Source organism: Anoplopoma fimbria, chromosome 15, assembly GCF_027596085.1.
Source record: "Anoplopoma fimbria isolate UVic2021 breed Golden Eagle Sablefish chromosome 15, Afim_UVic_2022, whole genome shotgun sequence".
NCBI lineage: Eukaryota > Metazoa > Chordata > Actinopteri > Perciformes > Anoplopomatidae > Anoplopoma > Anoplopoma fimbria.
In genome coordinates this window covers 12,605,502-12,677,590 of record NC_072463.1, presented here as the reverse complement: position 1 = coordinate 12,677,590, position 72,089 = coordinate 12,605,502, and the positions used below count along the sequence as shown (strand labels likewise).

The following is a 72,089-nucleotide window of genomic DNA, read 5'->3' as shown; positions in this document are numbered from 1 at the left end:
ACCAGACAGGCCAGACGGTTTGTTACACAGAACTGTCTGAGAATTCGTCATTGGAAACCGTTTGGCAAAGGGCAGGCACTTTCAAAAAAGACTTGGTAGGTGATTTGATGAAGCAAACTCCTAACAAAAACACCCTTTTCATTGAGAAAAGCCTTCTGTGTCGTTCTTTTTTCTTCTTTCAATGTAGAAATACTCTAGTTCTGATAGAAGTGATGCTACTGAAACATCTACGCTGACCTCTTAAGAAGGAGCCATTGTGTTGTCTAGCGCACACCTAAGCCACGCCCCTAGCTGCCAGTAGCTCTTTGCGGGACGCTGATTGGTCCGTGTCTCTGCAGTTCGGACTCAAAACATCACTTGAAACCCAACAAGATGGATTTTGATTGGATCTCCTGTTCCGGCAATTCTCAGGTGATCTCGAGTGAATCCAGATTTTCAGATCGTGATGTAAAAGTGTGAATGAGGAAACGACCCAACAGTTGACAGTATTTCACCTGCTTTCTGCTGTGCTTTTCTCTCCCTCCTCGCAGGAGGATTTGTTGTATTAAAGTTTAGTCTAGATGCAGGGTCATGGGATTTCTTCAGCTGCTTTCTGCTTTATCACTGTTTTGACAGTGTGGTCAGTGTAATGCCTCAGTGGGCTTTAGAGGGTTGGGGTGGTTTAGTTCAGGGATATAGTGGATCAGGCCCTTTTTTTTTTATAAACTGAAACCCTTTTGAATTACTAACCTCTGTGCTGTCTGGGCATGGAGAGGGCTAAAATAACAAAACATGTTGGTATGACGCACAACAATGGATCTGCTTTCTGCACAGCTGGACTATTGGAAGGGTTTGGGTCAACTGATCCCTTAAAGTTAAGACTGATATGTGTGCTGTTTCTTGTCTGTTATCTTAGTCTGTGTTTGCAGTCCAGTGGAAGCATCGATTCCCACAGAACAGTTTCAGGAGGAATAGATGCAGCTGCCAGCTGGCTTAATAATCAGACCATCCCATCTCCTGTTCTCTGGCTAATCAGACCAGCTAACAAACACACCATCACCCAGTAAATACAAATTTGTGCACAAGCACGCATTCGTTCCACTTCTCCTTGTAAAGTTCTCCACATGGGTTCCATCGCTCCCTTCCTCTTACCTTAACATTCGTCTTCCCTGAAAACTGAATTATGAATTTGACTTTCGGTATTTTATTTTAGGAATGTAAATATTTTATTTTCATTCATAAAGAGCTCGGGGTAGTTTCTGGATCTTCAATGTGCATCAGAGGAAAGACGCGACGTACATCAATCCTGTTCCCACCTCGGTCCGACATCCATCAAACACATGTAGCTATACTCTGGCTATGCTAGTTCCATCCCCAGCACCAGGGCATTCAGGCCCAGAAACCGTAGTCGCTACTTCACCTCCACTGTGTGTGTGTGTGTGTGTGTGTGTGTGTGTGTGTGTGTGTGTGTGTGTGTGTGTGTGTGTGTGTGTGTGTGTGTGTGTGTGTGTGTGTTTGCATGTGCGTGTGTGCGTGTGTGTGTGTGTGTGTCCAAGAGTCAACGAACAGGGACGGAAAAGAACACAGGATATGGAACAGAGGTAGAGCAATAGACTGTGAGATTTCATCTCCTCTCTGCCTGTATACATATCTGTTAGAATGTAGGTCAGGCAGCCCCAGTCACTCTCAGAGCCTGGGAGAAAGAGATTGCTGTGTGTGTGTGTGTGTGTGTGTGTGTGTGTGTGTGTGTGTGTGTGTGTGTGTGTGTGTGTGTGTGTGTGTGTGTGTGTGTGTGTGTGTGTGTGTGTGTGTGTGTGTGTGTGTGTGTGTGTGTGTGTGTGTGTGTGTGTGTGTGTTCATACACACCACATGAATAAAGCATGTGTCTCTCTTGTAATATGTGCTTATTTGTGTGTGCCCCTTATCCTCATGTGCCATATGCGTGCGTGTTTCTCTATGTGTCTTGTGTGCGTTTGTCTAAAATACCTGTCATGTACAGTATATGTCATAGAAAATGTCACAGTGGACATCACAGCCTGCGTGTTCCACAGCAGCCGGTTCTCTCAGGCTATTTTCAGTGTGTGCACACTGGCTGATACATATAGGAGCCCTGTAGAAGGGCAGGCACGGTTCCACTAACATTCTCCAAGGACTTGACTGCGAGAGACACAAGCACATGTGTTGGGCTGGGGGCGATTCGTCAACGTCACCGATTACAGAAATACATTGATTTGCATAAAGTGCGTCGCAAACGTTACTCTGAAGTGTGGAAATATTTTGGACAGAACCAACAACATGGGTCTGTGTAAAAAAACGGCTTACCACGGCAGCACAACTGCAATGTATGAACACTTGTCCCAACCAAGGCCTGATGTATTGAGATACTCAACACGCAGGAAGTGTGTCTGTTAGTAGTGGTCGTCACTTTAAACCCATTATCCAAACGGTAAACCTTGCCTCATCTATCATTGTTATTCGTCTATTTTTAATTTTCTGTTTACTTTAATTGTCATGTATGAATGAGAGAAGGGCTTTTACTAACGTTACAGGCTGCTGTTAAAGTTTGACTGTTGTTACAGTCTGTAAATGGTTTCAATTATTTCCCTATCTCCACCCTGATGAAAAAATACATTTTAATTATCTTAACTGCAGTTTACTCCAATGATAAAATCAATCCATGCCATATTCATTTTAAGTTTTAACTCAAGTTAAGATAATGATTATCCAGTTCAGGTAAAGGGTCCATACAGTGATTAAGTGAATTTTTAATTTTTAATTTCAGGTCAGGTTATTTCTTCTGATCATGAATCTGACTCATTATCTGGTTACATTTTTCCCTGTTTTAAAGATAAGATGATTTAATAGAATATTGTAATATTAATAACACACATTTTTGATCTTTAATTAGGGCAATAATTAGGGGTAACATTTTTTTATTAGAATAATCAATGAATTTGTCAAAAATATAATCGTTAGATTTATCAATAAAAATAATAATTGTTAGGTGCAGTATTACACTTTCTGGGCTGAGAAGACATCTACCAGTCCTTGGTCATATAATCTACCATTGTTACAAAGGGAAAGAATGAGAATAGCTTGTGCACACTCCCGTCTATAAATGTCTGTGTGTATTTGATTGAATAAGACTTGATTGAATACGATTGTGCGTGTGTGTGTGTGTGTGTGTGTGTGTGTGTGTGTGTGTGTGTGTGTGTGTGTGTGTGTGTGTGTGTGTGTGTGTGTGTGTGTGTGTGTGTGTGTGTGTGTGTGTGTGTGTGTGTTGGCCTTCCTGTGTGTGTTCTCCCATTGGTGTTGAAGGCCCATTCTTCCCTTGCTGAGCTCTGTCTGTCACTGTCCTTGGTGCTGAAACTAGAAGACAAGCTCCTCAACTCCATGGCTGCAGTACTACACAAAATTAAATACACCGCCGCTGTGTGCTGTATTGTTGAGTTGTATCCTTCTGTTGTTTAGTTAGACTCTAGTCTCCATTTGTCTCTTATTTTTTTCTGATACACAGAGATGTACGGGGGGGGGCAGTGTTCTGATGAAGACTCAGAGCTGTGATTTGTCATCAGCTTCCACATGAAGACCTTCATCAGAGGACAGACCCATCACTTACACTCTGATTATAAAGACCAGTTGGCAAGGGATGAGCGTGCGTGTGTGTGTGTGTGTGTGTGTGTGTGTGTGTGTGTGTGTGTGTGTGTGTGTGTGTGTGTGTGTGTGTGTTATTGGCTGAAAGCAGATGGAATTATGTCACAAATTTGCAAGAAAACATTCAACCTTCCCTAATTGGATTTTTTAAAAATGCAGTGAGAAATGATAGGAGTGCTCCTTTTTACCATCAGAGATGGTTATATTTTTATTTTTACACGCACAGTGCTAACTACCTTACCCCCCGGCACTTTGACTTCATTTTACCGCCATTTTTTTTTTTCTGAATGAAAATGCTTCAGGGGTGCCCCGGTGGCTGTAATCAAATACGAACCAGCTTTCGACACCAATTTCTAAGACATAAAAGACAGCAGGGCCGTAGTCGTAAAACCAAAAATATAGTTTGAGTGGCCCATTGTTTGCGCTATCCCCTTACAACTCCCTCCCACTGTTTCCAGCTTGGCCAAGCTTCAGAGTCACACTACAAAGGGAGTGGACAATAAAAAAGGTGCAAAACAGAGGTGTGTGTGTGTGTGTGCGTGTGTGTGTGATGAAGGGTAAAAAAAAAAGCCCCCCCTGCTGGTTCAAAGTAAAGTCCGCTTACGCACGTAACAAGCGGCGCTCCTTTTTACATAACGAACAACAGGCACTCTATGCACTCACTGTGAGTCTATGGCTGTGTTTGTCCTGGAGGACCAGCTATTGTTTTTGATTTAAGCTGCTTTGAAATAGGTGGGGAATAGCTTTGTGTGTGTGTGTGTGTGCGTGCGTGCGTGTTATGGGCCGTCTGCTAGGCTCCCTATGGGGGCCTTCATTCTTTCCGACGGTCCCTATACACCATCGGCACCTCATCTGTTCTCTCCCATACGTTCTCTCAATTAGCAGCAGCGGATGGAAAGAAACAAAGACAGGCAGAGTACAGAGGCAGCGTTTGAGTGCATATGTTCAGTCACACCTCCACCTCTTTTCCTTTCCCGTCTTTATCACGTTCCGTGTCAAAGGTAATTTTTGGTTAATTTATTTTATATTTCTTGACAGAGTAGGACGTCGACCCTGCACTCACTCCCCGCACATCTCTCACCACTGTCCCTCCCCCTCTAACTCGGCAAAGGATGGAGAGCCGAGGAGAGAAATCGTGGAGGCAGGCACGGATCATTAGCTATATTTGTCCCCACTTCCTGCAGAAGATGATAGATCTAGCTAATTACCCCATGTTGCCAAGCCCATCGCACACGACAAGAGGCCGTCGTTACGTCGGAAGTCAGCTTTTGCTTGGCGTGCGCCGCATAGCCGATGCCATACGACTACTCCTGAGCCCAGAGTCAAAGGAGAGGAGAGAAATCTCAGATCCTGTCGTGGTTGCACGCGAACGTGATGGTTCTGGAAAATGATTTTAATTGATACACGCTCTCCCGTCTTCTTCTTCCCCTCTGTGTAGACAATGATTTTGGAGGAGACGTGGTGAGCCGTTCCTCTCCAGCTGAACGTCGGTAGGTCACCGTGGAAGCAGAGGTCCGGACCGAAGAGCTGTCTCGACCCCCAAACCCTTTCAGGTAGCGCAGCGCATCCCGTTGGTCACATCAGCCTGTTCAGATGGGTTCGCTGTTCTGATCATGGTCAGGAGCTGCTACTGATGCACGATTTAATTGTACTAGTTCCTTTTAGCCACATTTTACGTTATATATTTATTTTCTATAATATATACAGTACCAGTCAAAAGTTTGGACACCTTCTCATTCAATGGTTTTTCTTTATTTTTATTTTTTTCTACATTGTAGATTAATATTGAAGACATCCAAACTATGAAGGAACACATATGGAATTATGTGGTAAACAAACAAATGCTCAACAAACCAGAATATGTTTTAGATTTTAGATTCTTCAAAGCAGTTGAATGAGAAGGTGTGTCCAAACGTTTGACTGGTACTGTATAAATATATGTATATACAGAATCAACACCAACAGCACTGCGCATAGCACTGACAACAAAATACACTGAATTTATAAAAGCAAAGATCACAAATAGCATTTGTTATAACGGCTGTAGTATCCTGTCGTCCTAAAGAAAAATTTAGTTGACCAGTCAATTGTCAATCAAGCCTCTTTCCCATGGGACAAAAAAACCCTAACATCCACTTACATCTGGCTTTTGTCTTCAGTGGCAAAGGCTACAATCTGAATTCATTCCCCGGGACAAACCACTCTGCTGTAGTCACGGGTATTTACTGGCTACAGCTACGATTGTGAGATGGAAACATGACAAACAGGTGGAAGTAACGATCACTTTTCTTGCATGACGCTTTGTGATCTGCACTGCAGTGAATATTTAATAAATCAAATCAACGGGGATTCGGACAGTTATTATAATTTATTAACGTACAAAACCTACAATTTTTAGAAACACACACAATTTTTTTAAAATGAAATGCAGAATCTGTTAGTGCAAAAACAAAATCTTCTGTTTTAAATCTGACATTGTTTGAAATTACACGGGAACCGTACTTCACAAAGGTCCTCAATGGTTTCACCCTCTCTTTAATTCCACGTTTCAAATATAGATCCTCCTTAACCTGAGAGTTTTGTTATAAATCATTGGCGGAGGCCCAGATGAAAAGTTTCCACGGACTGCATGTTCAGTAATATGAGATCAATTCTTTTTCTTTTGAGATCATGTTATATTGACCCTTTTATTGAACTATTAGATTTTAGAAAACCATCTTGTAACATAAGCCAATACAAACCAGTTTTTGACACAACAGCTTACTTCCTATAGCAGTTTAATTAATTCTGCTCCCCACTCAACGAATGCAGTAGCAATGCAGTTTTCAAAGATGGAGATGAAAGGCAATAAAGCTGAATAGAATCACAATTTTTTTTACAAAGAACAGGGTATCCGCACATGATCCACTCAGGCTGGATTTCAATCATTTAAGTAAAAAACACACATCCTTCACGGCCTCACTGCGATCGGTGGGCCAGCTGATAAATCGGCCTATTGTATTCTGATCACAGCTCCTCTCTCTCTAACCATTTTAGAGCCGTCGCCCACCAAAGCCATTCTCCACACTAGTTAGGAATCACTCTCTGGATTTTTCAGTCTCTCCTTCTGTCTCCATCACCCTCGCCTCTCCTCCTCACTCGGACTGTCGGCGCCCACTCCGACGCCACCTCCACAGCCCTTCACACTAATTCACAAGCACTTAGCATCGGTTCGGCACACGTGTTTACTGTCACGAGAATGATGCATGGCGTAAATACCTATTCGCAGTGAAATTTGATAGTGCCAGCGCAGTTTTGGTGGCTCCCCACCGCTACACTGTACAGAATACCAATGCAAGAGTGGTGAGTGTGTGTGTGTGTGCGTGCGTGTGTGTGTGTGTGTGTGTGTGTGTGTGTGTGTGTGTGTGTGTGTGTGTGTGTGTGTGTGTGTGTGTGTGTGTGTGTGTGTGTTTGCGTGAGGCGGAGGGTGGGTCGGGCACCATATGCCTGAAACGCATTCTCCCAAAACTTCAAGGTGAAAACAAAGGGAAACTGATAACGATGTGAATTGTTGTGACAGATGTCTGAGCACCCCCCCCCCCCAACCACCACCTCCTCCACCAAAATGATAAACACACACACACACACACACACACACACACACACACACACACACACACACACACACACACACACACACACACACACACACACACACACAAACACACATAGTGCTCTTCTCAGTGCATATTACAATAATCGCTGCGTTTCTTATCATGTTTCATTCCCAGTAATATCTTCTCTTATCAAACAGCAAACACCCTCTTCTTCTTCCTGTCTGATGGCATTCCTGTGTCCCATGTATAGATGTAGACTCCTAATAATGAGCACAGCCACTTTAATTTCCAAGGAAGATTGTTTTTTTTATTTTGATGACGACTCTACAGTCCATATTACCACAAACACGGTTGCCATTTGGACAGCTGCTTTATTCTAAAATGCATGCGGCATAAAATGTTTAGCTGCGTTCCACTCTCCATCCACAACATGCACGTGTTTTTAAAGGATGCCAGTCTTCTGTGAGGATTCATCTTGTGTTTTATAGCCTCAGCGCATTTGAAATGGGATGCAGCCTTTGCTTCATGCAGCCGTTGCATCCACAGACCCTGTGTGTTCTGAAAGGGAATAAAATCCTCACACAATACGCTGCATAATATGCAACGTGGATTAAAATTCATGGATGTAAATTACAAAATACAGGGAGAACTTCTGTCGTACACATTTAGAGGCAGTGAATAGTAAATAGGGATATGAAGTGCAGCAGGATTTTTACCTAATTACCCACCGGCTTGTGCTTGGTTTTTTGAATATACCAACTGATTCCTAGTGGAGGTCATGTGTGAAATGAAATGGTGAATTACAACGTTAAGTACATCCACATCGCTTAAGTACTCCCAACATTAAGTGTGTGCAACAAGACAATCAATGGAAATGTGCCTGGTCTTTTTGGTAGGTTGCAGGAAAATTTGCCAATATTATTATTATCAATATTAAAATTTTTACTTTTTATTCCGGTGACAGATCACACTTAAAAATTAAGGTAAAAAAATCTAATCAAATTAGAAAACATTCATATACCGGCATTTAAACACTCTATTATCATTGTCCTGTTAAACATTTTTTTTAACATCCAAATGAGAAATAAATGATTGTAGGTAATCCAGGGGTTTTTAAATGGCTCATTTATTTTGTGAAATGAGAGATTTTCTCAACCCAGAAAGGAACATTTTATCCATAAAATTCACCAAATATCGAGATACACGGTTTTCACTGACGCCAACGTTATTACTGGTAAAGCACATTTAATAGGACGTGTTGTGTAGAAAAGGGAGAACATACAGGATTTTCTTCGGAATTTGCCTCATCAGACTTGTGTTTGCTTCCAGCCAACCTAAACTTTTGGTGCTCGGCTCAACGTGACTCCGTGGTTATTCATCCTGGCCCATAATGACATTGATCCGGGGTCTAATTGAGACACAGAGACGCAGAGAAGGAGTGGGCCTCCTCCTAATCCTCAATAAGCAGGCTAACCTTCATTACTGCCGTGACATTTTCCCATGGGGTGGGAAGAGGGAGAAACAGCCAGATAGGCTATGAGTGCTCTCTCCGACATATGGTGAGCCGCAGAGGAGCGCCTGCTTCCTGGGTCCGACGCTCACGGGGGGCCTTAAGGGAAAGACGCCGAGGCGACACCACTTTCATTGTAGCTGTTGTTTTTCATTCTGCTGCTGGATTCACTCGTTGTAGAAGACGCCGTCTTCAGTGCTGATGCAGACCTCGCTCAATACCTGGCCGCACACAGAGAGTCTGACAGCCTCAGATAGGCACTCTTAGAATGCTTGTGTGTGTGTGTGTGTGTGTGTGTGTGTGTGTGTGTGTGTGTGTGTGTGTGTGTGTGTGTGTGTGTGTGTGTGTGTGTGTGTGTGTGTGTGTGTGTGTGTGTGTGTGTGTGTGTGTGTGTGTGCACTTCAACTTGACGTATTCATATCTTTGTCCACAGATGATATGTTTCTTTTAACATCCTGCAAGCAGGTTTAGACTTTTTCTATTATTTTCAATATTTCATTCATTTCATTTTTGAAACAGACAGTTCACTCTAATATGTATATGTCACATTTTTGTTAATATATCAGACATGCACTGGAAGTAAAAAACATACAATAAAAACAAATAATAAAACACATTGGAAAAATTTGATAAAATAAAAACAATTCAAATACATTAGGGAACACACAAAAATCGGCGAGCTAAACCAAATGGCACTAAACAGATAAGCACTGTGATTTTGCGAGAGTAACAGCTTTTTTGCAGTGGTAAGGGCGGCTACGAAGACACGTTTGTGATGCTGTGATAGATTTGGCAAGGACAAGTCTTTCAGAAGCAATACAGTGCACCGAACTACATAATTAATAATAACACCTTAGTCAATACGGAGAAAACTCATTTACAAATGAAACATTACAACCTTACAAAACCGAAACATGCGCAAGAAAAAGCCAACAAGTCCTTCCGTAGACAGAAGGACGAAGTTATTTTCATGAGGTTTTTGAAGGTATCAGCTATACAGTTGTGATCCCAGTCAGGTGGCACATTCAGAAAACAAAGTACAGTTTTGACACTTATCCCTTTGTTTGACCTTGTGTATTCAAGATAGAATGCAAGTGATGTGTTTCATTCCATACCATGTGCTCTAAGCAATGATTTCATTTGTAGATAAAGAAAAAATGATGCCCTGAAGAATGGTTATTTCTGAACAGTGAGTGTGATACAAATGCTGGTGCTGCTGTGGGAAAAGTTTTTCATTTATAAGAGCAGGAAAAAAACATTAGTTTAGACAAGAAGTGGGAGGAACAATATCCTCCATGGCTGAACAGAGAAAGAACAGAGCGCCACCTACAGAAACTTAAAAATTCATAAAATAAATTGAATAGAAATGACAGTACCACCCACATTGATTGGCAAGTGATCTCTGGCTATTTCAGTACAGAAACAGCAGCAATGAGTACACACTAACTTAAATAGAGAAAAAGAAAGAAGCTGTGGGAGGGGGGACTAACTCCACATTGTTCACATGACTACTTCAGGAAAATTCAAGGTTACGCACTCATGTGATCGGTCTATGTCTGGATGAGCTGGATTCATACGTTGTTGTTTCCCTTTTTCCTTCCCGTTTGTCCTCAAAGAAGGGTTTCTTTTCCATCGCCATGGTAACCACAGTCATATTGTATGTACAATATATACATATATATGTATTAGATATATAGATAGTTTAGATCAACCTTCCCAAAATACCCCAGGTCGTTACCTCCCTGCTTCGCTAATAAGATTTACAAGGTATCCCTGCCTTTCATCATTTTATTTTTCTCCCGTTGAAACATTTATGGCCCTTCATAAAGAAACACACCATTAGGGCTGAGGGGCTCCACAGTACAGTAAGTGTGGTGTTAATAAATCATGTTTAATAAAAAGAGACATCCAAACAGGGCAACGGCCCACGTCGTAGTCCAAAGCCAGCAGGCATGAATATTTAGGGACATCTGGAAATAACAGAGCGACGTTCAGGCCCCTCAACAATTTATGATGTGTTGGTGTGGGGACGGACCTACCTTTAGAGGGACATACATGAAAGAGAGGTAGGAGGGAGGATGATGCTCACTCTAGCATATGAAGAGCTTGAAAGGGCTTAACCCTGTGGAGAAGAACCATGCAGTTAAAGTTAGATGGTGTTACGCCTGCAGTACATGTGTAAAACGACTGATGGATGGTCACACATTCATGAACGAGCGCGTGAACAGTTGGACGGATGGATGGAGAGAATGATAAATTAATAGTTCAAAAATAATGTTGAGACACATACTCACTTCCACCTTGTCGAACACTGACGCTGCCCCCTAGAGTCAGTTTAAGACGTGTAAGGACGGCATGTCTGTTTACGCTCGTTACGCGGATACAGTGTATTTATCTAAGTCCATTGTTAATGGACTTAGATTTTAGGTTTATATCGCCTATAAAAGTACTTGGTTAGGTTTGGGAAAAGATCATGGTTTTGTTAAAATAAGGATGTTTGTTAGGTAATCATGCTCCGTACATAACTTCCCTTAGCAAAATATGGAAGTGACATAACAAAATGAATGTTAAATCTCAAAGTTGACTTGGTTTCTCATGGGACACAAAGAACGGTCTCCTGGGTAAAAGTCTTGTGTTCGTTTGACCAGGGGTGTGTTACCAATTGGGAGTGACAATAAGTTTCTTCTATTTGTCTTGCCTTGTCTTTCTATAAAATATATAAGAAATGCCCAAAAAGTGATCGTAAAAGCAAGAGATTAAACATTTCCTCCCAAAAAAAAAATTGTTATTAAGAATGAAGATTCCTTTAATCAGTAAACAAACTCATTAATCTGTTAATCTGTCTTGGCCAAATATGAGTCTTTGCCTAATTTGTATTAGTTTGGAGAAATTCCCTGTAATAATGAGTATACTTTCAATTGAAGAGATCCGTTTGTATAAAAGCATAAATATAGATTAACAGACCAGATGTATGTACCGGTAGGTCTCATTTATTCAGTAATGATTTAAGATAACAACCCAAATGCTCCTTTCTTTAGATGACAGCGAGTCAGTCCGTCAGTTACAGTACAGCACATGAAACGTCACATCTTAGCGTTTCGAACACCAGGTGTGATTCACATGTTTGTCAAGGAGAGGAAAAAGCACTGGATTTGATGGAACACCAATCCAAATTAAAGCTAAATTTTTTCCGTGCTGTCTGTCGTGTGTTAACAGCTTGTTTGGGCCTTCTCTGCAGATGGAGGTGGATGCAGACGATAAGCGCCATCGAACACGCTCCAAAGGTATCTGGATGGACACACACACACACACACACACACACACACACACACGTACACGTAAACACAGCGGCATTGCCATTCAGGGTGACCTTCACCCCCCCCCCAAAACAAACACACACATGCACAGACAAAAGCACACACACACACTGTACACACATCAATGCACAAATCCCAGATTGTCACAGTTGAGTTGCCTCTCTCTCTCTCGCTCTCTCTCTCTCCTCCCCTGTCTCTATTTCGATATATCTTGCAGAAACATAATCACAAAGTCCACATTTTAGGAGCTCTGTTCAAAATGAAATGTCTGCCACAGTGACATCTAATCCTGCAAAACGATACATAGAGCAAAGTGAAAACAGATTATGGAATAAAAAAAAGAAAACCAACATCAGGTAACTCTCAGTTTTAGCTGATAAACCAGTGACACTTTTTCATATTTTATAAGCTTTTATGCCTCCGTGCCGGCAACCGAGGTGGTCATAGGAATTATTACTTTATGTTGTCTGTCCGCACGTTCGTACAAGCGTCTTTATGTCAATCCGTCCTTCCGTTCCGGCCTCTTGAACACGATATATCAGGAATGCCTCAGGGGAATTTATTAAAATTTGGCACAAACACCCACCTGGACTCAAGGATGAACTGGTGAGAGTTCGGAGGTCAAAGGTCACTGTGACCTCACGTAACACGTGTTGGTCTTTAACTCAAGATTCATATGCTTATAATGGCAATTTCACACAAATGTCTTTTAGGATAAAATGATGAAGTGACGATATTTTGGTCAAACTGTAAACTGATATAAACTTGACTGGTCGGTGGAGGCATACAACCGCAGGGCGGTACTTCTATTCTACTGTCAACAAGACACAAAACCTAATCTTTTTTTTGTTTGATACATTTAGTTCAATGAATATCAAAAAATGTAATACAAATCCACTTGATTGTTAAACTAGGACTCCACTTGACTTGGCATAACCTGGGACTTGACTTGCTCATCAAAAAATGACTTGGGACTTACTTGTGACGTGGTTCAAAAGACTTGAGTCACATGTCAAAGCCCAAAAATGAAGCATGCTCTCGCCAGCTGCATACACAACCAGCATGAAGTAGGAGGAGTTCAGTGGTCTCCAGGCTGTTTCAGAGTCAGTTTAGCACTGTATGTTGGAGGGAGAACATTAGCTTCTCAGATCCCCAATCTAATTTGATGATTCGTTATGCATGTGCACCTATAAATATAAGAAAAAGAAAATAAATCCCCAGCCCTCATCCTACTCCCTACCAGCCCCCAGTCTGTCCACTCTCAGGTGTTTAAAGCATCTAAAAAGTGGCCATTTTTTAATCAGAGGACCCTCTTGCTTCATATTCAATTCCCTTTTACTCCAGAAAGTGTCTAACATCTTTGACTGAACAGAGAACAAGGTGGCGACCATTGTTCCTACATTGAGTGGATCAAGCACTGTGTAGCGGAGGCTGTGACCACGAGGCCAACGTTTGATTGGGTTACATGTGTCCTCTGCTTGTCGGCCAATGAGAGAACAAATGTGTGAGTGGAGGACTGGCTCTGAAATCATCCTTAGGGCCGTTGGACTGTTGTTTTTGTCGTGAGCACTTTCAAAGGGGCAAATATTACGCAGAAAAAAGCAATGTCATTTTTTGACTGAGTGAGGCTGATTTGCTGGGTTTCAAACCGCGAATAAATGCATCAATTTATTGTGTTGTGTGGAAAATATTCAAAACGTATTTTATACTGTAGAATACGACACGGAGGCTCCTTAGTCCGAACCAAAAAACAAACTTAATCACTCCTTTCAACCTTGACAAAGACAGTGCAGATCAGATCAATTCCATTGGCACCCTTCACAATAAAAGCCCTAGACTTATACACTGTGTTTACCAGAGGGAACTCAAATTCACTTAGATTGCTCACTATTAGGAAAATCTAAAAAATCTCTTACAGTAGCTATTAGGCTTTGCAACAGTTTACCTCAGACAGACTACCAGACATTTTGATACGAAATATTCACAGGCGAGTATTTCACAGTATTGTGTCGTCTATTCTTCATGCCCCCCGTCTATAAAGGCCTTTAGACCTCAGCATCACATCTTATATTATACCCACTAATAGGATACGGCTAATATATGGTTGGTATGGATTTCAGACTGTCAAACATCAAAAAGTGTCCATTGGAAAACAAGTGGAAAATTGTATTTTAGCCCACTACGATATAAAAGCAGCAAAAAGGACGTGTAATACATTGTATGGAACACATCTGGAAACAAAACTAAGAACAAAAAACACTCGAAAGGAACCAATACTGAACTTTAAAACATGGTATATATATAAAATACATTTACGTAATAATACAGAAAACTACAAAGTATTTTCACTGCAAATCCTTTTCTTTAAAATATTCCAATTGGATTTTACCCATATTTTGCATTATACATTTTTAGACAGTTTTGCAAATGTTTTTTTATACTCAAATTACATTCTAATAATGTCCTTTTTTTCTTGAATATCATAAATAGAAAAACAATGATCACAGGGTGCACAGTCAATCCTCTAATCAGCTACCCTTCCATACAAACACTGAAGAACATGTACACAAATAGTGCATGAGCAGCTGTTCACTTAAACCTGTTCACGTTTGAAATTTTTTCAGATTAAGGTTGCAGGTTGCATTTCTTATCTTTTAAAAGTATTAAATCATCAACATAAGGCAACGATATGTTCTAAAATGAATATATGTATTGTTTGTTGCATAAATACAAGACAATTTCTACATTTTACTGAGCTCGAAGTGTTTCACTGAACTCATTTATTTCATGTTAAACCTACACAGATCATAAATCACAATGATCAAGTATTCAGCAGGTTACTTTTCATGTGATAAACAAAGAGCCTGTGGATTAAGCATGCACAAGTCAGCCCTGTTTCATAATCTCTCTCTCTCTCTCTCTCTCTGTCTCTCTCTGTCTCTCTCTCTTAGTGCCTGTGGATCCAGCATTAACAGAGCTTTTCAGGTCAGTGGGATTGAAGAAGTGCACTGCACTGATACACACACACACACACACACACACACACACACACACACACACACACACACACACACACACACACACACACACACACACACAATCAACACAAATACAAATGTGCAGACAGACAGGCGGAAAATAGCCAGGGAGTTACAAACACACACACACACACACACACACACACACACACACACACACACACACACACACACACACACACACACACACACACACACACACACACACACACACACACACACACAGAAAAGTGGCTTGCTGTTAGTGCGGTAGAGACAGTCAAACCGTTCCTTCCAGCTGTGTGTGACAGCTGCCCTCGAGCTCTGATGCCACTTCTTTCTCTCTCTTTCTTGCTTTTCCTCTATGTTTCTGTTTTTCAGCCACAGAGAGAGACTTATTGATAGTTCTCCTTGTCTCTCCTCTGTCCTCACTCCGTCTCTCTCCCGCTCTTTGGACAGCTTCAACGTCACAAAAGATGATTACAGCAAAACAGAAACAAAACACACACAATTCTTTCTTCCCGCTAGTTGTTACAATTCCCCCGTATGAAATATTGAACAAGAGGGGTTTCTCATCGTTTAGCAGTCCAACTAGACAAGCTAAATTATTCAGTTTTTGTCTCATGTGCTTAATAATATTTAGCAAGATGGACCATTATCAATTCATTTCCCATGCAGCACAACTCTTTCTCTCTTTCTACGCCTACAGCCTTTAAGTTCTTGTTGGTTGAGTTGAGTGGGTGGAAGGTAGAACACAGCTTATTTTTTAAAGTTGAATGTTTTCTTTGTCACTGGAAAAGTTTCCTCCATTTTTTTTTTTAAGAGTTGTCATTTTTTAAGTAACGCACCAGTGTGAGGGTAAGGGTTTGGGGATAATTGGATATGATAATTTATCGCATTTATACGGAATCATATCGTGATGAAATCAAATATCCAGATATCGTAATACACAATTACGTTGTCTAAATTACTAATGACACACTCAAATGTCTCAGAAAGTCTGAAACGATTGATTATTGTCTTAATCTGAGAACAAAGTCAGTGTATGTGGAAATATTTATTATTATTTTTTCACTTTAATAATAATAATAATAATAATAATAATAATAATAATAATGTGTAGAGGGCAGCGAGTATGTATGGAGCTGTTGTCAGCAGTCAAGTACAGTATACAGGCCAGCAGCCTGCACTGTTTAAAGCAAGGGCTGGGCCATATGGAGAAAATCAAACATCATGATATGTTTGACCAAATACCTTGATAACAGTAGGGGAGAGTTTGACTATTGATGCTTACACAAAGAGATTTTTGATAAATAATCATCAGTAACACGTTTTTAATAACTAAGCGGGTAAAGGCAAATAATAGAAGAGCTTTAACACTCTGGTGAGTTCAGAAAATGACATAACTTTACTGTTATGCAGCCTTTAAAACCCCAAAGAGACAACACTTATATATCACAAAATCTAAGACGATATCTAGTTATAGATATAATATCGATCTGTTGCCCAGTCAGACTTAAAGCTAAGTTTTGCCACACAATATAGTTTGTAACACTGTTTAAAGTTGGGGTGCCTCCATTTAGCTCATCAAATATTAAAGGCAAGAGCCTTTGTCAGTGTCACACTCAGAATGGCAGGCTGTGGGTATTTCCTGGAAGCAATCCTGGTACATACAAAGATTTGTTTGAAAAAATGTTTTGTTTTGTTTTATGAATAGCTATCCTGCATCACTCTGTGCTCAATGACAGTTTGGCAGAGGGGCTTCTCGACTGAGGGGGGCGAATGATTCACAATACCAAATTCAACAAAAATAGCCTTGTTGCCATCCAAATGCACTGGCAGCTGCTCCTAAGCAATGGCCCTAATGGAGCCCTTACACTGGCGTTGTAGCAGCTTATTGACTTATGTTCCACACAGCGCTACACAGTCTCTAGGGAGGATGAGGAGTGTAGCCCAAAGGATCTAACTGGAGTTCATTAATGTTAGCCACTCAGCCTGTCCGTCCAGCTGCAGTTCTGACTGTTAAGTTAGCCACGCTCACAGAGGCTAGACTGGATTTTACACACATATACATATATATATATATATATATATATATATATATATATATATATATATTCTTAGTGTAAATTATAACCTGGATACAGCAGTGGTTATTTCGGTGTCCTCTACTTGTCTTTGCAAGTTGTTTCCATCGCAGTAATGTGTGAATTTCATTTTGTCCTTGGCTGTGCAGTAGGGGGTGGTTGCAGCTAAGATAAGGGTTCCTGCCTACCTATATATCAATAAAATATTATTCCACCTGGAAGATTACTGTGTAGCCTTTAGCTGATATTCATAGATTGCACAAGGTGTACTCTCCCTCCTCTTTCTCCTCAATCCCTCAGCCCCCTCCACTGTCTCTCCTTCCCCCCTTTTCCCCATTTTCTATCCTTCTCACCTCCCGCTCTCACTTCTCTCTCTCTCTCTCTCTCTCTCTCTCTCTCTCTCTCTCTCCCCCCTCACTCTGCTGCCGCCTGCAGATAGTAATTAATCAGGGGATCGATGTGAAGCCTATCTCCAGGCTGAGGCGTCTATAATGTCGATAATGCTGCTCGATGGCCTCTCTCCCCGGAGAGCTGATAGTCTTCAGGACGAACACGCTTGACTTTGCATGCAGCAGCCTGGGCTGCGTCAGATAGGCTGCCACTATTATCCCAGTGTGCGGGATCACACGTGTGTTTTAATGCACACGCCCTACTCGTAGGCAGCCGCGTAACACACAGCAAGCACACACAGGAATGGGTGGAGAACTATGCATGACGACAGGAGTCAATGATAGCAACGTGCTGTGACTGAGACTGAGGGAAAGTGAACCAACTGTGTTTGGTTTTTAGGTTCTCTGTCAAGGGATCAGGGTAAAGACAGGTTTGTGACTGTGGTTACGCCCAATCATAGACACCGAACAACACCATTCTTCACACATGATAACTGGATTAGCTTGATGTCATTTCTGAAGATTAGACATGAGGGTGGATTTTCCAGTCATTTCAGTCCGGCTCACAATGTATGTGAAGCTATTGCTGCTATCTGGTACAAGCTGAAACCTGCAGTTTGAAGAGTACTTTTGGCTTGATACTGACCCCTAAATTGACGCACTTTATGGATACAATAACAGTTTTCTTTCTGTAGAGGCACAACAAAACATTGTTGACATGGTTATAGTGAGAATATAGATTATTAATCAGTCACCATCACAACTGTCCTTTAAGCCACTATCTGTCGCCGAAGAAGGTTACACAATGGTGACTGAGCCTATGGCCCCCTAACCAAAGTATTGCAATAGTTATATACTGTATTGACATTCCCGAAAAGAAAAAAAAGTATTACAGTTTTTCTCCATTGTGTACACACAAATAGATGGGACTATGCACACAACTCTGAAAAATACTGTGTTAGTACGGAATTTCAGACGTAGCCCCAGACACCAGACGGTTAAATTAAGAACACAATTCCTTTGCTTTCACTCAAATAGAAACTCTCAATCGATAAGGACTGAAATCATTTTAAGAACCTATTCATGTAAAAAAAAAAAAAAGATAATAAGATAAAATCAGAATACCAAAAGAAAATCTCAAACTTTCAAGAAATCAATATTGGTATCGGCCTCAAAAAACAAGTGTCAGTCAAGCTGTTGTTTACATGTTGTATTCACATTCATTTGATTAAAGTCAAAAACTAGTATATATTTGCATTTCAGGAAATAGCCGCTCTGAGCGTATATCCTTGTTGCTTCTTGCAGCGTTGTCAGCGTGGCGTGCCCGTTCAGAGCGCGTGCCCGTTCAGAGCGCGTGTCTGTTCTGAGCCGGCCGACTGCTTGGGCACCCAAAGTGCTACCTGGATTATTGAACCGCTCATTGCTCGTCAACCCGGGAAGTGAAGAAAAGTTTGGTTGTATCAATAGAATATCCAGCATTCAACAGCTAAAGTGAACTGCAGTCAATGAGCCGCGGCCCGTAAAGGCCCACTGCAGACTACATGCTTGGCTCGGTCTGCAGAGCCCTGCAGCCCCCCTGCTGCACAAAACGCATTTATTCAGAGTTTATCGATATTGAACGTGTCCCGTGTCCAAATTGCACCGACTTCTTCACTGCACATCCTTTGGTCCCCAGCAAAACACCTACCAAGTGTGAAGTGGATCCTGTGAAAAGACAGATTATTTTCTTTCTAATTTAGATCGGTGCACATAGAACGGGGTACAGGACATAGAAGAAAAATCAGCTGGAGGTGGAGGTTGGATGGCATGAGGGGAGAAGCAGTTTATTGAAGGGCCTCATCGCGAGCGCCCTGTGTGTCTGTGCGATGGAAGCAGCCACAGCAGAAGCAGATATTAAATACATGGAAGGTAAAGGCATCCCTCTCTGTTCAAAGATAAAATGACATGGTTGGAATTCTTTTATGAAAGAAAAAAAATAAAATAAAGATTTAACAGGGACACCGTCTCTATAAAGCTCATTGTGGTTTTCATACGCAAAGGTGGGTCGGGGGAGGGGCTGTGCTAGACCAAGAGCTCACAGCATAAACATTCCCCTCCATCTCTTTTGTCATTTGCATATTTACAGTCTGCCATGCTAATCGTGTTTATTGGGGTGTATAAGCACTGCGCATGAGCTCAATAGGGGAGGATAGCTTTGTGCCAGAGACGGCATGGTAGAGGCACTGGGATACAAATGGACCCCCCCCCCCATTTCTGGAAATACATGGCTCCTCCTGCAGTAATCCAATTTCAAAAGACAAAAAGAGCCGTCTTACGTAACTAGGACAGCACTGGATATTGCTAATTATGGTGTTAATGCACAGTGAAGAATTCCCCTGATTTTGAACAAAGGCCATGATTTGTGAAGATATTTTTGTGTTGTTGGGCGTTCATGTAGTTGAGAGAGTGCACCTCTTACAGCATTGCATCATCAAAGAGCGCTGAATACATCATTATGCAAGCTGATAGATGTCTGGCTTTGAGGAATAACGGTATTTGTTCACTTGACTGCATGTATCCCAAAAAAAAAAAAATCTAGAAATAAAATTACACCCAATGTAAAAGCTATCAATATGTAAAGGTGTTCAAGGTGGATGTCTCAGCGCCTGAGGCTGGCTTTGCAAAAGGTAAACTATTCACTCCCGTATTTGCATTAATCAAAAACGTCCAAGGAAACCAAATCCAGATTTGCAAGATTTCACCTTGAGCACGCAGCGTTCATTGTCAGCCCTGGTGTGCTTTCGCACTGAAGTGTTGAGAACAGTTAAGTAAGGCGGATAACTGCTAAAGCCCCTCATTTTTCCCCTGTCATATTCCGGCTTTCATACAAAAGACATAAGGTTGTCCTCTTGTCGCCGACCGGCCCAACGAGGGGGGCGTACGGCCCCGGCCCCGGCTTTAATTGCTGGAGTCAGAGCTGAAACATGGCCGAACAGGAAATGATCGAGTTAATGAAACGTTTTAATTATTCAACATAATTGTTGAACGTGACGAGCGTGTCGGTGAATCCCTGGTTCACACAAGGTGTCTCTCCCAAACGCGCACACACACATTCTTACACTATCTCTCACACACACCCCCCCCCTCATTCCCTTTGTCTCAGCCACATTGAACACTTGCTTTCCCATGGTGCTCTCCTTCATCCTTATTACTCTCCATTCGCCTCAGTGAATGACTGAGATCGGTCCGTGTTATAATTACTTGCCCTTGTCTGCTCGGGGTCGTTACTCTGAGCCACCCACCCCCCCTCCCCCACCCCCACCCCCACCCCATCCGCCGAGCTGTATGCCCACTGGCCTGAGCCCCTGCAGCCATTCTGCACATCGCTGCGGAGCCGACGGCCAGCGGAATATCGATCTGAGAGCCGGACAGCACAAGAATGAAAGGAACGCGTCTATTCACTCATTCTTTATCGCCGTCTCTTTGTCTAATACTACACACACACATAACCACTCACACACATTTACCAAGCGTGCACGGCAGATAATTAAAGACACCTAAAACAAACACGAGGATATCAGTTCATCAGCACCCTCCTATCTCACTCGCTCCTCTCTTCCTTCCTCCTGCCCCTTCCTGCCTCTTTTCAGTTCCCTTTTCCCCACCAACACACTGTCCCTTCTTTGTTCCTTCCCTTCCCCTTCCTTCCTACCTTCCTCTTTCTCTCTTCCCCCTCCCATCTCTCTCGGCTGTCTCTGGCAGAGCTAATTCCCTCTTCAGATGGTGCAGCTCTCATTTGCATACTTATCAAAGTGTTTGGACTATCCGACAGAAGCTGTAGGAAGGTGGGGTCATTAATATGTTAATTACCCCCCCCCCCTTCCTTTTTTTCTCCCCACACGCCTATATCCTCCACCTCTCTCTCTGCTTCACACGCAGTCTTTGAATCTTTGAATACCCTCAGAGGCCCCGCAAATGCCATAAGACTCTGTAGACACTCACACATGGGGGCTAGGCTGGGTTTCTATACTGGCTGTGTATTTGCGTGTGTGTGTGTGTGTGTGTGTGTGTGTGTGTGTGTGTGTGTGTGTGTGTGTGTGTGTGTGTGTGTGTGTGTGTGTGTGTGTGTGTGTGTGTGTGTGTGTGTGTGTGTGTGTGTGTGTGTGTGTGTGTGTGTCAGTAAACTACCATCAATTACACGTCTACTGTTGTGGATTACCAGCATTTGTACATGTGTTCATTGGACATTTTAGACCCATAATATGATCTGGTTGCTCAATTGACCGTTTGTTCCCCCGACCAGTGATGGTCCAATCACAGCCTTAGCAGCTGCAACTAACAGGCCTGTCAAGCTTTGGATTCCTCTACTAGTAAGAGCAAAACATTTTAAGGAATAGATTAAACTGTGTTTCTGTACTCTACTGTGAGCTCCAATTGTTTTCTCAAGATTCTCATTTTAAAGGTGCAGTATATGTGATTGGGAGCATTTCTATTGGCTCTCAACGGCTCTCAACATGTCGCCGGTGTGCAGCTATACTCACGCTCTGAATCCTGTAAATCAGCCGGTGAAGTCATGGAGCTAATGTTATCTTAATCAGCTGATAAAATCTGCCGCCTTGAGCCACGCAAGAACGAAAAGCTTGACAGGCATAGCAACAGTAACCCAGGGGGGCGGGGCTCAGCAAACTGTCAGTTGCTAACTCTAACCCACCTCTGAGCTGAACCATATCTAAAGCCATATTTCCATGAGACAGTACCTCTAATCTACATACTGCACTAGTTATAGATTAAGTCTAATCCTGGCCTTCAACAAAGCGCAGCTAATGAACAATCTCCCCACCAAAAGTCCAAGGCTACAGTAGACTCAATCTGCATACAGTCGAGGATGCTGCTCCCACATCAGCTAAAGTAACACAGTTACAATAGCTGTCCTACATAAAGGTTGCAAGGTCAGTAGTGAAGTCACTTAGCTGAAGGAGTGGGACGTGTTGTTAACTCTGATTTATCTGCTAACGAACAGAGGTTAATGGGTCATTTATTGTTGGCTTGGTTGGCAGTGCATTGCTGATAAGCCAACGTTGATACAGGTGATTGACTCAGGTGCCTACAACAAGCAGCAGTGGCTGACATTAATTAAAAATGACATGGGAAGTTGTGAGCAAATGGCATCTTGGGAATTGATGCCCTTGATCACGCTTGTTTTGTGGTTTGAATATGCTGTATGGAAATGCCCAAATCCAAGAGAATGTATTCGGTAATATGCACAGGTAAGCGGCTCCTAGAATGAAAAGGGAAACATGAAAATAAATCAACATTTTTTCTGTGGAACACTCGAGTGTTTTCTGAGGTAGGTTTCAATAATTGAACCAGGAGAGTGAAGGCAGAGGAACTGTTACAACAATCCTGCTCACCAGTTTTGATTTCAGCTTTTCAAGGACTTTAACAAATGAAATTGTAACAGGTACCTTGCTGAACATGTTAATGTTGAGTAGAAGTTCTTTTTTAGAATAATTTTAAATGTATTTGATAGTGGAGAGCTGAGTAGACTTTCCTTCAGTCTCTTGCTGTCCTGGCTCTTCTATATGTCACTGTGCCTCTACCAGCGCGCCCAGTGGTGGCTGTCTAAGAATTATGTGTGGTGGATAGAATGAATGTAGGGACCGCAGTATATTATCGCAGAGCCATCTACCATAAATAGGAGATAAACGCTGTGTTTTTTACAGCAAGAAGCAACCCAGGATACCAGAGCTTGACCTGGCCTTTTTTTGTCCTTCCCCATCGGAAAGAAGACTAGTTTGATAACCATGGAAAGGGAGGATAGAGGCGTGTTTGGACAATTGTATGAAATAAGAATATACCATTGGAAAGTGGGTGGAGTTATGAAGACAGAAGTAAAGGAAAGGCAAAGAGATTAGACAAGATGAAAGGTGAAATTAGGAGAGCCCTCACCCCTGTCCTTAGCAACAATAAAAGCCTCACAAATCCACCTGGCCTGGCCCCGGAATACATATTTTTCTCTGTGCCAAAGCGAGAGGGCGTTTAATTCAACCCACGCAGGGGCAGACTTAACAATTACTCTCACTTTGAACGCAATCTCCCTGGCTGGGGGAAATGATTGACAGATTGTGTCCACGGTGTCAGGGGGGCAGCCACGCCCCTCCTGGCTAAGGCAGAAATTAGAGAACAGTAGGAGCTAAATTACACCTTAGCTGAGACCTCTGGCAGGAGGACAGGGAGGGAAGCATGATGAATGAGAAAAGGATCGGAACAGAAAGGTAGAGGGGTGAGTCGCGTGGGAGCACGGAGACGATTGGAGGAATGGCTCGGAAATACATTTGTAACCACACAATCGCATACACACACACACACACACACACACACACACACACACACACACACACACACACACACACACACACACACACACACACACACACACACACACACACACACACACACACACACACACACACACAGATGCTGATAAACACACAAGCGTGCACAGCGAGGTAATGGGTCTGCAGTACTATTGGAGTGCAAAGGGAGAGACACTTAAATGCCATCTCTACAGTCGGGATGCTATGTACTCCCTCTCACAGACACACACACACACACACACACACACACACACACACACACACACACACACACACACACACACACACACACACACACACACACACACACACACACACACACACACACACACACAGCGCCATCTCTGCTCTCTCTACTATGTCATGCTCTCAAAGCACTCAGACGGATACGAGAGCAGCAAGCAACCAGCAGAGTGGCACAATGAGTCTCAGGGTGTCTACAGTGGGAGAGCTCATTGGTTTGAACACATTATGAGTTGAAAAATAACCAACGGACAACATCTACTGTGGTCACTATAGAAACGGTTCTCTCTATCAGTCCATATCTGGTCTGGTAATATGCTATATTTTTTGTTACTGTTGAAAAATGCAAGTCCAAAACCAACGATGCAGCATATCCTCTTACAACAGTTTGAACGATATCTCACTATATTTTGTCCAGCAACACGAGCGATCAGTGCGCTGATCAGTAATGGTTTTTTTTGACGCATTCAATTATTCATCCGGATCTCCTCCTAAAGCTTTGTTTATACTTATACTTTATACTTGATATTTGACAGACATTATCTGACATGGACTACTTCTTTTTCTTGTGCGCGGGCCTTGCGTGGGCTTTACTACAGCGAGTATAAACTATGCTTGACCTATACTATGTAGCTCTTTATGCTACGTCAAAATGTAGCATAAACGTCCTCTTCAAAAGTATAAGTAAGAACAGTGAACGAGAACAGCCTGAACAGTGAACTGATCCCTTTTATTCAGTATCTTGTGTATCCAAACAACGTACGCCCAACACAATGACTCATTTGATATCTAACAAAAAGCTACTCCTCGTTTTTCATGTTTCTTCCTACAAATGTCCAGAAACACGTTTCAATTTCTGCTCGTTACATGAATACGGTCAAAATAAAATTAACTTCCATCCTCACAGGAAACAATTTGGTTAGGTTGAGGCAACGTATTTGCATTAGTTGCATTAGTTAAGTACAGAAGTTACTTGACAAATACATCTACGTTGCCTTCTGGTTTCACACGGGACACGGCTGCCTTTTGGGTGAAAGTCCTCTGTTTTTAGGGCCTACCCATCCAGCCTGGCCTCCTCCCTACACAGACTGTGTCGCTCTTCCTGGCTCATGATTACATTGATAATATACAAATAGATTTTGTGAGAGAAATTAGAGTGCATTTCTTATTATAGGTATCGCTACGAACACTGTAAGAGAACAGCCTGAACAACAACCTGATCCCACTTCATAACTTTAGACCCATCTTCTTCCTCTTTGCCATAAAGCTCCACTGTTCTTAAAAAAACATTAAAAACACATCAACAAGCCACACGGTTGCACTGGGTGATATGCTTTTTCATTAAACACAAACTTTGTGCTTTATTTTCAATCCCACAATGCCATGCTGCAGGAAAACCTCACTAAACCAGAGCACCAAATGTGGATTAATCCGTATATCTGTTTTCCTTCTGCAGAAGGACCAAATAGGCCTGGGCCAGAGAGAGGATGGGGAAGTCATAATGTAGTAAGACACCAACCAACACATTGGTGGTTTTGGCGTTATTAAAATGAGAGAAAAACACCAAAACTATCCTTTAAATGGTCTATCTTTCCTTAAACAGATAAAATGACTGACTGTGATGTGTGTTTCAGGAGTAGGACAGCAGTGTAAATGTGAATCACTTCACTGGCAGCTTTTGTCTGACTTATTTAGAGAAAAACGATCTCCTAGGAGTCAATAGAAGAATACAGTAGACTTCTTTGTAGCGTAGGGCGTTACTGCCTGCTGCTGACAAACCACTTGCGGCTGCTGTCTGATGGTCCACTAAGTGTTTGCTGCTAAGACTGATGCTGTTCTGTAGGTTTTACCTCTATCTGGGTAGAGTGCTGCCAGCCTGGCTTCAAGGGGCCTCGACTGGAGCAGGGCCGCCAGAAGAGGCCCTTCACCTGGAGAGAGAGAGAGAGCGAGAGAGTGAGAGAGAGGGGTGAGAGAGAGGGACGAGAGGCAAAGGGCAGCACTCTGACACACACATTCACACGTACATTCACACCTACACAGGCTCTCTCAATGCCAACCGACACAAATGTAGACATGCAAGACACACACACACACACACACACACACACACACACACACACACACACACACACACACACACACACACACACACACACACACACACACACACACACACACACACAGCCTACTTCACATGTAGAGCAGCGTTCCCAGCTGAGTGCCTCTCTTCAACCTGGCAATTTCAGATCCAGCTAAAGTACACAGGGCGTCATGCTGATTTCACAACAGGGGGGGTTGAATGGCAGAATGGCCTCACTACAGCCCTCGTTACTGATCCGGCAAAATCCAACTCATCTATTTCAATAGCTCTCTATCATACGCACTCGTGTGTGCATATACAGAGGGAGCGAGATTGCAGAAGCCCCAGTTTCATTTTTTTTTTTTTTTTTTTTTTTACAATCTTGCTGCAGCAGTGTTGTTTCTGTAAATACAGATGTATCCAAACGCAAGACATTTTTAGGGTGGACATACTCCCAGTGAGCAATGATACACACATGCACGGATCCATTCACACACAGACACATGTAGTTGCTCGTACACACAGCACCGTCTGACAGTGATGTTTTGGGTGACATTTAGTTTCTAGGTTGCACAAGATGCTCCTATAAATGAATCATGAGTAAATCTGTGAGGTGTGAATAATAGATAGGAGGAGAGGTAAAACAAAAAAAAACAAAGGAACGCTGTTATTATTTGTTAATAAGACACTCTGGAGCATCACTAACTAGATCTCATTACCACAATACACGCAGGCATGCATACACACACACACACACACAGCCACACACACACCTCCAACCGCCCACACGCATGACGAACACCCTTGTGCACACACACACACACACTCGCACACACGCCCACACATGCCAAACACATGCAGAAGTCTCTCATCCTGCATGACTATTTTTACCTGTGAAGCCTGTCGTTGCCTAGCACTCTGTAATTACATCCCACACTCCACCAACGAATGATTAGACGCAATGATGGATGGGTTAACGCCGTCACCTCAGGACGCCTCGGCACAAAACTAATTACGCGACCCGTACATGTGTCATATGCCCGATACATGCGATAGCCCTCTCAGCCCGCTGCCATAGCGCTGGGACAAGTGCGATAAAGGTGCAAGACGTGTTCTCCTGTTAATCAACAGATAAGAGATGATGAAGTGACTCCGCCGTTGATTGATAGATCTTTGGAGCTCATCATCGTCGTGAATATATACTGCCAGAACGGCATTAAGAGTTCCTTTAGTGGTGTTTTGGTTGCCTCGCCAAACATGTCACTTAAATAACTCGTTTCTTTCTTGGAAAAAGATTACACCGGCAACTTTTTTCTTTTGTAAGCAATACAAATAATCTCCTTTACATTATTTTGTTTGCTTAGCACGGCCATATGTCTTGTTTCTGGGCCTACAATCAATGCCCTGATTTCGTCGTCATCCTCACTGATATCACTTTGAAAAATACTTTTTCTTCATTGAGACGTACTTTCATTTTCTGAGCTGTTTTTATTTGCACAAGCCAGGAAAGATGGGACTATGGATATTTCTGTCATGTATGGCAAAAAAGTTGCAGACTCTTTGTCTCTGTAAAGACAAAACGTTGGTGATATTTGGATCAGGAGACGGGCCGTGCTTGTCTGCTAATACATGCATGTAGTGTGTGTGTGTGTGTGTGTGTGTGTGTTTGCAGAGGGGATGCGAGGGGTTGCGTTTGTGATTGCCATGGCTGCAGCTGGGGCTGTGGGCTGAGTAATTGCCTGTCTTGGTAGGGAGCGCGCGGTAGTGAGCTAAAAGTCAAGTGCTCTCTTCCTGCTGTAGACCTCATTTGGATTCCACATAGCTAGCTAGCAAGCTAACGCCAGCCTAGGGCCTGTATTATTCATAGCTTGACAGATAGCTCTCACTAAAAGCATTGGAACTGGGCCAGGTGGCGATGGAGAAACATGGGTGGATGCTGCACCGCACACTCCGCCTGGCAGGAGGAGAGGATGCAGGAGAGGAGTAAAGGATACCAAATTGAAGATAGAACGGAGCAGCAGGGAAACGTCTTAAGTGGGAATGGAAAAGGAAATGGGAATATAGAGATGGAGACTCTGAGGAGGTGAAGGGAGCACAGAAGGTGAAGAATGAAATCAGACAGAATTACGAGAAGGCCGTACGATGTCAAAGAACTACAAGACGTTAAAGCACGGCTTACATGGCAACAGAGATGGAGGGTGAGCGCCAACCACAACGGGGTGGAAACGGAGCGAAAGGCAGGAGCAGAAGCAGGGAGCGTGAGAGCAAGACGTTTCAAACGGAGCAGAGAAAGAGGCCTGGAAAAAAGGAAGAAGAGAACAGGCAGCCATCCGCCCCCGCCAAGCTCAGAAACCCCTCTGACTCCATGTGCGCAACCAGATAAGGTCGCATTAATCAAAATCTGCCACTTCCCCTTCCAAAAAAACGCCGGCTATGCCATCAGCCCCCCTCTGTGAAGTATCTGTCACCGAAAAAAAAGGGGAAATTTCCATATTTAATGGGGAAGCTTTCTATCAGCAGAAAGCCAGTGCGGACTGAGGATAAAAAGAGCCGAGCTGGTTAGATCTGTCAGCCCTGTCATTAGCTTATACACTTCAGACTGCATGTGGAGCCTCGGGGTTCATTTCCGTTTGGCTCCGACACCATTGTTATCATTTCAACGGTACGGTGAAGCTGGACTGACATTGGTACTTGTCTCGTACCACTACAATCACTTGTGTAATAACGGATTATTATAACAATACTCTAATGTCTATTATTCTTCATCACAGCCTCTTTTCTGAGGACATGATAGAGTAATGGTACTATTTTTACCATCAGCATATTCTGTCCTCACATAAACCTTTAATTTAAAACAAACTTTGAAAAGTATTTCAAAACCAGGGCGGCCAAATTTACAGTGGCATGCACACATGCTCCCTCATCATGCCTTCTTCTCTGATGCCATTTGTTTATTTTCTCTCCCTTTGTAATCCCCCCCCCTTATTTGCCTCCTGTGCATATTCTGCAGACTACCTTTCCGACATTACCCGGCGTCAGATAAACAGGTGGTGTTTACGCTTTATTTATTTTTTTCATTCTCCTCTTTTTTCTCCTTTTCTTTTTTTCCAACCGCCTCCCAGAGGAACGCCATCAAAGGGAATAACAGATCATGTGCAGTGAGTGCGGAGTGTGCCAGGGGGACGTATGCATGAAGGGGGGGGGGCTGCTTAGGGCACACTCCAGGCCGGGCACATTCTGACCTCTAACCCCTGACCCCCCCCCCCACAAGCCCTCCACGATCCCCGACCTCCCCCTCCCACCCCCGGCCAGCCCTCCCCTCAGAGCTGCTGCCAACTAAATTACATCAATGTCAAAAAAAGCCCTCCTCCTCTGCTGGGGAGTCGGAGGCTGGTGAACATGACGCAGAGTGGAAAGCACAATGTAACACAGGAAGGGCAGATACTTCAGGGCACTTACCCACCGGGGGCATTTTTTTGCTTCAATTATTTGTTTCTGGCATTAATACTTTCACACAGAACGCGAATATTACGATTTGAAATGGCGAGTTTTTCAAATTTTTAGATTTCTGACGTCGACAATGTGTTATGGTGTCTCTAAACAACCCCCCCCCCCACCCCCCCCCCCCCACCCCCAGCTGGAGGTAAATATTTCAAATTGTGCAAAAATCACCTAAAACAGGCGGCTAATGTACTTTCTGCATTAGGTTACTAAAAAAGGGTAAACTATAGGATATGAGGGATCGACTCAAGTAGCTGCAGTGCACTTGTTCATTTTCAGCAACATGTGGCCCAGTGAAACAGTGTGACTCACTACTGTGTTTTAAATAGTTTCTGGACAACAATGGAGTTCTACGGCACAGATAAATACCGTATTTAAGGCTTTGGCTACAGAGACCTTGGTATCTGGATTGATTTCCAGCCCTGAGACCTGTGTTGCATGTAATACCTCCCTCTCTTTACCTGTTTACAACTCATCTGTCCAATAAAGATGCAAACAATTCCACCAAGAAAGTATTTAATAAAAGGTCCAATCCACTATTTGGTTTGATCTTTTCATGGGATTTGACGACAATGACAAAAATATAGAATATCACCAGACATTTACATTTGTCTTGTTCAGTATGAGACTGAAATAATTCAAGTCAACCAGACGATGTACAGAAAATCAATTCACCATGTTTCAAGCAGAAATGCCAAACGCTCCGTAGCAATATCTTTTCAACTTGTACAATTTGCTTATTTTTCTTTTTCTTCACAGATAGTACATTGAATATTATTAGGTTCTGAACTGGTGGTCAACATAACAGAAATTTGAAGACGTAACCTTAATTTTTTACATTTTATCAGACAAACGATGAATCAATAAATTGAGAAATATATTCAACAAAATAGTTGCTAATAAAACGACTAAATAAAGGGGAAATGATGGTATGCATAGGCTCACCATCTGATTTACCTCGGTTTTCTTTTCAGTCACATCTCGTCTCCGTCAACTCATCCAACTAAACAACCATTGACAGCCTACACTGTGGCGTACAAAGACAAGGGGACAGACTGGAGGAAAGAATTCCTTCTCCAAAATGGCTCCTGAGCTTGCAGCTAACTAGCTGGCCCCTGTTTGTGTGTGTGTGTGTGTGTGTGTGTGTGTGTGTGTGTGTGTGTGTGTGTGTGTGGTTGTGTGTGTGTCTGGGTTGGGGTGATTGATTGAAGTCATTACGCTGGTGGAGAGACTCCTTACCTGGCTAATCCAGGAGTGAATTTAGCTGGAGCATGACAGATAGCCACATTACACCCCCAGAATCTGCTGCCGGATGAGCTCTCCTGCTTAGGACCTCCACTACCAAATTATGCAGAATGACTTGTATGATACACATTTCAATATTCTACCAGATCCATCTTTAAAACCACAACCTCAGTGTTATACTCAGTTGTGATGTGACGTATTAAAACATGATATTTTATGTTCAAGATACATAATAAATACTAATCATGAAGTATAGTCTTTTTTTTATATATATACCAGAATGATGATGTGTGGAGCCGGATCTTTCTTAAGCACTGACACAGCGCTGGGGAGATTCATGCTGTGGAAATGAATCATGAAATGATGAGAGCAGTATATAACCATTATATTCACTGCTACTTTTGTCTGACTAAAGATCATATTCAGTTTACTTTGTTATAAGACAAGAACAACAAGAAAATCCTGTAAATCAAAACCAAATGTTTGCCTGAAAAAAACCTGAAACAAAATGAGACACATGTAAATTAATTTTCTCTCAAATGTTTAGTGACTAATCGTTTCAGCTCTGCCACAGACTTTCCAATGTTGTGCCTATATAGCTCTGAATTGTCCTCCGTCCTTCCTACCATTTCCGAAATCTCTATCCCTAGAGATAGCCCTCTATCTGCCCTGTCTCATCCCTTTAATGCTTCCAGCTCCATCCCCCGTGCACTACACTACACTACCTACACTACACTGCAGCTCCTCGATGGGACAGTATCAGTAAGTAGCACAAACAATCTGTGAGGACTCGTTCTCCTCCGAGCGGTAGTAGCAGTCGTCAGATACGCATAGAAGGAGCTAAAGGGGAGCAGCCGAGGCCTCGGATGGACTGAGGGAGTGGCGTTAACACGTGGGAGGATGTTGCTAGGCGCATACGAGGTGTCTGCCAGAGTCCCTTTTAGACACTGTACTGTTTCTCCGTCGTGTGGAGGCTTAGTGTGGGTATTTGACTAAAGTTGAGGCCGGCTTTACTAGCTGCAGGCCACAACTGTTAAAGCCGGAGAGCAGTGAACGGGCCACAGCAGGCTTATTGAACCGCCGAGCTGAACAGCGAGTCTGTCGGTTACTGATGCCTCTTAGCTACCTCGCCACTGGACTCGCTGTCTGAAGACAACGAATTGTCAAGAAGCAGCGAATTTGTGGAAGCCGTCGCTCCGTTGAAATATTCAGCCGGCACGTGAACGATTACACCGTAACACCTTGTATTATTAAGACTTTAGTGTAAATCCTAGTGGACATGTAATTCTGGCACATTCACACTGGCACCCAAGCATCATGCATGTTTTGCTGACACAGAGGATTATTTCCACTCCACAACGATGAAGTAATATTTGATGAGTTTTAAGACAAACGGGTGTGTCTGCATGTGTGCGTGCGTGTGTGCGTGTGTGTGTGTGTGTGTGTGTGTGTGTGTGTGTGTGTGTGTGTGTGTGTGTGTGTGAATGAGCCGTAGCAGCTGATATGTGAGCGAGAGCCTGAGATGACAGAAAACGCCCTAAATTGCAGCGTCTGCCATGCGCTGAGCCTCCTGCACCAAGACTCTGTCTTTTGTTCTCCCCTGCTAGTGGGAGAAGCCTGACAGCTCTGAAATGATCCTCTCTCCTCTACACACACACACACACGCACACACACACACACACACACACACACACACACACACACACACACACACACACACACACACACACACACACAAATCCCTCCCTTTTTTCTTTTCAACCTTGTCTATATTTTCCCAATTTTTTGCGTGCACATATAAGATGTATATATTTATTTGCACAAAACATGCATCCTCCTGTTTGTCTCTCTTCCCATAGCGTCTGTTGTCCCTCACCACCTCACATCGTCGTGTCCCCCCCCCCCCCCCCCTCTGTCCGTTTCTCTCTCTAATTTCGTCCTCACTGGCTTTGCTGTGAGGATGGCGGAATCCCTCATGGATGTTCTGGAGGGTATCACCATGGAGACGGGGCTCTGCCACACGTGTCTAAAGATCCTCCTGCTGGATAGGGGGCCACAGCCAGAGGTTGTGCGTTCCCCTCCATCTCCAACTGGCTCTGTGGAGAGCCGAGGAGCGACAACAATGAGGTTGAGGGAGAGATGGGAGCAAACGGGTGGGAGAGCAAGTGGTGGAAAATTAGAGAGGAATTGTTGAGAGAGAGAGAGAGAGAGAGAGAGAGAGGGAGGGGTTGAGGTTATGTATGCTCTGAGGAGATATACAACAAATGGAGGAGTTGTATGCATGGAAGGATGAAGTGATGATGGGTGAGAGCAGAGAGGGAGGAAATACCAGGTGAGAATGCCGGGTGACAGGAAGAGATGACGAGGAGAAAGAGAGCAATGAGAGGAGACAGAGGAAAAAGGCAACAGCCGCCTCATCCCTGTGTCAGGGAGACAAATAGCGTGTGATGCTAATGGCTGGCTAAAGCTTTGCCCCTGCTGAGAGCAGCCGCTAATACGACTGCTAATAAAGGCGCCGTGGAACGCTGTCGCATTCCAGCAGTCGCTCAGCTGTCGCCCAGAAATTAAGCGAAACGGGAGCGCTCCTTCTCCCGCTCCACTCCCCTGCCTCGCATTAACGCTCCACAAACAGGGGCCCCTCTCTATAACGTTTCCAGAAGGTTTTTTTTGTGCATTAAAGGGCCACTTGTTCACACAGTAATAGAATTTGTTCCATCTTATAATGGCGAGGATGCCCACTCCATAAAATATGAAGTGGTCTTTTTGTGATCTGAAGCTCTTTTCTTCTTTGATTGCTACCTCTCATACTGCACACTCCTCTCGGAGGATTCTGTGATTCTGCCAGGGGACAAAGCGGAGGGAGACTTGGAATGGTACGGTGTTTTTCTGGTCCCCTTTCCTTTCAATGTCTTTTCCTTTTTTTTCTTTTTTCTTTTTAAATTTGAATGCCACCTAATTATTTCTGGAATTTTAATTGCCGAGCGCAGCGAGTGGGATGCATCGCCTGTTGATGACAAATGTTGCAGCCAAGGTCGCGCGGCGACAGAGCCAGGGAACGTGGGATGGCGGAGCTGTGTGTGGGGGGGGGGCTTCCTGCGGCTGAGTCATCTCAGGGGTGGGGGAGCGCCATGGACAAACGCACATCTCCACTGTCACAAGCACCTGAGAACGCCTCTTAACACGAGCGCGATTAAAAAGTCGCTTACATGAGATGCTACGCTGCAGTAGCTTCCAATGAAGCCCGATGTCTGCTCCACTGTTGGTGAACTTTTAGCGTGTTCTGGTTACAGAGAACGCTCGCTCTCTGCTATCAGAAGGCCTCTTTGTTTGTAGCAATCCTGACCCAAAATAATGAGGTGCACCTGACTCCTTTTAAAGAGGCAGTGTGAAAATACACAAGCCAGCGTTTAATATTTGCTATCCATTAGCTGATGTTGCAAAGCAATTATAGCATTTGAACAACTTTTTTTTTTTCTTCTGCAGAGCGATTTTCAGGTGAAGTCACATTAATACCTGTCAGCCACCGAGCTAGGCTGAGGCTCAGAGCTCGACAGCAAACGCTGCCTTAAGAAAGGATATGGTTGCGATAAAGGTGGAGAGGCTGGGCGGGCGGGCGGGGGCTGTGTGTCTGTGTGCCATTCCCAAACCACTTCTCTCCCTCTCCCCCCCCCCCGCCCACCTATGCTCCTCTCCTGCCAGCCGGCCAGCCTTGGCAGTCGCTAACCTGCTGGGACCGGCCCCCTTGATTTATTTGGAGAGAGCCCCTGAACGGAAGGGGGCCAGGATGAGTGGCATTTTAATGTGCTTTTGAGATGTTTGGTCACAAGCACTATTGATCACAGTGCTGCAGCATGTGTGCACCCCCCTACCCAACTGTCCCACAGACCCGCACGCTGCCCTGGGGGAGAGATCCGGCTGTCAGGCAGGGAATGAGTTTCCGTGTGGGTTTAGATTAATGAAATGAGGCCCATGGCTGCGGGGGGTGCAGGGGGTCAGACCATTAAGGGATCCCTGGGCTTGGTGAGATTGAGCCTGCCAGCTGACTGTACCCTGACTGACTGATGGACGTCTGGGACTGAGGAGAGAGGGAGAGAGAGAGAGAGAGAGAGAGGGGGGGAAGGATGGATAGGATATTGAACTGTGGGACACACTGACAAACACCTTTCTAATGCCACAATCCACCATCCTACCGCCTCACCTCTGCACCGGGCCTCTTTCAAAAAAGCTGCACACATCCACTAACAACTAACATTCTCTTAGCCTCACACACAGCCTTTGTGCCATTCTCTCATATCGGGTCTTGCTCTAAGTAGCACAGAGCCGGTGGAAACATCCAGAGGTTGTAAAAATAGGAGCCAGGGATATTTCACAGCCGAGTGAACATGCCCAAAGCGTGTTTAGCTCTCTTACGCTCCGGCCTGGACAAGAGGTTGATTTGATGGCCAAAACACTCAGCGGAACTCATCATCATTCCGACTGCGTGGGCGCTTTTGTTACAATCGAGCATAACGCGTGTGCAGAAATGCACCAGCAAACAGCAGCACACCCAAAGTCCCACACATGCAGTTTACACTGGGGGGGGCAGGTAGCAGCTCGGGGGCTCTCGGAGGTTTTGATGAGTGAAATGGATTAAGCTCCTGTGATCAATAGCCTGAGCGAATACACAGATTATCAGATTATCAGATTAGGATCTGTCCCCCTGCTGCCGAGGGGAGCCACAGAATACATTAGGAACCCGAGGTGCCTCGGACGAGATTCAATTAATCAGGCTACAGGTTGTCTTCTCCCTCTTACAGTCAATTCCAGACAAGCAGCTGTGTTTTGCTGCACTCGGTTCACGTCAGAACAAGGGCATATCACTCCGGAACAAAGTGTTTTGCGGAGCATGCACAGCGATTTTCTTTTTGCCTGGAGAACAAATTGATGTTACCTGAATATAAATGAATGTGAAAATAACCCGAATCCTCTGCTTTGTTTGCTTTAGAGATTTTTATCCCTTTGTAACTGTTTTCTAGAAGAAATGGAGCATTTTATTATAATTGCCCAATAGTTAATGAGCACATGTCTAATTAAGGTTGGTTAAGCAAAGTTTCATATTTTTCCCTGCAGAAAAACTTAGGAGCCGTTGCTTTCCTTGCAGTAGGAGGCTCTTGTGCCACCGCTGCCTTTTGCTTTGCATTCTAGCTTGTAAAGCGCGGCACCTTAACACAGACGGCCTGATTGCAAATGAGCATTAGCATTCCTAGCCAGGTGAGGCTAACGGCTGCCATCTTATCTCTCCTCTGCAGTGTGTACGGCTGCCCCCGGGCCAAGAAGAGAAAGAGTCTAGACAGACAGACCCTGGAAACCTCCCCCAAGAGGAGCACCTACATAGATGACATGGACAACTCCACCATGGAGGAGTGCTACGAGACCGACGGCACCGAGGAGGTGGACGACCGGGAGGAAGAGGAGGAGGAAGGAGCAGTAGAGGAGGAGGAGGAGGAGGAGGAGGAAGGAGAAGTGGAGGAGGAAGTGGAGGAGGTGGAGGGCTACATGGACTACAACGTAGAGCAAATGGAGCACGAAGAAGGGGTGGTGGAGAGAGGGGATGGAGAGGGCGAGGAAGAGGAGGAGGAGGAGGAGGAGGTCGAGGTGGAGCAAGAAGAGGAGGAAGAGGGTGATGAGGAAAGGTTGGAGGAGGCGGAGGAAGAGGAGGACGCGTTAGAGGAGGTGGACTATGAAGAGGAAGAGGAGGAGGAAGGAGAGCAGAGTCAAGGGCAAGGTGAGATCCCTTTCTCATCATATCGCACTGAAACACATCAGATACATGTTTAATACGCAACTAATGCTGAATTTTAGAGAGTCAGATGAGAAAATCAAAAACTCTGACAGCTTGTTAGCTTAGCTTAGCACAAAGACTAGAAACAAGGGGGGGAAACAGCTAGCCTGGCTCTGTCTAAAGGTAATAAAATCAACCTACATCAGCAGCACTTCTAAATCTCAGTGTTAACACGTTATATCTGTTTAATTCACACAAAGACCAAAGTGTTAAAATGATAATTTGCTGTTTAATTATGGGTCATGGCGGGACTATTTCTTGGCTCAGCTGTTGGCGAGTCATACTCAGCTCAGTCTTTGAAAGGTGTGAGGGAACGGAGGGGTATTCAGTTGGTTACAATCTGAAACCTGACCACTAGATGCCACTAAATCCTTTACAGTGTGCCTTTAAACAAGCAAGTTACACCGTGGTAATCAGTGAGCTTTAGATGAGCTGCTACAAGTCTTTTAGTTATATTCACCATACAAACATGAGGGTGGTATCGGTCTCCCTCCACCAGAAAGCAAATGAACAATCCTACAAACATTTCCCTCCTTAATAATGTAACCATTCTTTTTCACGTCTGGCATTTGCATATCTGTGGTTTACATTTCCATATTTGATTGGCTGACTGAAGTAGTTTGCAGCAGGTGGACATGATGTTCAAACACTGATTGTGTTTTGCATTGGAATGAGATTAAAGACTGAAACCAGCATGACTGAAGCCATACAATGTATAATTCCTACGTTCCTTCATTCATTTATGACTTGCATACATACTCATTTTCAAAGCCTTAACTGTACTGCTACTGTATTCTAAACCCACCAGAAGCTGGTTTTTCAGTCCTTTTTATAAAACATTTAGTGCATTCATTCCAGATAAATTATCTGAATTGATGATTAAAACAGCAGGATCCTCCTTTGCAATTATTTCCCACTAAAATAATTTAGCATTCTCCAATAGAGTCTTGCCAGAAACATTACAGCCATTAGTGCTCAAACTGAAACATGATTATTTTTTGTAAACAACAGAAAGAGTAATCATATTTGAAAACAAATGAATCTTCAGTTGCCTGACCCTTGATGAATATTCAATATTAAGAATATTATAGATGTTGACTATCAAAGTCTTATGTTAATCCTGCCTTTCCTGAAGACATGACACATAAATACCATCCAGATCTGGTCTGGAGCCCCTCCTGACGTGCCCCCAGACCAGATTTGGCAGGTTTCTCTCCCCAGCAGATTCTGCTTTGCACCCCCGCATCACAATTGGACCTGACAGTGCCTTCAAGTCCAATTAAGAGTGAAGCTCTGAGAGAGGAGTGTGTGAACCCGGGTAGGCGCATTGGCTCTACCCACCCAAAGCGTTGATGTGGCATCTCAGCAGCCAAGCTTGTATTTTTTTATTTTATTTAGCAGAATGTGAATCTCTACAGACTGGTGTTCATTAGAGCTCATGGCTGAGGCCTCACCCGTAACACAGAGACAGTGGACTGTTGCCACTGTCTCTTCAGCCTGTCAACAGCCTATCTCAATGGCTAGTAGATGATTACCATGTTTCTCTGATAAGTGCTCAGACATGCCACCATGTGCAGAGTTAGAAGAGCAGAGTAAAGTTCAACATTTTATATAGTTTTTATATATTTATATTTGCAATAGTTTACACACAACACAAAAAACACAAATACATGCTTTCTAATGAACCGTTTTTAGTACTATTTAATTCTTAGTGAAAAAAAATGCTTCCTGTTACATAAAAATAATTTGTAGGTCTTTATTTCTCAGAAACATGCCAATTAAAAAAAAAAATGTACACAAAATCACACTGTAAAAAAAAAAAAAGACACCCGTTATGTCCATGACACCGTGTCTTAACTGTAGCACTGCACTGTGACGTCTTGAGCTGAATTTTGTCAGACGACCTCCTGTCTCTCCCTCTGACAGCATTGCAATGGACCAGTAAGTGCTGATTGTTGAGGTTGAAATGAGGGGTTATCTAAACAATACCTCCTCATTTCAGTACAAAAACCTAAATTAAGTGGCAGCTGACTGGCTATTGTATTTGTCATTTCCAGTAAATATCACGTTATAAAAAAAAAAATGTATTCAAGAAGTACAAACATCCGAAGACAGAAAGTACTTCTCAGCCATCTTCCAGTCTGATCTGGAGTTTCTCTCTCTTTCTACGTCCTAGTTCACTGTCATCAACACTGTTGTTCTTTCATTTTCCTCATGTTTTAGAATTAAAAATATTCGTTGACCCTGCAAGATTGGTAGCAATATCGATTCAGGATCTTAGGAGATAGGAATCCTGATTCAAACATGATCGATTATTTTTCCCCAACCGTATAATCTACAGCATATTCCCTGAGAATGGCAGAGAGATCTTTCTGTGTGCATCATTGCCATGTTCCCCATTGGCCCCTAGACGACGGTACTGGATGGTCGCCCAGCAGATTCCAATCCCCTAAATGTAATAGAGGTGACATTCTAGAGCTTCTCTGTGTTTCTCAGTGGCATGCACATCTCTGTAGCTAATCCAAAGCCAATTCAGGGCAGGGCGGTCTCTCTGTTCCCTCCTTAATCTGTTTCGCTTCCATATCTCTTTTGTGTACCTTGATTGCTCTTCAAATTGCTTTCCTGTGCCATGTTTCAAACCGTCAAAAATTAAACCCCTGGTGCAGGAGGTTGATGTAAGAAGCCGTCCACTGTCAAAATATGTGCCTGGTCATTCGTGACTGTTCCCTCTTCCCGCTCTAAAGCCCTCACCCCCAAAGCACCAATATTGTGTTGCTCTCATTAGATTGGTGTGTGTGTGTGTGTGTGTGTGTGTGTGTGTGTGTGTGTGTGTGTGTGTGTGTGTGTGTGTGTGTGTGTGTGTGTGTGTGTGTGTGTGTGTGTGTGTGTGTGTACAGTATGTGTGTGAGGGAAAGTCAGTGCTAGTGTTTGTTTAGTCCATGTACAAAGTATATAAGTGAATAATATTCAGATTAGTTTTTTGTATACATACTTTGTTCTGATTTATACAGTCAATTATATTTATTTGCATAGAAGCTAGGTGATAATTAATATTTCATCACGAACAAATAACACTGTTTTTATTATTTAGGGTGTGTGGGGGGGGGGGGCCCTCTGGGTTTGTCTGTAGAAATGCAAGTGGCAAATGTGACGCCAACGTGAGCGATGTGCTCTTGGCGGCTCAGGGCGGAAATGTGAAAGGAGAGATTGGAAGTGCTCCAGGAGCGAGTGCTTGAAATTACTGACAGAAGAGGTTCAGTAACCTTTTGCAGCCTGTCAGAATCAATTAAGCAGTGAAAGGAATTCTAAAGATACTGATGATTGAATGAAAAAAAGGAACTTTACTAGCAAATGATGAATAGCTAGTGACTGGGGTTCATCCTGTTGCAGATGGAACACAATATTATCTCTCAGATATTAGACTCTCCTGAAAAAAAATGCTTTTTCTAATTCAAAGATTTTCTCAAAGTGTTTTGATTCACACTTCAGAACAATGAATACATTATCTCATTTGAAACTATTTACAGAATTCATCAGTAATTTAACTGTCAGTAACAATCACTGCTTTAGTATTATTAACCATTAGATCTGTGAATGTTTTTTTTTCTATAGACATCTGTGAAATAAGTGCATATTGTAAGACAAAGATATAGCCCTTGGTTTCATAGATTACCACTTACCAGAGCATCTTTCTCTGGAACTTTCCCCCACTGCTATATTTAACTTCCTGTGCTGATTCACAATTCAGAACACAAGCTGCTGTTAAGACTCTCAAAGTAAATTATTAGGGGAAGCAAAGAGTTCCTTATCCAATTTAGATGGACCAAGCCCAGAAATCTGATTTACCAGTAAAATAGAATGACGGAAATTAAATTACAAGACGTTTGTTCTTTCTTTCCAACAGAGGACGATCAGAAGAGCGGCAGTGAGGGGGGCGAGGGCAACAGTGGAGGTGGCGGCGGAGGCGTTACCAAATCTGGCCTAGCGACGGAGAAGGACAACAACAACAACGAAGAGTACGAGAACTACGATGAACTAGTGGCCAAGTCCCTCCTCAACCTGGGCAAGATCGCCGAAGACGCCGCCATCCTGGCCATGACGGAATCGGAGATGAACAGCAACTCCTCTAACAGCGCTGAGGAAGAGGATGAAGAGGACGAGGAGGAGGAAGAGGACGAGGAGGACGAAGAGGAGGATGAGGAAGAGGAAGAGGAGGAGGAAGAGGAGGAGGAAGAAGAGGGGGAAGAAACACAGAGGGGTGATCTGAGTTTGGACGTTGACAGCGATGTGGTTCGGGAGACTGTGGACTCCCTTAAACTTCTGGCACAAGGTCATGGCGCAGTATTATCTGACAATTTAGATGGACAAGAGTTTGGGGACGGCACAGGCGAGAACGACTTTAGTCACAACGGGGGAAACGCACACGGTGGTAAGGGACAAGTAAAGATCAACAGTAACGGACAAATCGAAAACAGCGACGAGGAAGTGTGTTTGAGCAGTCTGGAGTGCCTACGAAACCAATGCTTCGATTTGGCTCGGAAACTAAGCGAAACAAAACCCACCGACCGACATGGACAGTCCCAGCCAAACCATTTCTCATGCGGGGATCCCAATCAACAGCCCCAGCACCACAGCTACGGGGATTTCCACCACAGTCAAGACGACAGGCGAACTCTGGAGAGGAACTATTCCGACATGGACAATCTCCTGAAGCTGGAGGAGCAGCTGAGCCCGCGATCCAAGGCCTTCTCCAGCTGCGCACAGGAGAACCGCTATCACACCAACCTCCGGGACTTCGACGAAGACACGGCCTCCGTGACTTCGGACCGCTCAGAAGAAGTGTTTGACATGACGAAGGGTAACCTGTCGCTGTTGGAGAAGGCAATTGCACTAGAGTCAGAACGCGCCAAGGCAATGCGGGATAAAATGGCGGCCGAGGCTGCCAGGAGAGATGGGGTGAGGTATAACCACGAAGACCACGGCCCGCGGCACGGCTACGGCGTTGAGCGTAAAGCCCGGCTTCCTGATGGTATGAAGAAGCCTTTCTACCATAAAGGTGAGTGGTTCTGTCAAGCGCAGACACGCTCAGATGCAGAGCGTGCCTCCATTAGAATCTACACAGGAGTAGACATGCTTCATTTAACAAGCTCAGGTAAAATGTTTGTCTGCCACTGTTTGGCTCCGTATACTATCTATCCTGTGCTAAAGACTAGACAGCCCACATGCATTCTGGGAACCCCACTATAACCCCAGGACAAGCTTTTTTTCAGCCAATTTGGAAATTCGCATCTCAGTAGCAGCGGGAGCGGCAGCAGCAGCTTATGTTGTTAAAATAGGCCAGCATGGAAACATCAGAGGGTAGGCTTGTCAGGCATAAGTAATGGCAATCTGCACGGCCTGTTAGGACCGCAAATCTCATCCCTGCAATGCTGCTTGGGGTAAAGCTGCCTATTTTTAAACCTGCGCAAGCATTTGGGAGAGGGAGGCTAAAAAACTGAGGCCTCCTGGATTCATTCTGTAGGGATCGGGGGAGCTTTTTGCCCTTGTTTGTGTCACTTACGGCCTAGTTCAGATTGATACTTACTGATATGATAGATAGATAGATAGATAGATAGATAGATAGATAGATAGATAGATAGATAGATAGATAGATAGATAGATAGATAGATAGATAGATAGATAGATAGATAGATAGATAGATAGATAGATAGATAGATAGATAGATAGATAGGCTAATCATAAAGCACAAGACTGCAGTTTTCCATCTGTGGTAATTGTTAAACAGTGTGCTGGATGTCTGCTTGTATACATAGAGTTGCAAAATATACAGACATTGCAGTGGCATTTACAATGGTCTGATATCAAGCTCCCTAGTTTAACTCCTAATTATTCCTTTCATCATATCCTTGACTGCAACAATATTCAGACCTAGTCAGGTTAAATCCCCCCCCATAAGGAATATATCAGATGAGATCAACAAATAAGAGCGTGCTAATTCACAGCAGGGTTATATTACACCGTAAATGCCACACTACTCACAGCAGGTATATATTGCGCCTTAAATGTCACACAAATGTTAATTTCGAAAGCCCATCCATGGCCCCTGTGTCTGGCTAGTGTTGGAATAATAAGAGGACGCGAAAGACAGTTGCGTCACGATAACATCTTTCCCCGGGAGAGATAGAAGCAGACACTCGTTGACCAGAGTTCCTGTGTGATTCACAAAACAGAGCACTGAGAGTGAGGGGGGACCAGGAACGAAGGGGGGGGTGGGGGGGGGATTCAGAGAGGAGCCCTGCGCCCTGCGAGAGGCTGGAGGCTGAGATGAAAATTGAACAGTATCAAAATGACCGATAACGAACGGCAGGCCAACTGACTGCACATTAATTATCCAGAGATGTTATGGTAATGGGGGCCATTTGCTATGCAAAGCGCAGACCGTCCCCAGCCACAATCAATATCTCCTGCTTTCTAATACGCCTTCCACTCAGCTGCTTCCACTCTCTGAGATGCAGGCCGAGCACACGGGCGTCACGCGAGTGGAAATGGGAGAATTATTTCCAACGCACTGTCCAAAACACTGACAGCCGATGGAACAGTTATTAAGATGCCACATGCAGACCAAGTTTCTTTATCAACATCTAACGTCCCTGGCTTTATTGCACCGAGCCAAACAGAAGAGCCAGACATGACATAGCAGCATTGGACCAAACTCTTAGGCCCCATAACGTGACATAGATGGATTACAGCCATGGAGGATAATGAGCTACTTTTTTTCCTGATGAATGAGACATGGGATTTCATTTGGTGACTCACTTGTTAATATATGAGTAGGTTTGCTCCACGGCCTCCTCTCAGTTTGGTCCTTTTTACCAACCCTCCTACTTCTTTCACTTGATTATTCTTCTCTTTGCTCTCCCTCCACAACCTATATTTATTTTGTTTTGGCGGCGAGGGTGAGTTACACGGGCCTGAGAACTTGAATCAGTGGTCTGTCTTTCTGTGGCGCGAGATAATAGCTGCTCCCCCGTCCACTGTGCTAATACTTGCTCTAGATAATGGTTCATGTCACTCAAAGGCTCCAGATGGATTACACCATCTGATACAACACTATATTCCGGTAACTCCACTGTGAAAAGATATTACCTAATCTTCATTTAAAATGGTAATGTTAACTGTTTCCTACAAAGACCACTGCATGTTGACTGTCAGAAGGACTCTTGACCTTGTTTGACAGACAAAGTGTTTTAAAGGTGAACGGTTACGTTTGCAGAAACAACACCGGTTGGCACCGGTTGGCACTGCTGCTTTTTGGTGGTAACTATATCTGATCTGGGTTTCAAAGAAATAGGAGTACAGGTTTTTGGAAGGGAAAGACGATCTAATCCAGTGTGTGTGTGTGTGTGTGTGTGTGTGTGTGTGTGTGTGTGTGTGTGTGTGTGTGTGTGTGTGTGTGTGTGTGTGTGTGTGTGTGTGTGTGTGTGTGTGTGTGTGTGTGTGTGTGTGTGTGTGTGTGTGTGTGTGTCAGCTCAACAAACTGTTGTGAGAAGGCATGAGTGGTTTAATGAAGAGAAATATGACACAGTCTTAATTGAATCTAAACTGAAAGACGAATTCCTTTTTGGTGAAGGTCACTAACCGAGAGTTATGATAATTCACAAATCTTCAACATTTTCATCACAGTAAACAAAGTTCACGATCAAAAGATCTGTCAGCAAGCCAATTATTGTCTTTGTCTTCATGCCATCACTTCAAATAAGCTTAGCAATAAATAATGCCGTATGAATAAGAAATCCACTTAATATTCAAATGTCTTTAGTTGCAATAGTCGAGGTTGTGGAGTCAAGCTTTCTAAATGAATGGTAGTCAAATGCAACTGATAGAAATGCTATGTAAAGTGTTGTTGTATTCAATGTAATATTCTTAACACCCGTTCAGTTGTCATTGATATAGACCATATACTTACTCATGCAATAAAAAGAGCAATGCCTTATCTAATTATTAATTAAATGTTCAAAATAAGATTTTTAAAAGTGAATAAAAAAGGAAATGACACACGTTCTTCAACATCGGCCCTTACTGATGACAACTGTGCTCAGCTGTCAACATAATGTATATTTGCCTTTCCTTGTATCATAGCTATTGAGGCCTTTACACACGATTTTCTGTTTTATTTATTACAATATTACAGAAAGCGAAAAGCGAATTACAAAAAGCGAATATTGCACTGCCAAAAGAGGGTTTTTTAGAGGTCAGGTCAACTTTTCTGATCTTTTAGCTCGGGGAATAAAGGCATCAACCTATCATGTTTAGTCTGACGGACATATTTAAAGCAAAGAGTGCACAGAGGGTCTTAAGTCCTTTCAATCTGACAAAGGCAGCGCAGACCAGATCCACTACTTCAGTTCTTACCTTTCACAATAACCACTGAGTAACGGTTCACCAGAGATCACGTTAATTCAGTCAGAGCATTTTGCTGAAAGGAAACTCAAAAAGAAATAGCTTACAGTGGCTTAGGCTAACACTTTAGCTCAGACGGACTGCCAGACTGTCATCATTTTTCATTGCTGCTGATATGAATGGTTTTGTAAAATATTGGCATGGTACACTGTAACTGGGATCTGTTTGCCACAGTGCCGGCCCCAACCTGTGCCACAGTGTTGCATCACACCTGTGTTCACCTCAATATGACTCTCTGCCCACAGACGCCTCACGTGCGGACAAGAAGGAGAGCCGGTGTCCGACACCGGGCTGCGACGGCACGGGTCACGTGACGGGCCTGTACCCCCACCACCGGAGCCTGTCCGGCTGTCCGCACAAAGACAGGGTGCCACCAGAAAGTAAGCGCTCCGGTCACACGCCCGGGCAAAAAACCAACCGGTCGGGTTCATTCCCCCCCCCACCTGTGGCCTTCACGTTCTTTGATGTGCAGGAAATCAGCATGTTTCCCGCTATCACTGCTGCGTGTCTGGCTCGCTGTGTGTGCTGTGTGCTCGCCGTCGTGCGACCGTGTTTGATATTTCAGCGGGGGTGGGGGTGGGGGGTCAGACGGGTCACAGCTGCACTTCTCTTGTGACCTTTTGCATGGGGCCGTGGTTTTTGCTTGTGGATTGCCTGCCTAGTGTACCGTGGTGATAAGGTGGGAAATGAGGACTCTGTTATGTGTCAGTAGCGGCGACACAGCAGTTGATGGGATGGTCAGGAACTGTCAATCAGCGACTTACTCGACTGCATGAGACCTCCAGCAGATTGGCTAACAGTGATTGAGAGCATATGATAATCCCATCCACTGTTTTTGGTTTCATCATTGTAGGGGATGTACGGGGTTGCATGCTTCTTCACAGCATGGTTTGACTGACGAGAAGAAGGTTGCCATGCTTTTGTGTTCCACTCATTTGTGTAGAGTTGATTGAGCCTGAACATTACATTTTTACAACCAAAACCTGAGATTGCTTGCAGATCTTGATAACACCGAGCCTGCCACAGCCACCAATGCCATAAACCCCCATTCATTTATTTGTAGTCCTTGGTTAATTAAATTCTGTTGAATAGACAGGCTGTATCATATCTCTGAGCCACGGATCAAGTGAAGTGGCAATAAACATTAGCCTTGGAATGAATAGTACATTTTTTCCATTTCGAGATCTCACCCCGGCTATTTAGTGTCGTTCACCTTGTGCAAACTTCTCAATAAAAGCCCATTTACACGTTTCATTGACTGCAGCGTGAAAATCAAGTTATGATCGGTCGGGACCCAGACCGCAATCAAAATAAAAGAGGGTTTTTAATAATGGCAAAGAAATTAGTTGCCATTAAAGCCAGGCTTGTAAAGACCAGCAGTGTCACAGACGGCTCTGGTTCTTACCTGAGATGCGCTTCTCTCCAAGAAATGTGAAATGACTCAGAGCAGTTGACCTTGACCGGGATCAAGAGCCCCAAAATGGAATTTGGAATGGGCTTGAATTGATTGTCACTGGAGATTTCGGAATACGATGTCTCTGTTCCTCCTCCCATGCCTCGATTGTGTTGATGGGGCTGACTTTTTGGGGGAAATGATACCGCTAATGCTGCACAGGATGCTTTGTATCACACAGAGTTCTCCTTTGGATCTTTGCCCCGTCAACTTCAGTACTTCTTCTCCTTCAAAGGACACTTGAGAGTGAAACACATACACACACACACACACACACACGCACACGCACGCACGCACACACGCACACACACACACACACACACACACACACACACACACACACACACACACACACACACACACACACACGCAGTCTCGCTGTTAAAAGGTGACCTGCTTTAGGTGGCTTGAGTTTTCCATAGGTCTCTGCATTACGTTGCGGTTTCTGTTAATACGTGGACAATAGTCTCATACAAAGTTTATGACTCATCACTTTAGAGGTAAAGATGAGCTCATGTCACACATGCAGCTTGTCTGCCGGGTCATTCAGTGCCAAATCCGATGGAGGTTTTTGTTTACCTTATGTATATGCAGTTTGAGATAAAATAAAGGTTCTTTAAAATATTTTGGCTGAATTTTGAGGGTTTTCTTACCTTGGGAATGTTGTCATTTTCGCCACCTACATAACTTCTCTGGTAGGTTTCTATATCTTTAGCCACATAACTCCTACAGCCATGATGTTTGGTAGGGGTGCACACAAAATGGTGCACAACAGATAAAGATGATTGAAAGGTGAAAGTAGATGTCATATTTGTTATTACTGGCCCTTTGAAAATGGAAAAAAGGACAAAATTAGTGGTTTAAGGAGCCCTAGGCTGTCCCCCAAAGTATATACATATTTCCTGATAAAAGTATAGTATTTGATTGATTGTTCTGCCAAATTTCAGGAACTGTAACATAAACAGATTCAGATAAATATGATGTATAACAAGCCAATGTTGCAATTTGGCATGCAGTTAACACACTAGTCATAATTTAGTTTGAATGAAAACTCAACTCCTGGCACTGCCCCCAGAGTTCTCACCACTGTTTTGGAAGAGGGAAACAGCATGAAGGACAGGCGAACCAGCTTTTTCTTTTTTAAATGAGTGATGTTTGGTGGATCTAAATAATGCCGATGTGAAGAGTGGTTCATGTGGATTTCAAAAAGTATCTTTAAAGTATTACATTTGAATTTGGCACGGTGGTAGGTAAGGTGGCAATAGATCCAAAGCCCACGATTTGGATGGTATCATGGTTTTGAGTCACAGATCGGATCAGCAGGACCAAAAAGGGAGCAAATATAACTTTAAAAAATGCATAAAAACATACTTTTCAAATGATAAGAAAATGAATGATTCTTATTGTTTTTTTATTGATTTAACAATTAGTAGTTTAATTATGTATAACAAGCTGCTTAGAGCTAGTGTTAGCAAGTTTTTTTTTTTTCATTTTTAATATCTATTTATGTTGTTGTGAAAACATCTTCAAACTACTGGATTTATTGATGTTTTTGACCAAAAACTACATTTTACAGGATTACATTGAACACATCATGATAACGTTATAATAAACCTTACTCCAATAATCATTTTTCACTGATAATGTAGCTCAAAGGAAACCTCCGTACGTTAGCTTTTAGCTCAGGCGCTGCTAAGGTTACTAGCTCTCCTCCTGCTGATCATAACACAGATTTGCTGTTCACACTGTGGCATCATCAGAGATCAGGGTCTAGAAAGAATGAATGCAGCTCTCCTGATCGAACGTTTGGACTTTTCTTTTAGATGTTCTTTTTATATAATAATAAGAATAATAATATATATATATATATATTACCATATAACATCAAACACAAAGTTTAACAATGCAATTTGTCTAAAAACACACATTTTATCTGGGACCAACTCAAATGACCACCTGTGGGTCCCGGGGACTCATTACACTGAAAACCTATCAGCATCACTGGACAAGTCTCTGTCCCCTATTAACACGTTTGCTGTACTGAATGGACCATGTATTATTAATGCAGTGGCTTCATTTAATTGGCAAATCACACAGCGCAACCAGACCGTTCCTTGGGAAATGTGAAAACTGACGATTAAATTATATCTTAAATTCATTCATTCCTATTCCTGTTTGCTCTTTGTGGCTCTTTTCTGTGCAATGCTAAAATATTAATCGGCTCACATGGGAGTCTTTGTTTTTGGTCTTTAAAGCGAATTACCTTTGTTACATGCGAGGCTCAGGGAGCCACACTGTTCCCTCGTATTATTCTTTTCTCAGCATCCCGACAGTTCCGTCCGTGCCCGCTGAACCACTCCCACTGATTTCATTTCTCGCCTCTCTATATGTGTGTCTCTTTGCAGAGGACAGGGCAAAGCTGGGGATATGCATAATGTATTGGCTTGTGGCATGTCGAGGTGGCAGGCTTGTGTCCAATTACCTGCACCGAACGGCAATTAGTATGTGAGGGAAGGAGGATGATGAGGGGTTAAAGTTTAAGGGGGTGATAATGATGAAGCCGGTGCCGATGGGGTTTGGCCCCGTGCGCGCCGCTGATTTGGAGACGACCTCTTCCCGGGCGCCTGCGGTGCTCCGGCGGCTCCTCTCGGACATCCATAGATCATTAATCTAATTGGCTGGTTGCCGAGGGGATCTGAGACGGTTATGGACTGTTTTAATGGTAAATGCTATTGAAGACCGCGCTATCTACCCTAACAACGTGCGGCTGATAACAAAGCTCAGTCTATCAAGGAGCTATATGCCATGTGTCCGCTTCCTCCATTGATTTCAAGGCTCGTGTTTTGCATGATTGCTAACCGTTGGTCACTCGGCTCTCTGCATGCCCCAACATTTCCCTCCATTTCCGTCTCTTGCCGGCTCTGTCCTGTTAAACTCAAATGACATCTTTTTATTCATGACTGTCCCTATTCCATGAATACTAATTTGAAAGGCCGGATAAGTGGAAGCAATATGGTGGGAAACCTTGCCTGCCCTCTCAAACTAGTGTTCATTAAAATGAAGAAGGGGTCATTTGGGTTCACGCAGGCTCATTTCTTAATGATGTTTATAATGCCAAGCTCCTCACACACTAATAGAGCTCGTGCGTGATTGTAAGGGGCTCCTAACCTTCCCTGTCTTTCACTCCTGTCTCCTGTCTGCGTGAAGTCGTGGCTATGTATGAGAATGTTCTTAAGTGTCCTACGCCTGGCTGCACGGGACGCGGCCATGTCAATAGCAACAGAAACTCCCACAGAAGGTAAGTGACAGCCTGCCCATATATGGCACTGTCCATGTTGCACCCTCCTATTTTTTTTTTATCACCGTGGGACTTTTTGTTTTGATGATATCATTTTTTCATCCTCAGTTCATAATTTCCCCCCCACACCCCCACATCATCGTTCTGTTCAGTTATTGTCAAAAAACCATTCTTTTTGTCTCTTTAACACATTACTTTTGTGTGTGTGGACAAGTCTTGCTGCTTATGTTGGGTTGGAAGGGAATAATTAAAGTAGTTGAGCTGCTTAGCAATCCCCACGGTGTAACCGAGACTGATTAGAATGCAGCAATTCACACCCTCCGCAGAATAAATCATTTATCAGCTTCCTGCAACCAAAAAAAAAACAAAAAACGACATCCATCAGGTGCAGGTTTTGGAGGGAGAAACCGAAATAGCAGGGGGCGCCGTCGCCGGGGCTGTCAGACGGGGTGAGGTGACACTGAGAGAGGAGTGTCACCCGGCAGCAGATGCTCAGGGAGTTGGGGCACAGCAGTAGCCATTAGCACCTCTCTGCCGCTCAGCCAGGGTGACAGGAGAGGTGCAGACCTGGGAGGACCAGAATGCCTCAGTGCTGCGCCATCAGAGACGGGCGCAAAATAGACACGCGCATGGACACGCGCCATAAACCTCCACTTTCACTAAAAAGAGACGATATAAACCTCCATATGCCAGCGCACGCTTCCCAACCCGATACACACTCTCACACCTGAGCACAGTCATGCACCTCTGAAGACAGGTGTTCATGAGCACAACCCTACACAGGCTTCAGGCCATTGTCAAAGATCATTTTTTTCAGCGCGGCCCGACACTGGTGGTTGACAGGCTGGATGGAGAATGACCGGGGTTAAGGATAACAACATGAACTTTAGTGACATTCGGTCAGTTCACTGTCACAAGGATGTCTTACAGGAAGTCAGTGTTATTGGAACATACTTTAGGTGTAGAGCCCAAGTGTTTGTGAGAGTGTGTTTGTGTGTGTTTGTAAGAAACAAATGCACTTTTTTTTTTCTTTTTTTTATGACATTTGTCCATATGGGAATATCTATTCAGAGAATTACTTCAAGCCGTTCAACCAGAAACACGCAAGCTGTTGCCAATTGTGTTATTATTTTTTAAGTGTTAAAAGTACGGCGGCCGACCAGGGCAAACGGGCCAAAGCGGCCTCAGACATTTCCATCTGGAGTGACAACATGCGAACACACACACCGCCAAAACAAATGCAAACACTGCATATCCAGTCAGTGTCTGCATATGAAGCAGGAGAGTGGAGAAAAGAGGCGACATAAAACGGTTCATATTCATTTTTTTTTACTTTTGGCCTCAAATGAACATTGCTATACTTAAAGACTAAGGCCAAATGTAAAAAAAGAATATGTTCCTTTTTAGGTCGCCTCCTCACTCCACTATTCTTTCCGCTTGTTTGGTTTCTCTATCTCTCTCTCTCTCTCTCTCTTTCTCTCTCTCGGGTCAGAAATCAAGCCGTTCCACTCGGCGCTCCCCCCCCTCGAGGCCTGGAGGACTTCTGTTGTGTTGCCTGGATATGCAGCTCTTTGTTGTTGCAGTTGTTATTAGGTTTTTTTTATGTGTTTCTGCATTTGCAGCTTGTTTGATTTTAATGCATTTATTTTGGCTTCCTGCAACACCTTTCCTTTGTTGTTATTTGTTTTAGAATTTTCATATGTTTTGGCAATCTTAAATGTGTTTGTTTTTTTTGGAATTGGCAGCCTCTCTGGAGCTGCAAGACTGTTCTTCTGATGCAAATATTTTGGGTTATTGTAGCGTGTATCAAATAGATGAAAATGAAAAAAAAAAAATGTGATAGATGTGCACTGGCTGACAAAGAACCCTTAAGGAGCCAAACATTTTACAGCATGTGCGTTCAATGTGACATTGAGATGTGAGTTCCAACAAACAACTCAAGAGGCTTTCTCATCTCAGTCTGTCAGGATGTCCCATCGCTGCAGCCGAGAAGCTGGCCAAAGTCCAGGAGAAGCACACGGGCTGCGACGGCCCCAAGACCAACCTGGCCTCTGACCGAGTCCTAAGGTAGTATTCTCCCTTCACTCTCATGTGATGATGACACTCTATGTTGTTTGCAGCAATAATATGGGCTATAATATGTCATTCTACAGCTTCCAGTGCATATTAAATGTGGTCTATTTTTGCAAAGTTGTTAAAATAGATGCTGAATCACTATTTTGTGTTAAGGTGTAATGTGATGTAATACTCACCACGTAGGGAACGGTTTGTCAATCATGTGGGAATGTTTTGCTCTGTTTCTTTCTCTGTATTTTGTGAAAGCCATTGAGGTTCTTTAAGTCTCCCCTTTTTTGTTTTATGTTTATGTTCTCCCGTCCCACGAGAATACTTCCAAGAGACTGCATGTTATTTCCGTTCTCGCTATTGAAGGCGGATCGTTTTATTAGATTCGAACAAAATTGGCCTCATTCATCACAGCGGAGGCAGAGCTTTCTTCAATGAGGGCTGCTTTGATAGTCATGAAACCACTATGATGAAAAGTCATAAGTAATTGTACATTTTATATTTATATCCAACTGAACATCAGCAGCACACGATCATACATTTCCATTTCTTCCTGGTCTTAGATTGAGGACATGAATGCATATCAGATGATAAAAGCACATCAGAAGAATGCAAGTGTAATAAAAGGAATGTGGAAATTCAATTTTGACCGTTTTTTTTATTGACAAGGCATAAAAAACACTTGTAGCTGCTTTTCTTTACCAAGCAAGAGGAAGAAAACATCCATGCTATGGTTTATAAAAGAGTTTCCCCAGCTCTACTGTACCATCTACCAGCATCATCCTCCATGTTCTAATCCTGGAGTATTACAGGCTGCCCCTTCCCCTGCATCCGACCATTTCTTTTAATCAAACCCCAAGTTCCCCTCTCCTTCCCTTGGGCAATATTGAATGCCTCAGTCCAACTTCCACCCCCTCGTCATTTATTTTCCAGGCCTATGTGCTTTGTCAAACAACTGGACTATCCACAGTATGGTTACAAGAACAATGTTTCCACCAGCACGCCCCGCTCCAACCTGGCCAAGGAGCTGGAGAAGTACTCCAAGACCAGCTTCGACTACAGCGCCTTCGACGGCAGTAGCAACCACCAAGTGTACGGGAAACGGGCCATCGCACCCAAAGTCCACGGGCAAAGAGACTCCTCCCCCAAAGGATACGACGGTACCGTTTCATGTCAACTTCTTCATCTCCTATTATTTGACTGAGTAAACTTATGTGTGCATAGAATATTATGAAGATTCCTTTGGGCTGTATCAAGAAAATACATTTTAGGGTCCGAATATGTTTTTGGGAATCCTCTGACGTTGGATATTATTTCAGATTTGGATTAGATTGTCAAATAAAATACCAAATGTTATAGACCTTTTTTTAATGTTTCATGTTTAATGCATCTAAGAAATTCTTAAAAATTGACAGAGAAAGCAATCTTCTTCAGAAGTTAGTTCAAGATATCTTTCAGAGATCCTAAAATGTGGGTAGTATTTGGCAGGTTTCATCAGGGGTACACTGATGGGTAAACCCACCTCAACTTAATTTACATTTATGAATGAAAAAAAGAAAAAAGGTTAATAAATCATCTAAGTATAGATCAAAATGCACGCTGCCCTCTTTTCATTCCGAATATCTTGAACAGCCAAGCGTTACTGCAAGACCTCCAGCTCGGCCAGCAGCACTACCAGCACCTACGCCCCCAGCAGCAGCGGCAGCAGCTTGAGCTGCGGAGGTGGAGGAGGGGGCCCGGGAGGGGGCCGAGGGGGCGGAGGCAGCAGCGCCAGCAGCACCTGCAGCAAGAGCAGCTTCGACTTCAGCCACGACATGGAGGCCGCCCACATGGCAGCCACCGCCATCCTCAACCTGTCCACGCGCTGCCGGGAGATGCCCCACGGCATGGGGGGGAAGCCCCAGGATCTGTGCTCACCGGTAGGAGGGACGGGAGGGTTCTCTTTATATACTACAATCTGTCCACCTAAGTGACACTAACAGGTGTATACTGGTGAGTTTGTGCTTTGGTTGAGCAGAGCACTCTTATTGTTTAAATGACAGGAAGTTATATAGGTAACACTTTATTTTTACTATCATTACTAAATGTTCATTTGACTTAGTTGAATAGTTATTTTACTGTTAACAAATAATGAAGTGATAACTTATAATAGTTGATCATTATTATTAAAACATACAATTACAACGTTTGTTTTTTATTACTAGTTTGTGTGATATGAAATCATTTGTTTCTGAATTATATATCGTAACATAGCTGATAAGAGACAATAACAGTTACATTCTGATTAGATTAGTTAACTATTTAATAAGATTTTATTTAACATATTCACTATTTGTAAATGATTACCAAATGATTTCTGAAAGCATTGAATAGATAGATGGACCAGAAGCTATTTTTAAGTATTAACTATTTAAATCTATTTAAATAACGTTTAGAGATGCTTTACAAAATATGAATTAACCATTCAAAATATTATAATCATAAGTCGCAACGATATAAAAGCCATCCAGATGTTTTTAGACCGTTTACAACCACTGAGAGGACCGCCATGTTTATATATGTTTTACAAACAATTCCTTAAAGGTATCATATAAAATGTTATATGTGTAACAATAAACTGGTAAAATAACATCAATTCTAGCATTACTAATAATATGTAAACATTATTAATTATGGTTTCATTGTTTGTTAACAGTAAAATAACAACCATGTTATAAAGTGTTACCTTTACGCACAGTGAATTCACTTCCCCTCTGTAAGACTCTGGCCTCCTGCTGCAGTCAACTAAATCCACTGGCGGATTATCTCTGTGCTTCCTTCATTATACTAACGCTGGCAGTGAGAACTGACAAACATAGGGAGATTTCACACACACATTCCATTAAAGATCCAGGGGCTGTGTCTTACACTCGGGGCTCAGCAGGGCACTTTTTTATTTTCCGTCTGGGGATCAGATAGGAGCAGGACGAGGCGCCGCTTGACACGGCGTGAGCCCAGCGTGTCATTTCTGAGCAGATAAGCTGACGGTGTTTCCGTATTATCTGTACCCAGATGCTGAGCTGGAAAAAACGGGGGCCAGAGAGAGAGAGAGAGATCAGCAGAGGGCTAGTGCTGGCTTAATGCTAATGTTGACGGCGGAGACGGCCAGAGAATGAGAGCGAGGGTGATAGAATAAAAAAAAAAAAGAAAGAAAGAAAGCAAAGGAAGCCCTTTTTTTGGTGGGAGGTTTCTAAATGTCACAGTGCGGAAGGTGAGGAGATGAGGAGGAAGGAGAGGAGGAAGGAGGGAGGGGAAAGGGGGAAAAAAGCCAAAAGCAACGCACTTCCAAAGAAAAGTGGAACGGAATGAAGTTGGCGGGAACAAATGCCTGAAGCAGTCAGGACTTCCTCCGGTCCTACACCTCATTTCATTGTCTGTCCTTCTGCTGCTTCTGGGCCAGACGGACAGGATGCTCAAGGGGCAGGATGGGAAGACAGAGACTTCAGAGGGTTTTCTTTTTTTCTTCCTCTTTCATCTCAACACCTCACCTCGTGGCATACGCTGTTCCTTTCTATGTCTGAATGAAGCTTCACACACACACATCTCTTCGCGCCTCCTTGTTTTTTCAGTCTGTCTACCCGTCTGTTTCTCCGTCTCAGCCTGCTCGTCAAATTTATTCCACCAAAGTGTCATTTTCTGCTCTAAACCTCTGAGATTGTTTCTTTTGCATAAACACTCATTCTGCAGCCTACCAACACACCAAATTCCATTCTCAAATTTCACACTTTTCAAGTTTCTTTCAAGTTTCTTTAAATATTTATCAGTTACGGTTCCAAATAGTTATGAGTCACTTTTCCAAATCCACATGAAGCATTCTGCATAAATAAGATCCACTTCAGAGCACTTATTTAAAAAGAAAATGCGTCACTTGTTACTCTTGCTATTACTATTACCCAAAAACAGTGGTGAAGAGCACCAGGAGCAAATGCCAGAAGTTGAGTTTTCATCAAAACTAAATTATGAGTGGTGTGTTACCTGAATGCCAAATTAATCTGAGTTCACAAGTCCAAATTGCCCCTACTGATATAACTTCAAGAAAAACAAAGATATACAAAAATGTTTCCCCCCAAAAAAGATGGAGAAGTAAGCACATATACATAAAAAGCTATGGAATGAAGGCACATATGGCACAGCTTCCATAATATAGGCAGTTAGCACTATTTAACACAAAGGCATGCTAAACTCAATAAATCAGATAAATCAGCACTCGTACAGTCTTTCCACCAACGACTGTCATGTTTATATTCTGTTGCCTTAGCAAAAGCTCCATGACTGAGGCTTCATTGCTCATCATGGTGGGAGTTTTGCTCTGGCTGCTCTTTGTGGACGCTGGCAGAGCAGAGATTTGCAACGTTTCCATTGTCGTTTTTTGTTCGACTTGTTTGTCAGCTTCAGCCTTCTCTCCTCTCCTCTCTCTCAAACACACTCGGCTATCCTTGTCTCTGTAAGCAGCTCAGAGTCCAAAAGTCAAAATGAATTGAAAAAAAATCCCCACAATGTTTTTACACAATTTTTTGCCGTTTAGCCTTTCAAAGACTACATTTCTACTCTGGTTAAAAAACACAAATGGAGGCAAGCAGCTGTATGAACGGGAAGGTCTAACGTAGGTTACATTCATATAACCACAATAACACAAAATAAGATAAATGCTAGCATGTTGTTGAAACAGAGACTGAATATAGCACAGTATTTATCACAGACGGGGAATTTTCATTCTGTTATCGTGGATGTGTGAGGACCATTATAGCCCGGAAGGAAGTTATAGCGCACCTAATCCACTCCTATTCCAGTGGTTACAATGGAATGTAATGTAAAGGATGACATCTTTTGTCTGTATTTTTTAAAATAGTAAGACATTCTTTAACAGAAGGCTAACAAGTACAACGTTTTAAACCCTCAGCTTAAGAGAAGCTGTTCTTTCACTGAGCAAAGCCAGCACACATTCCATGGACATCCTCATAAACAACAAACGAACTTCACTCAAAGACATGAACAGGCATCCATGAATGTGTACTTTGGGCAAACGGCTTGTTTCTAGAAGAATTGAGTCGTCCCTCTAGAGAATACATGAGGAGGAGGGAGGACAATGGTGAGCGCAGAGAGAAAGCCAACGGAGCGAAGAAAAGGCCAAAGAGGAAGACGGGGCGCGAGGCTGCTTTTATTTTAAGACCTGGAATAGGTGGGCAGATGTAATGTTGAACTGACCTCTCACGCTATGGCCCTTTTTCTCCCAGGGTCTCCATGGCAACAGAGGTCAGGGGGTTACGGGAGGGCCAGTGCGAGAAGGGGTGGTCTCTCATGACGGAGGTGGGCTGCATCTTCACACATCATCCTCGTTAATTCGATACGAAGGGGTGGGTCACCTTAACTGGACGGTGACACACAAAACAATGGCTGAGGAGGAGAGAGCGGTCTGCTGAGCATATTCACAAGGAGGAGAGGAGGCCTGACCTTTATTTTACAAAGACTGTTTCTATTGTTCTTACAGTCCTCTACTCATTACTCATCCTCTGCCTCCATCTCTCGTTTTTTTCCAATTCCTAGCCAAACCTACAATTTAACTTTTACTGGAGTTTTCATAGTGTGTGTTTGAAAGATAGACAGCTACATCATTGTATGGAAGCCCATTAGGGACTTTTAAAATGAAGATTTAAACTTGAAAATAATAATAATTTAAAAAAACAAGTTCCAAACTTTACATACTCATTGACGTTCTATGACCACATTAAAACAAAATGGAATGGTTTTTGACATTTCATTTTCAAAGTTGTACCCTGCTGTGCAACAGGTTAAGTCTTTGAAAACGATACGACAATGGCTGTTTTCATTTGCAAATTAATGTTAGAAATTTTTATTTTGACTTAAATATTTCTAGCATAAGTGGGAAATAAGGTTACATCATTTAAATTGCATTTAGACTTTGATTGGAAATTTGAACATTGTCAACTGTACGGTGGGGTAAGACTTTGAAAGTCAAAAGGTCAAGCAGCTTTTCCATTTTCATTTTAATAATGTCATAGAACGCCCATACGAGTATGTGAGAATGAAAACGAAAATTGGATTATTGCATTTTCATTTTTACTCAAATAACACATACATATGTGGAAAACTGTACTTCTTTTGTGGAATTCCATTTTTTATGTTTATAAAAATTCCTGGAATGAAGTCAGCAGAGAGTTGTGTGGAGCGGTGCTACTGTAAAAGCTCAGTTTGTGTTGTGCCTGCTCAGGCATCAATAATGAACCGTCTTTGTCTCTAGCAGCCCATCCTTTATCTGTTTGTCTTGCATGATTCCAAACCTTTTCACAGCATCATTTATTATTCAAAGTGAGACATTTTTCTTCACTAATGACCCAGCAGTAATGATGTTTTTTCTGCCAATTGTATTCTACTATTTTTTTTGTCCTTGGTTCAGCCACAGTTCTTGCAGAATTCCCCCCCCACCCCCCATGCATTTGAGTCAATGTGCGTCACAGAGGTTTTGGCTTCAGACACCAGGAGAATCCACCCCTAGGGACACTGTCGGCTGGAATCAGCATTAGAGCAGGCTTTCCTACTCGTGAAAGAAAGAAAGCAAGGAGGATGAAGAGGAGAGGGGAGATGAGAAAAAGGGAGTCAGAGGGAGGGTCATTAATGAGAGCAAGGACGCAAACACATGCACACGCCTTCTAAAACATAAGCCTTACGGCAGCGCGGGCACTGTGGCTGCATACAGCACAGCCGGATGTAGATTACAGAACAGGCATGGCGTGCGTGGATGTACAGATGTACAGATACAAGCCCACACTCAAGGCTGTCGCGCTGGATGTGGCCCACTTAGTTCCAGAACACAGTATCGTGGTGCCTCTATTTTTGGGATTGCAGCAGTCTAGTTCCAGCCACTGCTGCTCATCACTGCTCTCAACCCCAACCCCAACCCCAACCCTCAGCCCCTGCCCCCCTGTGATGTCCACTCACATTAGGCTCTCACACACACACACACACACACAAAGTCATGCACACACACAACCTTTTGACTGCGCAGAATAGTGGGATGGAAAGAAGAGAGAGAGAGAGAGAGAGAGAAGGATGGGTTCACAGAGGCAGGCACTCGTCCTTGAGCACTGATGACCTGCTCTTCTGTTGGCTCTCTTCTGAGAGTGTCACACCGCATTGCTGCTGTACACCGAAAGTGTCCGATGATTTGTCCTAGACTGACAAAAAAAAAACACACATTGGAATGTTGTTTCAGATATTTGAACTGCAGGTGTTCTTGATCCATCTATCCCAGACATCTAAAAAAAACTTCAAAAGTGAACACATCACTGGAGGAACAGAACAATCCGAGCACTCTTCATGTACTTCTTTGGTATTCACCATGTGTTCAGCTACTGTTTTACCCGCCTCTGATGCTAGATTATGAATTTGACTGCTATTTAATCAGAAACTCTCGCTCTCTTTCATCCCCTTCTCTCCATCCCTGCCTCCTTATGTTCCGTGCATCCCTTTACCTCCCCTCCTCATAATCATCTCACTGACAACGATCAACTCAACACACACCCATCTCCTCCACATATACTGACCTTACTTTACCCCCACCCACACACACACACACACACACACACACAAACCACACATCCCACTTTCCAGAGCCCGGGTCTAGACGTTGATGAGAACGGTACGTTGGACCTGAGTATGAGCAAGCGTCTGTGCAGCGGCGGCGGGGACTCGGTGCTCACCCCTCTAGAACCCATGTCCCCCCAGAGGCAAGCCGCCCTGCTGGGCTCCCGCTGCTACGGCATGGGGGACGCCGCCGACTGCTGGGACCTGCCCGTAGACTACACCAAGATCAAACACATAGACGAGGACGAGAAAGAGGTAAAGGGGGAACCGACAAAGCAAAGTGTTGGGGATTCACTTGACCACTCATGTCTGGTTTCGGCGGGTCAGATTGAACACAAATATATATTTTTTGCAGCATTTTTTTCAATCAGTATCTTTTAAAATATAGGAGAAGATTCCTTTCAAGGTTGAGTCACTTTAAAAAAACATGAGTAGAATTGTTCTAATTGCAGCCGAACACATGTTGTCATCACTCTTATGCAAAAAATGCTTAATATTTTACCATCAGGCTGCTCTGCCCCACAATGTCCCATCACATCAGATGTTCATGACGATACCAGGATGGAGACAGAAATGTTGCAGACGTATATGACAGCTTGTGGTTTTTGTTGCTGGTAGACGGTACAGTTGGCATACTGACTGTTCAATGTGTCTCAGCCCAAATGATCTCCCTCTGCAAGGGAGTCTGCAAGTCAAACATTTGCATTGCCGTCTGATTGTCTAACAGGTCTGGTACCTCCATGTCTAACGCGCGCCGTTTTAGAATCATTAGAAAGTCATATGAGGGATTTTTTAAGGGAAACCTAATGAATCCGCATGTTAATTGATGTCAGCATTGCCATGCACAGAGGTATCCGCTCTGTTTGTATCATGCTCCCCGCATGCCGGCTTTCTGTTTTTACATTTTCGCTCCTCTCCAAAAAATGAATTATGCAAAGTAGCACCTTGGGAGGGAATCGGAATAGCTCATCTCATCAAAGAACTGCTGGAAATCAATGCAGCACTGCTGGGTGCGCCTGTCGGTGGCGTACACGGGCGCGTGCATGCACACATGCATCTTTAACTGTGTGTGTGTGTGTGTGTGTGCAGGATGTGAATATTCATATGAGTGTGTGTGTGTGTGCAGGATGTGAATATTCATATGTGTGTGTGTGTGTGTGTGTGTGTGTGTGTGTGTGTGTGTGTGTGTGTGTGTGTGTGTGTGTGTGTGTGTGTGTGTGTACCCATGTCTCTTTGGGAGTGCGTCTGCGTGTGTATGCACGCTCCATCCCCAGCCTACTTTCCTCCTGTATGTATGCATGTGTCGTCCTCCTTCCTGTCTGCCTCTCAGCCTGCGCTCCCTTTAATTGGAGACGCTCGCTGGCTGACCCAGCATCACACACTCTGAGACAGCTTGAGCGCCGGATAATTTGGGCTGTATCTGGACCCGTCTCCTTATGGGCATTACTGTACGTACACTGCGAGCGAGGAAGAAAGGAAAGAGGAGTTTTTTTCATTTTTTTTTTCTTTTCTTTTTTTTTTTCATTTTTTGCATCAACAGCCGTCGTGCCCCGGCTGCAAGCACTGCAGACAAAGCACAGCCCCGCACGGCACAGCCAAGCAAGCGCTCTGACGCTGCGCCGCAGTGCCACCTAGAGGCTGACTGCCGCATTACGAGCGCACAGCGGGCCAACTCCCATGAATATTCTGCTCTCGCACGCCGGTATTCTCTGCGAACATGTGCAAAACCGCACGAGCGCACACACACACACTCACACACACACACACACACACACACACACACACACACACACACACACACACACACACACACACACACACACACACACACACACACACACACACACACTCACACTACACCAAGTTTGGCACTGAGTCATTATTTCCTCTCAGGGGATCTATTTTCTTGCTCTGTTAGACTGACAGGTGAGGCTCAATAGTCACACAGGCTCAACCATTAGCATTCAAATTGACAAGACTCTATGGTCTGACAGAAGTGTGTGTGTGTGTGTGTGTGTGTGTGTGTGTGTGTGTGTGTGTGTGTGTGTGTGTGAGGAAAAAGGCTGTCTATGAGAATGAGAGTGTTTCATTATGTGCCTGTTAATACAATCCTTTCTAACAGACAGTGCGTGTGCTGTATAATGACTACACACGAGTATGATTTCTTGAATGTGTGACGATGGAGCAAGAAACAAAAATAAACCCCTCTTCATCCCTCTTCCACTTTCCCTCCCCGTCCTCTCCTCCCCCTCTGTCTCTTATTCCCCTCCCCTCCCCTCCCCACCAAATCTCAGCCGGACGACCTGGACCCCTTCCATGACCTGCTGGAGGACCGCTCCTACACCACGGACGTCAACATGCCCAGCCCCAAGCCCAAGTACGTCCACTGCAAAGAGAGCAAGAAGGACCTGATAACGTAAGAGCCCTCCCTCTTCCCCCGGCGTTCTTCCCATCCATCAGACCCCACTTGGTTCTCCCCCACTCACGCTCTGCCCCCCCCCCCCCATCATCATTTTTCCTTTTGTTTTCATCTTTTCTCTTTGCTCCAGTTGACCACAGAGAACCACTGCTCCTCTCTCTCTCCCTCTTCCCCATCAAGTCCTGCTGGCTTGCTCGATGACTTTTTATTTAACAGCTTTATCCATGTGTCCACACCAATGTTAGAGCTGGCAGCTTCCTCTGATGCCTTCATAGCAGCCCCCCCTTCTTTCAATGCTTTATCTTTATAAGACACAACACTGTGTGCCACAGCTTGTGCAGCTGATCTCAGGAAACCTCAGTATCGATCACAGACAGTGAAGCTAAACTGGAAACAATGAAAACCAACAAGGAAAAACAATCAGAAACGCCCTCCCCCCTCTGTAATTTTCACATTTCCTTCTCCTTCCCTTTGGGCTTATAAATCTGTCTATTTTTCCCACACCGGGGTGTGATGGAAGTGGTCACTTGACGAGCAATTTTGCCTCACATGGAAGGTGTGACTTCCTTTTCTCCTGGTGGATTCTCTTTATTGTTTTCAGCTTACCTCGACTACGCTGTCAAACACCTGTAGGCAGAATGTCTCTCTCTTCCACGTTCGATATTTGACTATTGACGACTTGACATGCCGACACAAGGGTGTCGTGAAATAAGGGAAGGCTAAATGAATTAAAGATTGGATACATGCTCGTTTTTAAGCTAAACCTGGGGATGCAGTGATTTCTCAATGGGCCGGCTGTAAAGCCTTTTAAGCCGATGTTATTCAGTCCTCCAGGCCCTTCCCACAGTGCAATGCAGACTAAGCATTTGCCATTCAGAGTGAGAAGACTTGAGCAGAATTGTTGAGTGTTGCAGTGTGAGTGGAGTCTGCGAGGCTGACATGGCTGCACATACATGAGATTTCCCCCAGAACAAGCTCACAATGCCAGCTCAGTTGCAGTCTTTGAAAACAACCCTATATGTTAATGAATTTTATTCACCCAGTGCTGTTTGAAGTAGAGCACACCATGCGAGAAAACGAGACTTCCTTGTTGTTACATATGAATTCAAATACTCAGAGGGTTAACTTATTTAAATCAACTCCCTGCCCTTGCATCATGGCTTCTTTTTTTTTTTGCATTTCCTGGTTGATGTTTTATGTATGCATGTGTCGTTAAATGTCTGCCCGTAGAGATGAGCGTGGTCTGAGAGATTACTCTGTTGGTTACGGCGGTCGGGGTGTGACTAATGTTCCACTGGTTGTATTTTTCAGTCTCTCAGGTTGTCCTTTAGCCGATAAAAGCATTCGAAGTATGCTGGCCAACAACGCACAAGAGCTCAAGTAAGGCGTGAGATGATTCACTGATATATCTGTGATTTGTGTGTCCTGCTCATTCTGCAAAGGTCAACCTTATTAAAGTTAGTGCACCTAACATCAGGTGAAGCACAGTAGGCTGCTCTAATAACGAGTCATTGAGCTTTATTTTACTGCTCAGGAAAACGTAAAAAAAAAAGTATATATATATGTATATATATATACATATATATATATAGGAAGCAATGGGAGTGCCACAGACAGGGTAGATAAGTCAGAATGGACTAACATAGTTTTGGTCATTTCATGGGATTTGCTGATGGTAAGAAAAATATAGAATATAGCCAGCCTTATTGTTATCTATAATTTATAACCAGTGTGTGAAGTACCATCAGTCGAAGGGGCTCTCAAACCCCTCAGCAACACTATGGACTGACTAAAAACCTCAACATCAAGTTTTCTGAGGGTTTTCAAAAACTTAAACAAGCAAATTGGTATTTATTCAAACAGTTAAGTTAGTTCAATTGTCAGCAGCACAGGAAATGCAACGGACAATGAACAGTCAGCAAATGTACGGTATATCTGCTAGCATGGATAATACTGGACAAATATAAATATGTATGAACATAATTAATACATAATATAATGGAAAAGAGCCTGATCAAGTCGAGCAACATTAATGTTTTTTAACAGTCTCTAAAGTACGGAAGCCCTGAGAGGGGCAAATAAATCCTGGTGATTCATTTAGTCTGGTCTAAATACTTTTCTCTCATGTGTTCATGATTAAAGATAATCTATCAAGTTCCTTAAAAAAAAAAAAGATGTAATCTGTGAAACAGGTAAAGAAAAAAATGTTTTGCTAGGAAAAAAATTCAAATTTTCTGAGAACGAGTGAACAAAATGTTTTGGCAGAAGAATATTTTATTATTTATTTTATTTTTGTTTGGATCATTTTTAAAGATCAAGTGTTTCTTTTTGTAAAACTCATTTCAGCCACAAGAGGCTGAACTGAACCACTTCCCCATGTTCTAAATAAAACTAATAGCGTTAATGGTTCCTTGAGATTTTAATTTTCTTTCTCACTTGCCTCTCTGAGGTTCCGTATTAAACAGATAAATAAAAATAATAGCGCATTGGCTGCACCATATGTGGACCCTGAATGCTCATTCTTATTCTGGAGATCATTTTGGATCAGGTATTGCATTTTTTTAATTGCAAGATGTTTTCACTAACTTTATTTCACCAAAATATAGGACGTATAATGTTATGGCGTTGTTGTAAAGCTCTATGGCTGATAAATACAAACGTCATCTTAGTCTCTCCTAGCCTACCACGCAAGACCTTTAATGGATAACAGACATAACAAGGCCTGTTAAAACGTATAAATGTATGCAGAGCACGGGGTGTCTACCTCGTCCTCAGGATGCTGATCCTTTGCTGTAGACCCTGAGCCCTTGTTGTGTTTTCTGCCCCAGGTGCCCGACACCAGGGTGCGATGGTTCGGGACATATCACTGGCAACTACGCCTCACACAGAAGGTACAACACACATGAACCCGCCCCTCCCTTTATCGCAATGCATCTCTTTCCTGTCTCACATACTTCCTAAATTTATGTCAAGTAAACTTGCTCTGCTCTGCTAGTTCTTCTCTCTCTCTCTCTCTCACACACACACTATATATGCTTCAGCTCTGTAACATACACAACATGTGTCATTTATCTGCAGTCTCTCAGGTTGTCCGCGGGCCAGGAAAAGCGGGATAAAGATCATCCACAGTAAAGAGAACAAGGAGGACCAGGAGCCTATCAGGTACAGCACAGACACTGATCATCAGTCTTCTGTCTTCTGTTTCAAACCCCTGCTCGCTGTTCACTGTTTACTTTGCATTTCCCTTGAGAAATATAAAAACATGACTTCCCTTCTCCTGTTTGGAAATTATGCAAGTAAGCCGCGTGAATGGGAACAAAAGAGCCAAGCGCTGTTTTTTCCAATCAGTACGTTGCTGTTAGACCGAGCAGGAATTAATCAGTGATGGTTCTGACAAGACAAATGTGGTGTGAGAGTAAAGTCAAAGACAAATCTGAAGGTGCAGGAGAAACTTCAGAGGGGCAGAGGCTGAGGCGGTTTAGAGAGGTGGAGGCTCTGCGGTCTCTGGTGAACTCCTGCAGACACACAGGTAAGGAAAGGCAGAGAGTCGAGCAGAGAGAGATTGATCGGACTCTACCTAAATCCCACAATGGGCTTCTCTGGCCTCAGCCCTGCAGCTGCATTGATTTCTCCGGTGGTGCAGAGCACAAATAACACACTGTGGCCGCTCTCCATCTAACCGTTGTCATTCTGTTGGATTCTGAGAACAGGTAACCCTGTCAGTATGCTCTGCTGACATTCAAATGTCTTTGTAAAATATTATGATTCACTTCTTTGAGCTTTGAAACCAAAGGGACTTAAAGGGATGGTTCTGGTGTTTTGAAAGGGGGTCTTATGAGGTACTTATTCATACTCACTGTATAACCTACAGTAGATGGCTGTCGGCACATCCCCAGTTTGGAGAAACTCACAGAAGTACCAGAGCTGTAGCGTAGCAGTGAGCTGCTGTGGACGGGGTACAGCAGCTAAACGTATTTTAGACACCTGCCTACCGCTGCCTCGATCGGTCAGTTTCTTTGTGTTCTAACCCCTTTAAAACACCAAAGTCACAGCTGTAGACCAGCAGCTCCCTTGTGGTGCGAGGTAAAATTAGAGTCTGGTGGCTTTGAAGAGAGCATAGTGACTTCATAATGACTTTAGTTTTTTTTACTTTGGCTTCCTTGTTGCGTGTTTCATGTAGGAACTCTGGTAGCAAGAAAATAGTTCCCACATGAAACTGCTCACAACAACATCTCTGGATTATCTTGAGTAACAGGGTCATGATTTCTGGAAAGAGACATTGCTTTTGGGTTTCAAATGTATTTTTGGGGTGTTTAAGCAGCACAAGCATAGTGTCATATTGTCCTATAATATTGGAGAGAAAGCAGGCATCTCTACGGGCTGATTTTCTCAAACATTCTGCAATTCACACAAAAAACAATCTAGATTTAAAATTAGAAAAACATGTATTTTACATTTTGGGGTGGACTGTCCCCTTAAAGCTTGGAGCTTGGGTGGATGGATTAGCTAAACTATTTCCTCTGACTTCTGATCTATGTTTACTAGAGTAAAGGTCTCACATTCAGGAGAAAAAGCCAGTGTGGCAGACAGCAGTGCACGTGATAACCTCTGTATCTCTCTATGCAGTCAAAAAGCCGTGAGGCTGAACTGAAACCAGGTAGCTGCTATTTGCAGACAGACTTGATACTCTCACAACTGTAGCTAGCTTCACCCCATAATCCATTTTGGGAGCCGTGACATTTGGAATAATTTACTGCCTCATTGCATCTGATTAGCACTGGTGCTGATGCCCTGTCAGCATTCCCAAACTGTGATAAGGCTTCCACTGGGACAGCTTTAAATAAGACGATGGTATCTCTGTTTATATCAGAGCAGTGGAGATAGAGGGGAAACAGAAAAATGATGTTGGCTCATACAGTCGGGGGTGTTTTAGTACTCAGCAGGCAGACACACTGTAGTGTTCACCAGAGAGCCAGTAGCAGAGACTCGGCAGGTCAAAAAAAAGATGATGATGTCTCCAACGCGATGAGAAGATGACTGAATCACCTTTGAATACGTGAGGCTTGATTGAATGTGTGATTAAAAATGATCTAAGTGATAAGTGAGAACATTCCACTCCCCCCCCATCTCCAGGTGTCCAGTACCAGGTTGTGATGGACAGGGACACGTGACAGGGAAGTATGCGTCCCACAGAAGCGCATCAGGATGCCCCATAGCAGCCAAGAGACAAAAGGACGGCTACCTAAACGGCATCCAGTTCACGTGGAAGTCCGGCAAGGCAGAGGGCATGTCCTGTCCCACGCCGGGCTGTGACGGCTCGGGGCACGTCAGCGGCAGCTTCCTGACACATCGGAGGTGGGTCAAGGAGCTCGGTCCAAGTGCTACGAGTTAGGTTTCCATTCAGAGTGTCTTTTTCCCAAAACACATGGTGTGAATTCATGAGAAGAGCATTTCCTTCCTCATAAAAACCTTTAAACTTAGGTCTATACAAAGATAAATAATGGGAAGAGATCAAACACTTTGGGTTTTGTACAGATCAAATAAATAAGATGCAATTTCTTAATTAGCTAGGGGTGTCACGATATACCGGTATTGAAGATAACCGTGATATTTGAAGTTACTACGAGAAGCTTTCATTTAGTGCTCTTTTGGCGCTCCCTGTGGACAAGAGCAGTATTGTTTCCAAGCACCTCCCTACACACGTACTTGCAGTGAAATTCATTTGCCAATCTTTATTTTTACAAAATTTCGTTTCCTATAAATATTGCGATAATATCATTATTATTCATGCGATAAGCCCTGTTTCCGGTTCAAGCTAAGCTCACGTCTCCTGGCTAGAGCTACACATTTACCATACAGACATGAGAGCGGTTTGAGTTTTCCCATCAAACAATCAGCAAGAAGGCAGATGTCGAACTTTTCTTTTAAGACCGACATAAATGGAATGCTTCCTCTCCACCTCCCTACATGAGTGTGTAACATTCTGAAACAATGCTTCTCCTTGTCGTCTGCAGTCTGTCCGGTTGTCCACGAGCCACCTCGGCCATGAGGAAAGCCAGGCTCTCCGGAGTGGAAATGCTAACAATAAAGCAGCAACATGCCAGCAACGGTAACTACAACTACCGCTCACCTACACCACACGGCCAATCAGGAAGGTGGAGTTAATGAACCAATCAGAAGGGGAGCTTTGTCTGAGTGAAGGCTGACATTGGAAATAAACTGCCATTCAGGGGGAGGATGTCAGTAATGAAGAACAGGGCGGGGCTTAGACATGGAATATCTAAAGCAGAATATCAAATGACCTGCCCCGGTTCTATTGTGGAGCGCAGACAGTCCCCCTGTGTCCGGCAGAATTTCTTAATAAGCTACAGAGTCGTATTGTGTCATTTGTAATTACTTTGTCCCACACAAAGATGTTCATTTATGACTGAGGCCTCGCAGTAATGTGCTACTGCTCCTCCTCTGTAGGACTGGAGCATGAAGAGGACATCAAACAGCTGGATGAAGAAATCAAAGATTTAAGTGAATCGAACTCACAGGTGGAAGCAGACATGATCAAACTCAGAACCCAGGTGAGTCCCTTCTACACTCACTGGCCTGTGTGTTTCTGTACATCTGAGTGAGCCAACTCAGCGGCGTACTGTAACACACTGTCACCCGCCCGTCCTCCCCCTCAGATCACAACAATGGAGTCCAGCCTGAAGTCCATAGAGGAGGAAAACAAGGTGATTGAACAGCAAAATGAATCTCTCCTGCATGAGCTGGCCAACCTCAGCCAGTCACTGATTAACAGTTTAGCTAATGTCCAGCTCCCTCATATGGTAAGGGCCAACGGGAACGGCAAGCCGGCAAGTTGCAGAACATAGCCGACCGTAGCATCTATGATTTGTGCATTTAACCACAGCCGATTGTGCATGCCTGGTCTTAAGATGTGGAGCATTGCCTGTCTTTCCAAACAGTGAGGGGGAGTTGTGAAATGAGGTTTGATTGGGCATATTTTGGTAGTAGTAGTTACTCCAACAACATAAAACTATACTACGTTCAGCGGTTTAGGTGAAACAAAAGTCTATATAAAATAGTTAACATTGAGGTTTTGTGTGTGCTTTAAGAATGCGTTGATGAATAAAGTGTATAGCACAGTGGTTGACTTACTGAGTTTTTTTTTTTTTACAAAATATCCATGAACTTCAGACACTTTCTTTTATTGTCCATCTTTCTGTCTGTCTTTGTTTCCATCTGTTGTTTCATAGTAGTCACACATCCTGTTTTTTCATCCCTCACTATGCCATCCTTTCATGACATCATCGAACATAATGGATTAGTTAACATTCATTCACGTTCATCATTAGGAATCTGGTCTCGGTGGAGTGCTAATTTCATACCCTCCTTTTATATTTCAGCAGATGTTCAGATAAGTCCATGACGCTTAGTTAGAATTGGACCTTCATCTTCTGACACCATGGTCTGTCCTGACTCCATCTGCCTTCTATGTCTTCATCAATGTCCAGCTTCTATTCTCCCGCTTCATTTGAAGTTGTCTGCTTGTGGCTGTGTATCAAATACTGCCCTCTAGTGTTTACATGTAAGAATAACAGCTTATTTTCCTCAAATGAAACTAATAGAAATGTGTCCCTCCTCTCCTTCCATAGAAACCACTGGCACACAAAGAGCCTCCTCTAAGGAACAACAGCTGCTTACAGCTGCACCAGCAAGTAAGACGATGACTTCACTTCCTCCGTTAACGTTGTCATTATTATGAAAGCAAAGAAAAGCCATAAAAGCCTAATACTAAATGATGACATTTATGTTAGGACACATTATAGCCTATTAGAAGATTCTAACACTCCTAAAGGGTAACTTTAGTATCTATCAACATGGTCCAGTATTGAGGGAGAACTCTGCAGATGGAAGCCGCTATGTGATGCTCGGGGTAATTCCTCAGTTTCAGTGGACTTCCACTAAAAGAGTGTTGACTGCTTTATGGAAAGAGTCTCACTCAGGGAAAAGTCTCCTTCTGAAATCTCAGGTTAGAATTGGTTGTGGGAGCACAGCTGTTGAAACACTGCTATGTTCTGTGTCAGGGCTGCATATTCACATGATCTCGCCCCAACATCTACATTTAAAAGTGGAAACCTGGCATCAACTGTTTCGTGGAAACTGAAAGAAATGGTTGCCATTTTTAGTCACCTTGTATTTTTAATAATTAAAACAGCATGCAGTTATATGTCAGATGAATAATGAAAATGTAACTGTCCCTATTTTTTTTATATGAAAATAAAATTGTGCCAATGGTGGCAAAGGCCAAGAATCGGTAGCAAATTTTTCAAAACGGTTACCAATGGCAACCTGGCAACCCTTGACTGTAGATGGCTGCCCATGGTTATGTGAGCCAGAGTAAACGCATGAAGAGCTCCTACTTATGAAGAGTGGAGGAGGAGGAGGAGGAGGAGAGAGGGTCAACAGGCAGAGGAGGGTGAACCAGCTGCTGCCAGGCCATGGAGCTCAGGAGGCTGGTGGTGCTCCAGTGGCTGCTGGGACCCTGTCCACCACAGAAGAAGAAAGCTGTAAAGAGCGGGACCTGTTGTTGCTCTGTATTCAGATGGCGGACAGACAATTCTCTTTGAGCAGGAGTAACAACCTGTCACAGGAGAATACAAGCAGTCTTAGTGGACATAGTAACCAATTTCCAGACACTGTTGTCCCCACTAGACACAAAAACATGAAGAAATTGAGATAAATACGCAGAAGTTACCCTTTGAAAACCTCCCTCACCTCCGTCTTCCTCTAATAACCTCCATGTCGTGTCTTTTTGTTCCTGCAGGAGCCGATAAGCGAGCAGAACTTCGACGCCTACGTCACCACCCTCACGGATATGTACTCGAACCAGGACCAGTACCAGAGCCCAGAAAACAAAGCCTTGTTGGAGAACATTAAGCAGGCTGTCCAAGGGATTCAAGTGTAACGGGTCAGCAGAGAGACTTTGTTCCCCCAGCAGGTGGGGGCCATGAATCAAATCCACATACAAACAGGCAGAGATGGTTTGGTATTATATAGTGTTACATATTCTAGATTCTGCTCTCTCAAAAAAATAATAATAATAAGAGGTACAACGCTTAAAAAAGACCTCCAGATGATTTCTTTCTTTCTTTTCTGTTTTTTGGGCCTTGCTTTGAGGAAGAACACAAAAAGAATCAACGGCAGAATAGTTTTTGAGGACATTCACATTTTGTACGTTTTCATATGAGCTGACATCGTGTCATGTAATGTTTCTAGCTGCTCATGTATGCACATTTTTAGTGTATATTTCTGAACAGTAAGCTAATGATAATGGGACGCAAGTTCTTTTTATTGCTCGACGGCAAAGCATTTTAGATGAAAAAAAAACTGGACAGTGAAATAAAAATGAAAAAAAAAACTACAAGCAAGGAGGAAGCTACTTATTTTTCTCCTCACTGGTCGATTTTGGGCTCAATGACTTTCGATGTTTTTTTTTTTCTTCTTCCTCTTCTTCTTCTTGCGTGTAGATTGTTCAAGAGCAAGAACCGGTCTGCGAATCGCTTTATTTTCTGACAATGCTTGAGAAACGTTTGTGTTTTGTTTTGATGAAGAACAAAAAAAAACAAGACGTGTAGCTGTAGGTGGGGGCATTTTTAAAACTGGTGCTGTAAATGAATCCGGAGAGGAAACTGACCTGATGTATGTATGAATGTATGTATGAATAGTTCTATTGTAAACATCATTACACGGAAACCCAATGGTGGAAAATCCCATAATCTAGGAGAGCCAATTGATTCCTAGAGGAGCACATGTGTGCGTGCATGGTTCACATGCTCATCAGAAACTAATCTCTAATAGAATGACGTGTAAAGACAATGACCACATTCGAGCCTTTAGGTATCAAATCTGCGCAATTTGGAGACTCGTGTTGCTTGGATCAAGAAGATGTCTCAGCAATATAA

At 43.4% G+C, this 72,089-nt stretch overlaps 1 protein-coding gene across 1 annotated transcript; it reads left to right on the top strand.

The window, feature by feature from the left end:
• The first annotated feature begins 32,934 nt into the window (after window positions 1-32,934).
• myt1lb (myelin transcription factor 1-like, b) lies at window positions 32,935-71,191 on the top strand. Its single transcript, XM_054614343.1, has 20 exons — window positions 32,935-33,127; window positions 33,751-33,847; window positions 36,263-36,738; window positions 40,700-41,851; window positions 45,501-45,635; window positions 49,916-50,006; window positions 51,966-52,073; window positions 53,004-53,230; window positions 53,703-53,989; window positions 59,739-59,966; window positions 62,006-62,127; window positions 63,442-63,510; window positions 64,959-65,021; window positions 65,209-65,292; window positions 67,264-67,485; window positions 68,145-68,239; window positions 68,599-68,702; window positions 68,808-68,951; window positions 69,780-69,842; window positions 70,952-71,191. The coding sequence occupies exons 1-20, from the start codon at window positions 32,935-32,937 to the stop codon at window positions 71,090-71,092; spliced, it is 4,101 nt and encodes a 1,366-aa protein (XP_054470318.1). The 3' UTR covers window positions 71,093-71,191.
• Window positions 71,192-72,089: the final 898 nt, after the last annotated feature.

What these genes read in the sequence shown, in the direction of transcription:
- myt1lb (XM_054614343.1), top strand. Translation starts at nt 32,935, where the DNA reads ATGGCGGAATCCCTCATGGATGTTCTGGAGGGTATCACCATGGAGACG. An exon ending in CTCCCCCAAAGGATACGACG is followed by an intron (nt 53,231 to 53,702) that starts GTACCGTTTCAT and finishes TATCTTGAACAG; the next exon opens with CCAAGCGTTACTGCAAGACC. An exon ending in AGCTTCCTGACACATCGGAG is followed by an intron (nt 67,486 to 68,144) that starts GTGGGTCAAGGA and finishes TGTCGTCTGCAG; the next exon opens with TCTGTCCGGTTGTCCACGAG.